Genomic DNA, 51,215 nt, shown 5'->3' with positions numbered 1-51,215 from the left:
TATTTGTGTCCCCAACACCACGGCCTGGGGACGTTCACGTGCTTTGTTAGCTTGCGTAAGTGTGACTTGCTGAGTGGCTTTGCGTTCCGCCCTTGCGGTAGTCGCAGGCGCTCAGTGCGTCACATTTTGCGTGTCCGAACCGTCGCAGACCATTGTCGGTGACGGGAAGCGCTAGGTAGCGTTTGCGAACGCATTTCGGCCCGCGCGCGTAAACCATTGTTCGACGCGGCGTGTAACCCGCCTTCCTCGCCATCGGGAACCGCGGGCGCCGAGTGTACTCCGTGTGTTTGTGTGCAGTCTGGTACATGTTGGCCATTGGTGATCAATAAACGCCTTAACTGTCCTGGACGCCGTGTGTTCCTGGGAGAGCGCCCATGCGTACGGCCAGAGCCGTCCAGGTCTTTCGGCTCGGTGCTCGAACCTGCGGTGGGTCTATCGCCGTGCGCCATCGTGCCGGGTCGTGAGGCTCCACTTCTCGGGGGCCACTTGGCGACGCCGTGCGCGGAGACGTACTGTGAGCCCACATTTTGGCGCCCAACGTGGGGCCGTAACTGCCTTTGCATTGCTGCGGTGCGTAACGAGCCGGAGACCCGCTTGATCGGCCGGCCGTGCCATGTTTTCCAGCTTCAAGGAGTCGTCATTGTTGACGACTCTCGCGAATGTCGCCCTGTTCGATTACTCAGCCGATGCTGGTGTCGAGCGTGGAGGCACAGCTCAACTCCCAGAGCACGAAACACGGAGTGCAAGCTTAGTTGGCGCAAACCTACCAGATGCGTGTGATATGTCCACGCCGCTCCACGACGGGCGTGGATCTCCCAATGCAGCGATAAGCAACGATGAGCTTGCCGCCATGGAAGAGGGGAGACTGCCGCGAACCCCACCCGCATTGAGGAGCTTCGCGGCTGTGGCCTCCACCACCGACGGCGAGCGCGGAGGGAGTAGGGGGTTACCGCCTGCCGCGAGCACCGTTGTGCGAGGTGGTGAGGTGGCCTCGAGTCGCGTAGGGTTGAGCGAGGTACCGCTAACCGAAATGAGGGGAGGGTTGCAGGTGCCCCAGCCTGCTCAAATCCCACCTGCAGACGCTCCTGATGAGACGAGCGCACCGGACGCGAGGGCGTTGCTTGGCGAAGCCATGCGACTAATTGAGTCCCTTTCGAGTGCCCTCCGGACTTCCTTGGAGTCGCCAAGGCACTCGCGGCTGGTGGTTAAGCTGGCAGTGCCCACATATCGCGGGTACGCGGATGCGGTTAGTGTCACAGACTTCCTTGACAGTTTGGCGCACTATCAGGCAGCTGTGGGGCTTGATGACCGCGAAATGCTGGCTCGTGTTGTGCCCGTTGCTCTTACAGAGCGAGCAGCACAGTGGTACAGGCTTTCCGGCCACCGCGCAACGACGCTCGAAGATTTCAAGGCGGCTCTCCGCCACGAATTTTTGCCTGTCGACTACTATCGTAGAATGCGGCGCGAGCTCGAGTTGCGGACACAAGCCCCGGACGAATCACTCCTCGAGTATGTGCGAGCGATGGAGGAGCTGTTCCAGATGGCGGAGCCGACGGCCTCCAGCGACGAGAGAGTCGAGAGGGTGATAAGGCAGGCTCACCCAACCTTTGCGGCCTACCTGCGCGGAAGTCGGTTCCGTGATCTGGAGGACATGGCCGCCGAGGCCAAGCATATACAAGGCGACCTGCTGGCCATGCGTGCCTACCGCCCTCCACCGCCCGCAAGCGAGGCGCTAGAGCCGCGCTGTGCATGGACGGGAACTCTTTTCCGTTCACGCCAACAGCAATCGCCCGCGCATTCCACCTTTGCGGTGGGCTTTGAAAACCGGCAAGCTTGGGGAATCAGCGAACGCGCCTTGGATCCTCATGCATACGCGCGGAGCGCGGCCAGTGCAGAGCAAAGGCCCAATCCGCCCCCTCAAATACGCCAAGCAATCCGCAGCAGCGCGCGCCCAGCGGAAGACGCATGTCCCGAACGGCCTGAGGGCAGCGCAGCGGGCGGAGGAGGACGACCGGGGCAGAGTGCTTTCAACTGCAGGAATGCGCGCGGCGGAGCCCGCTGTTTTGAGTGCAGCGAGCTGGGCCACATTGCTCGTTACTGCCCCAGACGCACCCTCCGGCAGGGAAACGGGGATGGGGGTCGGGCGTGAACGCACGTCCGACCGAAGTGATTGTCGCTCCCTCCGTGTGTCGTGCGGGCTTTCCCGCGGATGCATTCGCGCCATTCGTCACTGTCACTATTGCTGGTCGCGAATTTGCCGCGCTCCTCGACACAGGGGCCAGTGCCTCTTTGTTTGGCGACGACGTTTTGACCCTCTTGCAGCAGCGCTTTGTTCGCTTGCGCGAATGCCGAGCAACTTTTAACCTAGCCAGCGGCTCCGTTCCTGCAGGCGGGGCAGCGAGGCTGTCTGTTCGTTGGGATGGTCGAACGAGGCGCCATCGCTTCATTCATTTGCCTGTTCCCGTGATTCTGGGTCGTGACTTTCTTCGTAAGACCCGTATAGTGGTAGACATTGCGAACGGAGGCTATAGGGTGGGACCGTTGTCCCCTTTGAGGTTTTTCGCTGACCCTCCGGCATGTGTCGCCGCGGAGCGAGTGGCGGGCCCGCACGGCGCACTAGATAAGGGGGATGAGCCCTTTCTGGCGCAGTATTCTGCGTGCACTACCGCTCAGATAGACGTGCCTGCGCGAGGTGGCTTGTTCCACCCTTTGATCGCGCGTGCGGTAGGGCTGGAGCTCAAACAAAAATCTGACATGTCCGAAGTTCTGTTCAGCTATGACGACCTGTTCACAGAAGACCCAGGTTGCACTGACCTTGTACGCCACAGGATCGAGACTGGGGATACGCGTCCTTTGAAGTGCAACCCCAGGCCGGTTAGCCTGTCCAAGAGACAAGCTATCGATGGTGTGCTTAACGAGATGCTGGCGACCGGTGTCATCAAGCGTTCCGATAGCCCCTGGGCATCTCCTGTCGTCCTGGTTCCAAAAAAGGATGGTAGTTTCCGCCTTTGCGTTGATTACCGTCGACTGAACGCACTTACCCGTAAAGATGCCTATCCGTTGCCAACCATCGAGTCAATTGTGGGCAGCCTAAGTTCAGCGAAGTATTTCACGACTCTGGACGCTGCTAAGGGCTACTTGCAAGTAGAGGTGGAACCCGAGGACAGAGCAAAGACCGCCTTCACGTGCCATCGTGGGCTGTTTCAATTTGAGCGAATGCCGTTTGGTCTGTGCAACGCCCCAGCCACATTTCAGAGGCTAATGGATCGGGTTCTGGGCAATGCCAAATGGTCCCATGCCATGTGCTACCTCGACGACATCGTGATCTATTCCGAAACGTTTGAGGAGCACATACGTCACGTTGGGGACATACTTGGGAGGATCAGGTCAGCGGGCATGACGCTAAATCCGGCAAAGGCACAAGTGGCGCAAACTCGAGTCCACTTGCTGGGGTTCACCCTAGGAGGAGGCTCCATTGAGCCGAATTCGGAGAAGCTCCGGGCTCTCCTGGATTTTCCCGCCCCCAAAGATGTACGCGGCCTGCGCCGCTTCCTCGGAATGGCCAATTTCTATCGGTCATTTATTCCATCTTGTGCGAAACTCCAGGCACCGCTGACAAAGTTGTTGGGGAAGTCTGTGGAGTGGCGTTGGGAACCGGAGCAGGAGCAGGCATTCCGCGGCTTGTCCCGAGCCATCGCCGAGACAGCTCGCCTCAGATTGCCTGACCTGACCAAGAAATTCGTCGTTCAGACGGACGCGAGCGATTTGGGATTGGGGGCGGTCCTCCTTCAATAATTCGATGGTGTCCTGCACCCTCTGGCTTTTGCTAGTCGGGCGCTGCTCCCTGCGGAGAAGAACTACTCCGTGACGGAAAAAGAGTGCTTAGCGATTGTGTTTGCACTGAGGAGATTTGACGTCTATTTAGACGGCACGAAATTCGTCGTGCAGACGGATCACAGCGCGCTCAGCTGGCTCATGAGGCTTCGAGAACCTGCGGGTCGGCTGGCACGTTGGGCACTTCTAATACAGCACTACGACATTTCGGTGCAGTACCGAAAGGGGAGCACGAACGTCGTCGCAGACGCGCTTTCGCGTGCGCCGCTTCCCCACCCGGCTGATGCCGGAGGCGAGCGGCGAAAGACGGAAGCCGCCGACACGCCCGCCTGTGCGAGCGGTGAAGTGGCCGAGGAAGAGGGGGAGACCGTCTTCGGGTCCCCACCTATAGAGGAGACTGCGGTAAAAGAGGTTTTCGGCGTTGTACAGCCGGGCGGTGACGAGAGTTCTCCATCAGTGGGGGAAATAGTTGTAAACGAGCCAAAGGGGAGCGTTGTGAATAGATCGACCGGCACTGGTGGTAACTTAACCGTTCATGACTGTGCCTTTAATGAACACGATGTCACTGCGCATGATGTTCTCGCACGGGTGCAGAAGGAGTTAGCCGCAGAAAGACAGCCGCGTACCACGACATCGGAGAACGAGGCCTTTGCAGTATCTCCAAAAGGAAGTAATGGAACCGGCTCTCACTCTGGAGGGACCGCGATTATTTTCAGCCGAGAAGAGCTCCTAAAGGCCCAGCAGGAGGATTCATTTTGCAAGGAAATTGCTGGTAGAGTAGCGGAAACGGAGCGCCGTAATGTTGCTGGTGTTGCAACGAGCGCAGAAGTACCCGGGCCAGCTTTTATTGCTGGTACTTCCGAAGATTCCTACCTGCTGGACCACGATGGGCTCGTGCTTAGATATATCGCTACCGAGGATGAATCAATTAACCCGTTTAAGGTGGTGATACCGAAAAGTCTGAGGCGCGCACTTTTGCACTACGCTCATGATGAACCGCTGGCTGGACACCTCAGTGGCTCTAAGGTCTTTGCAAGACTCAGCCACACTGTCACCTGGCCCGGTATGAAGCGCGACGTTTTCCGTTATTGCCGGACTTGTCACGTCTGTCAGACGGTGAAATCTCGCGGTGGCCGTTCGCCGGGTTTAATGAAGCCGATTGACAGTCAGCAGCCTTGGCAGTTTGCTGCCTGCGACTTAATTGGGCCTTTTCCAAAGAGTAAACAGGGCTTTCAGCACCTTTTGGTAGTGGTCGATCACTTTACAAAGTGGGTGGAGCTATTTCCGCTCCGCAAGGTGACGGCTCGGGCAGTGTTGGATAAGCTAGTGGAAGTTTTCACACGCTTTGGATTTCCGGAGCGTTTGATTACTGACAATGCGTCTTACTTCACTTCTCGGGTGTTTCGTGAGACGTGTACATCCCTTCAGATCGAGCATCGCCTCACATCGCCCTACCACCCCCAGGTCAACCTCACGGAACGCTTTAATCGTACTGTGAAGTCGATGCTCACGGCCTTTGCCAGGAGCCAGAAGGATTGGGCAGACCATGTGAACGAACTCGCGTTCGCCATCCGGACGGCGCAAAACCGCTCAACAAGTTTCTCCCCCGCTTTCCTCATTTTTGGCCGTGAACTGGCGAATCCGCTAACCATTGTTACGCAGCGCCGAGCAGGGGTTGAGAATGCGCCAGGGGACCTTTCCTCGTACGCAGCGCAGCTTCGCTCCCGGCTTGCCCGCGCTTTCTCTAGAGCAAGGGACAGCTTGGGAGCCGCCCGAGCCCAGCAGAAAGCTCAGTATGACAAGAGTCATCGCGACGTCTGCTTTCAGGTCGGTGACTTGGTGCTTAAGCGCAACCACGCTCTTAGTGACGCCAGCAAAGGGTTTTCCGCAGCGTTGGCTCCTAAATGGCTGGGGCCTTACCGAGTGGAGAAACAACTTTCACCACTTGTGTATGAGCTGACGGAACCTCAGACGGGGAGAACCAGGGGCCGCGTTCACATTGCCGACTTGAAAGCCTACCATTGCAGGCCAGTCGAGCCGGCGCCGGAGCCCAGCGATCTCGGTTGTTCCGGGGAACAGAGCACGTCCGGTGTGGCCGACCGCTTTCGGCCGTCGCATCGATACCCCCTCAGGCGACGACCACCATTGTGAATTCGTCCTCGCGTTGCCAGACCTTTCTGGTAAAAGAAACGCGTTACTCTTGCTTTCTGCCTCTGCGAGCGAGTGTTTCTTTTCTCTCGGGATTTCCCGCATAGAGGCCAGCGCGCCACGGTTCCAGCCCGCCCTAACTAGATGTCAAAAAGTTTGCCCGTTTGTTCAGTGCTTGTATTTCTTCTTGCTTGAATAATAGGTTTAGCCTTCCTCGTGTGCATAGCCTTGTTTTCAAAGTGCCCCGCTTCTTACCCCGCATCGCCATTGTACGTAGCTGTAGAGGGGCACTTGGTGCCCTCATTCTTTTGTTGTCTCGTCTTTGAGACTCGCCGCGTAAGTGTCCGGAAAGCGGGGGCGTGCGACCACGGGAGCGTCAGATGAGGGTGAGGTTTGAGACATTGGACGCCTCAGACATTGGTGTTGCCTGCGCCCGAATCCGTTGCAAGCCCTAAGGGCACGTGTCGCGGGTGCCTCGTGTGTGCGCGTGCAAAAGGGGACGAAAACCACGTCCAGCTGGCTTCGCGACCCTCCATCCTGTGCCCCCCATCTCTGCTCGCTCCTTCTTGAAAACGACTGGCGTCAGCATTTACTACTCCTGCTGGCACTGCTGCTGCCGGTGCCCGGAACTGTCTTCCCGCTGTCATTCTCTCTCGACAGTCGCCTTCGTCGGTAGCTTGGAGTTGCAGCGCACTCGCGCTCAAGATGGGCAAGCCGTCTGCCCTTGTCGCACCTTCGAGCCGCCGCCGCAGCCGACGCCGGCGCTGGGTTGCACAGCCAGGCGCTCCAGCCGCAAGGATACTCCCTGCTCCAACGACCGTCCCGCCTGCCACAGCTACGGCGACCAGTCCGAAAACACGGAGTGTGGCCACCTGGACGTGCCAGGAGGGTGTATCGGCACCCCTCTGGTACGTGTCGGTGAAGGCATGGCCCGCGCAGCGCAGAGTGGAGAGGTGCCAGCACCCCGTGCCCTATCCTTTTAAGGGGCACACGCTCACTCTAACGGAGGCAGCCGCGGACGGCGCCCACCTGCCCCTCCCTGCTGGTGCTGCTACCTGCGGGAAGTGCGGGACCCTTGTTATTCACCATAGCCACTACATCGGCCGGATGCACCCGGAGGAGAGGAAGAAGAGTGCGGCGGGAGATCCCCCGGTGCCTTTTGGCGCGGCGACGGCGCTGACAGACGGCGAGCTGGCCCAATTGTGCCGGCAGAAGATGCGGGAGGACCCCGGATTCGCAGCACTCGTTCGGCAGGGAGCTCCAGGCGATGAAGAGGTGGCCCACAGAGAGCGACGGATTAATGCGCCGAAACAAACAAATCCGAACGTGGTGGCCGCCGACCAAGTGCCCGCGACGGCTTTGGTATAAGACGTTCGGGACTGAGCGCTGAGGCTCCGGGGACGTCTTGCCGTTTTGTTTTGTACTTTGGGTTCTTTAACTTTTTTTTTAAATGTTTATTTGTGAGCGTGTGTCTCTGTGCGTGTGTGTGTATGTTTCTGTGTTCGTGTAGCAGACAGTACGTTTATTCTTGGGGGGGTATTCTGGGGGTATTCTGGAGCAGTGTGTTGTACAGTTTTCCCTTTGAGTTATATGGTTGTACACGATTTTCACTGGGTTTGTTGTACGTGTTAAATAATTGTGCTATTAATGTATTTGCCCTGGTTGTATCGTTCTCGTTTTCTTTAATATGTGTTTAAGGGCTGGAACGGAGGCAGGAGGTTAGCCGTCCTTGCACTATCTAGTGCTGGCTGATACAGGGGACTTTTCCTTTGTGTTACATGCCGCCGGCTTATTTCTCAGCTGGTAGGGACATTTAAGGGGAGAGGGATGTGGGAGTTCCTTCGGTATACCGGGGCGCAGTCGTTGCTGTGCCTAAGGCTCCGGACTTATTCGCCATTGCGAGGAAAACCTCTCCCAAATGCCTGCCCCTCGACCCGCGCGCCGTTTTCCCCGGGCGCCGCGGCCACGTCCCGCGACGTCATGCTACGCGGCCCTGCGATTGGGTCGTGGGGCGTGACGTAGGGAAGAAGCCCCGACTGGGGACGATCGCCGTGCGCGGGGAGTCGTGCTGCGAGAGGGACGAGCGCCGGTCACGAGAGGCAAGCTGCAAGGTACGTGAGCGACCAGCTATTTGTGTCCCCAACGCCCCGGCCTGGGGACGTTCACGTGCTTTGTTAGCTTGCGTAAGTGTGACTTGCTGAGTGGCTTTGCGTTCCGCCCTTGCGGTAGTCGCAGGCGCTCAGTGCGTCACATTTTGCATGTCCGAACCGTCGCAGACCATTGTCGGTGATGGGAAGCGCTAGGTAGCGTTTGCGAACGCATTTCGGCCCGCGCGCGTAAACCATTGTTCGACGCGGCGTGTAACCCGCCTTCCTCGCCATCGGGAACCGCGGGCGCCGAGTGTACTCCGTGTGTTTGTGTGCAGTCTGGTACATGTTGGCCATTGGTGATCAATAAACGCCTTAACTGTCCTGGACGCCGTGTGTTCCTGGGAGAGCGCCCATGCGTACGGCCAGAGCCGTCCAGGTCTTTCGGCTCGGTGCTCGAACCTGCGGTGGGTCTATCGCCGTGCGCCGTCGTGCCGGGTCGTGAGGCTCCACTTCTCGGGGGCCACTTGGCGACGCCGTGCGCGGAGACGTACTGTGAGCCCACAACATTCTCTGGCTGATGTTCTATACCAGCCACGCTTGAAATTCAGATGAAGAGGAGAGCGTTCATTCTTCTGAAAACATCATGTTGAGCCTGAACTGTGAACGAAGCTGTACGACAGACCTCAGTCTTAGAGTAACTCGAGACACTGACAGTTTGTATCGGCTTCCCTCGTTAGATGAGACGAATGTCTCAGCCTGCATCGAAAGAATGTGCCGCTGAGCTCTTCTCACACGATGCCATGCTCACGTCGCCAGACACACTCCGCAAGAGCGTAGATGCACTGTCTCCAATGGAGCCCATGGCACGGAGTCTGTCATCCAGGTAGTCCGTCTGCAGTGCCAGCTGCTGCAGACGACGCCTTGCGCGATACAGGGGAAGGCTGGACAGGCTGCTCCCACTAGAATTGTTGACCCTGCGGCTCAGCACCTGCCTCGAAGTGCTGCAAGAGCCCAGGAGGAGACACTATTCAGAGAAAGTCAAACACTGCAACTGAAAGCAGTCTACTACATTATTTTTGCGATGCTTCTTGCTCTGCTTATTCTACAGGCCGTTACAGCATTAGTTATAATGCTTTGAATGTATGGTCAGCAGCCAACTTCCCTTTGCTTATCAATGATGGTCCTCTCTGGTTTTTGTCAAGCCATATATCGAACCTACTTCCCAGCTGCATTTTCATCAGTGTTCCAATTTCCTTTTATGTTGTTACGTCCTCTATGGGTGAGAACAATGCTAAATAATTTGCAGCAATTCCAGCGTACGTTTGCATTTGCTTTTAGTTATTGTTATTCTGTACTGTTGTAACTGGCAACACTGTTTGACAGCATGCTTCTGCCTTGTAAGGTCTTTTGGGACATATCAAGCTACTTGTGCAGCCTTTAGCCCAAAATGACCATCTAGCATGTACACGGGCACATAAAATTGATTTGATTCGAAACTTAAGCACAGGCGCGTTAAATTGCTGCGTCAAGCTGTGCAACACAGTGACAGGTTTCTTTCTCTCCATTGCCTTCTGTTTATTCATTCTGACTTTCACTCTTTACAGTAAAGGACTACATTCAAATAATCTTTTTACTGGCATGTGGGTCTGAACACGCAAGTTCATCCTACATCTGCAGCCAACATGTGATTGAATAAATTATTACTACTCCAATTAACCCTTTCAAGGTCAATGACGTAAATATATGATGCCGCGAACAAGTCCAAAATGGTCGACGCCGTATATATTTTCAGCGCTGTCTGTACGTTTAAAATGCGCGCCAATTTCCTAACTTTTTCTTTTCTGGCATGTCTGCCACTATGTGGGAATAAAGAAAATTTTTTCTCGCACCTCCCTCTCAGTTCTCGTTGCTTGGTTTGTTTTAGAGCTAGTTTGCTACCGCCTGTCTATATACTACCACTCACGCATTGGCGCATGCAAGGGCGGGTGGCGATTTGGGTTTTGTTCCGCGGGCGGTTTCAGCTTCTTGCGCTCGCAAAAACTGATGACTATCTCGTTACTAATCGCTCAAAAGGCGACCGCCTGCTTCTCGCTCGTTTAGTGCTCACAGGGGTGCGCATAGGAATAATGCCACCGTGCATGCGTTTCCTTTTGTTTTCTTTTTTTTTTTTGACACCCGCGAGAACTAATTGCCTCTGGTTGGCGATAAGATGAAGATTAGCGGAAGTTTGTCACATGTTTTGCTTTTTTGACGGGCACACACCCACAGTTTTCTTGAGTGCACTCACTTACGCAGTTCGATTACGCTATGGACGTAAATATTAGTGTAAGAGCAGGAACATTTGACACTTGCGAAACATTCTCGTGTGTGCATTTTCTAAGCCTTATGTGTATAACAATGCATCAAATTTTTAATTCAAGTTTATTTCCTTTTTTATTGTTGTTATTCATGAATAAACAGTACATATATACCAACACAAAATATTTTTTTCTCACTTTGCAGTCACCCTAGAAAAATTGTAGTAATTTTTTTTCAAAATAGGTCCCTCAGAAGAATTGGAATCTGCAATTAAAAAAATCGACCCTGGGTGGTTGCATATGGCAAAAGAAATCGACCCTGAAAGGGTTAATGTGCACTGCAAGACATAGATTAGGGCGATTAGCACACCTGTCTTGCACCAGCTGATTCCATGCTTTGCTTACGAACTTCCTAATTTCCTCACACCACCTAATCCTCTGCTGTCCTCAACTGCAGTTCCATTGCTGTGGCACCCTCATTTTCCTAACAGACCACAATCTATCTGCTCTACATATGACATGACCCTAAAAATTATTACTTCTTTCTCTTAAATCTCAATTAGAATATTAGCTACCTCTGCTTGCTCTCTAATCTAGGCTACTGTCTTCCTGTCTCTTAATAAATATGCCTATTTTACCTTTCATAGCTCACTGTGCAGTACTTAGCTTCTTCAACAAATTTTCAAAAATTTTTTACAATCAAATATGCGATACCATACAAATTCCTCCTAGATGTGTCATTAATGCAGCATACAAGTGTCCTACACAATGTCACTGGATGGAGGGATGAAATCGGAATTCATGTCCTCTCCATTGTTGTGACTGATAGTGAAAACGCTATCGTAAAGAGCGCAGGCAGAGGGAAGAGAGTGCATCATCTGCCTCTTGCTTCAACGTGTCTCTCAAACTTGACATTGCGCAACCTCCAGGACTAATCGTGCAGAAAAGACAGCGCGCATGAAGCCACGGCCATCTCGGCTCGCTAAGAATTTGCACCCACTGCAGATTACTGCTAAGATAGGGCACGCGAGCCACATATGCACTCAGCCTTAGTGACAACAATGCACAGCCATGGGCGGACTGGAGGAGGAGATGCACACTAACCTGCCCTCCACTGCCCCCAACCGTGCACACGATCATGTTACCATGTGCTCAGCCCCGCACCTTCCTTTTTTGCAGGCACAGGAAGTCAGCACGCATCAAGCCAGCACCATTTTCAGCTCACCCTCGCATGCTTTCCCTTGCAACCACACCATATGGCACGCAAGGTGTGACAAGATCTTGTCACACTTGGTCTTGATGCAAAACATGACATCAAGAGGGTCTTGCTGCTGTGCAACTTGAGAGGTGCGTTTGCATGGAGCCGCATGTGATTCAACCATTTGACCATCTGCTTCAGGTTTTATTTATTGCCTCAGTATTCCTTTGATACAGCAGGAAAATTTCATTATACTGAAATCATGTCCAGTCAAACCCACTTATAAATTATTCGAGTGCCACAAAAATTCCATTGTTAAAACTGATAATTGTTATAACCGGGTTGCATGAAAAAATCAAAATAGGGGGATGGCTAAGCTGATATGACAAAACTATATAGGCAGGGAGGCCAAAGCCCCTCTCCACCACCTTCCTTCGCCTGGCTGCTGATTGTATTCACTCGTTTAACTGCTTGCTGGGCGCTCCGATTACGTGTAACAAGCCACGGCTGTCGGCGTTAAAGGGACACTAAAGGCAAATATTAAGTCAAGCTAAAATGATAGATTAGTGCTCGAGAATCTCTGAGGTGTCAATATTATTGCGAACAGAACCTTAATAATCAAGAAATTGAGATAAGTGGAGGACATGATTCGAGACTCCCCCGGGAAATTCAAGCACTTGCCCGATCACAAAAGCGCTTCTCAGTTAAATTCTATTACTAGTACTCAACCACTCATTGCAAAAAACATCCTTCTACTGTATTATAAGACGAAATAGAATGCTACTTGTCCAGTTCTACTTGATTTTCAGAAAAAAGAACTCATTGAAATTACGAAAAGTTTCGCTTTCACTCGCCTCCACACCACTTACGCTTTCACGTTTCAGTATTTTCATTACCTCGTAGTGCTGCACCGGTTTTGCTGGCTCATGAAACTTGCACAAACTGCACGTAACACAGAATTCAACTTCCATGTAATCACTTGCAATGTTGCGGGATCCCCGGATGGTCTACTCCACTTGAACAAAAAGCAGCTGCAGCGGCCATTAACCGCACTGTCTTTGCTCGGTACCACTGTCTGTTGGGCGCCATTTTACTCACCGACGGCAGCAAAAAGGTGGTGATGACATATGCAATGGCACCCCTCCCCCGGTTGGGTGGCGCGAGATCTGAATTTCCAAAAAGGTATTTCGACCCTTCAGATGCAATTTTCTCGCAAACTAAGTCTTTCCTTGGCACAAAACAAGTGTTGTGAGGTTTCTGGAATGCCATTTAAACACTTCATGTCGACTTAGTATTTGCCTTTAGTGTCCCTTCAAAGAATGGCACTGCTATAATAACTGTAAAGAGGTGTCACAAGTGGCAAGCACCGCCGTGGCATCACTCTCGTGGCCCCAAAAGGGGCCTTTTAAAGATTGCGAGAAGACTGCCGTGGCAGCCTGTCAGCTTGCGAAATCCAGAAAAAAATCAGAAAAAATCCAGAAATCCAAAAAAATCCTGAGGAGAGATCGCCACAAGCATCTCACCACGTACTTCTCACTGGATTGCACAAGAAAAGCCTATGTCCGTCAGCCATGCATACTTTACGCGAAGCATGCTGAGAGCTTTCTCCAAAGCATCCAAGTGCTCCACGTAGTGCAGCGAAAGGTTCCTCGTGGAAATGAAGCTCCAGAGTCACTGAATCATGCCGGGCCTCCTGTGAGGACAACGTTGAGGCAGCCTGCCGTACCGTGTCATCGCTGCCGTGGCTATCCAATGCAACCACATTCGCGACGATCGTCTCATCGGTTAGAAGCACTTAGTTTCCAAATCTATAGCCGTGCGCTTTGTTTTCACTGGCAACGTCGTGCAGTGCTGATGATCAGCGGGCGGATCAGCCATCTTCCGTTTCGGCAGCGAGTCAAGCGAATGAAGTTGCTTTAGACAAGCCTGTGATGCACATCCGCTGGGCGCGATACTGTCAATCGAGGAATGGGGGAATATGCTGAAGAAAAGGCAAAGCGAGTACACCAAGGAGATTGACCGCACAGAGCAAATACCAGAGGTTGACTCTAGACTGCTTCGGCTATGGGAGGCAAGACAGAGCCTGACCAAAAAGTGGAGGAGACAGAAGTTTAATAGGAAGCTAAAGACTGCGGAAATTACGCAAAAGACAGAAGAGTATGCGGAACAATTGGCGAGAGCAAATTGGCAGCAATTTAGCAATTCCTTACGCGGAACCCTGAGTACCGCCCGAACGTGGAACATACTCAAAGCACTCCTGGACCCGACTAAAACCAAGTCAGAGAACAACAAGGCCATACAGAGGCTGGTTCACCAGTTTCAGGGCTCAGAGTATGAGCTCACAGAAAGAGTAAGGCACTGAAAATGAAATGCTGCTGTCTAATGGTTGTGACAATACTATTAAATTGCCTACTCGCATATCCTTGCACTCTGAAACATTAATTGATTTGTGCTTCACTAATTTCCCACCTCAGAGTTGCATATCCGGTGTTTTTTCTTCTGGAATTAGTGATCACTTACCTTTCTTTTCACTTTTTCCTGATACGACCAAATTGAATAAACGCGTTCACGCTCGTAGAGTTAATGATGAAAAGAGCATCTCCAGATTTTGTCACTTGTTGTCGACAATTAATTGGGTAGATGTATATGGTGAAAATGACTCGTCCCGTGCTTATGATATATTTATTCAGAAGCTGCTTGAATGCTATTACGCTGCGTTCCCAACTCAAACTATAAAAAAACATAGAAAGGCTAGAAAAGAATGGATGACAGGGGCACTTTTGAAACAAATTAAAGAAAAGAACAAAATGTTCTCTTGTTTTTTAGAAACTCGATGCCCGGATGATTTAGCTAAGTTTAAGAAGTTTCGAAATACCGTATTTACTCGCATAATGATCGCACTTTTTTTGTCAGAAAAATTCAAGCAAATTCAGGGGGTGCGATCATTACGCGGGTTAAATTTCCCGGGAAAAAAAAAATTTTTTTTTTCGTCCGTGTTTGCTGCGGGATGCGAGATTGCGGGTGCGGGACACCAAAACAAAAATGGCGGCTAGCGGAGCGAGCCGAACGCGCCGAACGCGATTTTTTTTTTCTTCTCGTGAGTACATTACGTGCATTGAAACAGTTTCTTCCGTATTAGTGATGAATAATATCGTTAATATCGGCAAGTTTGCGGCAATAACGTAGCCATGTCCACTTTGAGGGGACAGTAATAGGTGGGCGCGGTTAGCTGCCAGTGACAGAAACGCATGACGGGCATGCTGCGGAAACTGCGGCATCTGTCTTCACTACTTTCCGCTAAGGGTGGGCGAATATCTTAGCTGTGTTACAAGCGTCGGCGTATGAATAGGGCACACTTTTAACGTATCAGAGTAAACGTGGCTACTATCATTGCCGCGCGCGATTTGTTGCGTGCTCACGAGTGCAAAAGCAGATGAAAAGAATCGAAATGCGCCTTTATTGTTTTTGTTGACATCAGCCATTATAAAGCCAACCCATAATAAAGGCAAGTTTGGTAGTACCTCATTTTGTCATGGAAGTGCGGAAAGTGATGAAAGTAATGAAATGAGGCATCTACTTAAGAATGTTTAGTGCGTGCAGGCCGCTTGGCTTGTCTTGAAGAGTCGTTCGCGTAGCATTCGACAGGTGGTAAGCGCGATCATTATTCGCTAGACTTAGCACACGACATATCGCTGCGGCAAGTTCGGGGTGCGATCATTACGCGGGAAATAAAAAAAATCGAATTTTGACGACAAATTTTAGGGGTGCGATCATTACGCGAGTGCGATCATTATGCGAGTAAATACGGTAAATTAAACTCAGATCTAAAGAAAGCTAAATCTTTTTTCTGTATAAATAAGTTTTCGTCAATCTTACACAATCCTAAATTACTTTGGCAAGGTATTAACGTTATTATAGGGAACAGGCAGAATTGTCTTCCCTCTGAGCTGAAAGTCAATGGGGTGAATGAATTATGCTGGAGTTTCACTTGCCAATATGCTGAATGAACACTTTTTAGTTGCCGGAGCATACCGACCCTCTGCTAGCTGTCATTCAACTCGGTCTGTTGACTCATACTTACCCTCTTGCACTACTGAATCTATATTTTTGTCCCCTACTTCAGTGGATGAAGTTATTTCTATCATTAATTAATTCAGGAACACCTGCTCACCTGGAGATGACGAAGTTGCTGCTTTTCCTATCAAATGTGCTGTAAATATTATTGCTGGCCCTCTTACGCATATTTGTAACAGAATGCTTCTTTCTGGTGTATTCCCTAGCAAATTAAAAGTCGCGCGCGTTACCGTTTTATTCAAAGGAGGCAACAAAAATGACCCAAATAATTACCGTCCTATTTCGGTATTGCCTCTGTTTTCGAAGTTAGCTGAGCGTATACTCTATAGGCGACTAAACAATTTCTTACAAGCTAAACATCTTATTTGCCCCCAACAGTATGGCTTTCAGGCCGGTAAATCAACAGAATCTGCTCTGTTAGATATTAAAAACTCTATAATTAACAATTTTGAAACTAAGCTTTTTTCTGTTGGAATTTTTCTCGACCTGCGCAAAGCTTTCGATTCTGTGCAACATACAATACTGCTCCACAAATTAAAAACTTACAGGATCCGTGGAGTGGCAAATTCACTATTGGAAAGTTATCTAACTGCACGGATACAGTACACTCAGATTCATTATGTAAAATCCAGTTTTGGTATGATAAAATTCGGTGTCCCTCAGGGTTCAATTCTGGGACCACTTTTATTTATTCTCTATATTAATGACATTGTAAACATTCCATTAACTCCTAATATCCTGATGTATGCCGACGATACTAATGTCTTTTTTTCCGGCTCCAGTCTCCAAGCACTTGAACACCAATGTAATACCTGGCTTGAGGAGTTAGCGGTTTGGCTCTATGTTAATCAACTTCAATTAAACGTAAACAAAACAAAGTTTATGCTCTTCCATCCAAAAAACAAACCATTAGATCATCACATCAAACTATTTTTTAATGACTTAAACATCGAGCAAGTTCATAGTTGCCGGTTCCTTGGAGTGTTTTTTCGTAGCGATTTGGGTTGGAGTGATCATATAAACTACATTAGACTAAAAATGGCCAGATCTATTTATGTTATTTATCGTGTTAGACATCTCCTCCCACTACAAATTAAAAAACAGTTATATTTTGCCCTTGTTCAGTCTCACCTGGTGTATTGCAACCTAGTGTGGGGTACATGCAACAAAACTGATTCACACAAACTGCTTTCTCTCCAGAAAAGAGCTCTACGTTCATTAAGTTCAAGTTCATCTGTTGAAGCTAATCTTTTCGAAACATTTCATGTTCGCAATTTCTTTCACTTATACAATTTTAGTTTGGCTCTTCACATTTTTTATAAAGTCAAACATGACTTTAACTCTTTTTCTAATACTTATAATTCGAGAAACGTTGCGTATGGTCTACGTTCCGTTGCCCTATCTACTGCAAGACCCAGAACAAATTATGGTAAACAAACAACCGATTATCAAATTATAACATTATGTAATGCCTACCAGTCTCTTACTCAGATTGCTTTAGAAAGTTATAGTGTGTCTGTATTTAAGAAAAAACTGACGATTCTTTTCCCCCCCGGTTAAATTTCAGCTAATTCTGTATACTTAGTTTTCTTTTTTTTGATTGTGCATATTATGAAATGTTTTGTTTATTGTTAATGGATATTTATTATTGTCTATCATTAACTATTTTCTATTGTGATCATGTTTGCTCATTGTTTTGTTTTTTTCTCTGTGTCCATTCGGCCCCCGTTTCCATGATGTGTGATCGGGGTTTAGGCCTTGTCAGGAGGTATGCTTGGTCTACCTCCTTTAGCCTCACCTCGAGGGCATATTGTATTGTATATAATATGGCCAAATAAACATACTACTGCTACTACTACTACTACTACTACTACAAGTGCTTCGGGGATGGTGACCCAGCAGCCTACACGGAGTGCTACAAGGGGAAAGAAAATTCTGATCTGGACAGGCCTATAACCAAAGAGGAAGTACACGCAGCAATAAGAAATACCACTAGGAATACGGCTGCAGGCGCAGATAAAATAAGAAACGCGCTGATTCGCAACCTCAGTGATGAGCTGGTAGTCAAACTTACTGACTATCTCAACAAGCACTGGGCGGAGGAGACAGTACCCGAGGAGTGGAAGCATTCGGAGGTAGTGATGATTCCAAAACCTGGCAAAAAACTGCAAGTAGAAAATCTTAGACCAATCTCTCTCACGTCATGCTTAGGCAAGCTGTACGAGCGGGTGGTTACAATGAGGCTATAAAATTATATGGAGGACAACGAGCTGTACCCACCCAGCATGTTTGGATTCCACGCCAAATTATCGACGCAAGACGTGCTCCTCCAGCTCAAGGAGGAGGTGCTCAGCAACGTCCCACGAAACAGCGAACATGTCGTCATGGCACTGGACATTAAAGGAGCCTTCGACAATGTCAGCCACGAAGCCATACTCACAGGAATGGATAGCCTGAACTGTGGCAGAAGGATTCATGGCTACATCAAGGCCTTTCTCTCTAACCAGACAGCAACAATCGGCCTGGGAGCAGTCAGATCAGAGAAGTTTCGCACCCCAAACAAGGGAACTACTCAAGGATCGGTCATCTCCCCCATCCTCTTCAACGTCGCAATGATCAGGCTAGCAAGACAACTCGAACAACTTGAAGGCATACGGCACGTCATTTACGCTGACGACATCACGGTATGGGTGAACCGGGGATCGCTCAGCGAAAAAGAAGAGTGCCTGCAAAAAGCGGCCACCTGCGTAGAAACCTACGTTAGGGCCAGGGGCCTCACCTGCTCGACGGAGAAGTCCTAGCTCCTAAGGGTGTGGCAAAGCAAACAAAATCGAACGGCCCCTACAAGCGATGAGTTCAGCCTCAACGTATACCTCGCGGGACAACACATTCCGGAGAAGACCGCCATTCGGATCCTGGGGATGTGGCTTCAGTCCAATCAACGGTGCAATCATACTCTGACACTGCTGAAGACTGCCACCATGCAGGTAGCCCGTATGATCACCAGAGTATCTAGAAAGGGACACGGTATGAAGGAGCGCGACACACTTAGGCTAGTCACGAGCCTCGTGGTTAGCAGAGTGGTGTATAGCCTTCCCTACCACAAATGCATCAAGCAAGAAGAAGAACAAGCGGACGCCATACTGCGAAAGGCGTACAAAACTGCGCTTCACCTGCCGCAGCGCACATCGACCGAGAAACTGCACAATACCTTCAGTGAACTAAGAGAAGCCCTACTATGCTCTCAGGCACGTAGGTTGATGCAGACCCCCCGGGAAGGGTGCTCCTGCGAAGATATGGCGGCGGCAACATGATCCAAGAGATTGAACGTACCGAGGCCATTCCGGACAAGTATCGCAGTACACTGCGAGTCGCACCGATACCCAAGAATATGGACCGGAACCTGTACAAGGCGCGTAGAGAAGCAAGAGCGGAGTATGTGCAGAGAACCTTGGCGAACAAGGACAACACAAGGTATACGGACGCGGCAACGTTCGTCAAAGACGGAAGACACAACAGCAGAGCAGTGGCGTCGTTGGTTAATTCGGACCTTAAGGAGATCACCAGCGCATCACTACAGGACTCCACGGTAGTCGAGGCCGAAGAGGCAGCTGTGGCTCTGGCAGCACTGGAGGGCTATCGATCTGGCAGGTCCCTAACAATAATAACTGACTCTCAAGCAGCATGCCGTAATTATACAAATGGCAGAATTGGGCGCAGAGCACGCCACATACTCTGCTCATGCGACCCGGGAAACAAAGTTCAGCATACCATTATCTGGGTACCAGGGCACACTGGCATAACAGGGAACCAAGAGGCGGATAGGATAGCTCGAGGGCATACCAACCGGGTGTCCGACACATCCAGCCTTGAGGAACCCGAGTCAGTACCCATGGGCTACTCAGATATCCTAAATTATTATAAAGGGGTCAGACTGAAGTACCCACCCCCGGATAAGGATCTAAGCAGAGAGGATGCTGTTGCATGGCGACAACTGCAGACGGGTACTTTCCCGAATCTAAACCTTCTGAATAAAATTTTCCCTACACAATATGAGGCTAAGTGCCCATGGTGCGGAGAGAAACCAGATCTGTACCACATATCATGGACCTGTCAAAATATTGAGTCCCCAACTATCTATAAAATTAAAAACCCGAGTGCGCAACAGTGAGAGAGTATGCTTTCCAGCGTAATCTTGAACGGCCAAAAGCGCCTAGTAGAGCGAGCTCGCGGGTTGGCCATACTCAGTGGAGCCTTGGACTAGGGCACCAACCTTGTGATTGCATACAGAAGAATACATCAGAAGATGGAAGAGGCCATCTGAAGCCGCGAAGATCTCTTTTCTAGAGCCCAATAAATGTTTTCCGATCTGATCCAAAGTTGGGAAACCACGTGGCCAGGAATGACTTTGACACAACCAACAAAAATGAACGCAAGCGATTAAGCTGTTCGCAGAACTACATTGAATGAAGAGCCAGCGAGAAATGAGGAGCCAGCGAGGAATGAGGAGCCAGTCCGTTAGTGTTTCTGAGGGCGGGGCGGTGTAGAGCTATGGGCGCAGCCCATTCGTGTTCGGAGGAATGAAAGGGCGACGGGAGAGAGCCGCACGGAAATGGCTGGAAAATGAGTGCGCGGCGGTTGTTAGAGCAGCGACACATCAAAAAGTGGCGCAAATTTTTTGTTTTTTTAACCCGTTGAGGGTCGATTTCTTTTTATTGCAGATTCCAATTTTTCTTATGGACTTATTTCAAAAATAATTTACCATAATTTTTTTAGGGTGACCGTAAAGTGAGAAAAAAATATTTTGTGTTGGTATATATATACTTTTCATTCACGAATAACAACAATAAAAACGGAAATAAACTTATAGGAATGAAAAATTTGATGCATTGTTATACACATAGTTCAAGGCTTTGAAAATGTGCACACGAGAATATTTCGCAACGCTCACCTTACACTAATATTTTTGTCCATAGCGTAATCAAACTGCATAGATGCACGCACTCAAGAAACCTGTGTGGTTGTGTGCCCGTCAAAAAAAGCAAAACGTGCGACAAACTTCCGCTAATCTTCATCTTATCATCAACCAGAGGCAATTAGTTTTCGTGAGTGTCAAAAAAAAAAAGAAAAGCAACGGAAACACATGCACGGCGGCATCGTTCCTATGCGCACCCTTGTGAGCACTAAACGAGCAAGAATCAAGCGGTAGCCCTTTGAGCGATTAGTAACGAGACAGCCATCAGTTTTGCGAGCGCAAGAAGCCAGAACTGCCCATGGAACGAAGCCCAAACCGCCGCCCACCTGCGAGCGTGCCAATGTGCGAGCAGTAGTATATAGACGTGCGGGAGCAAACTAGCTCTAAACCAAACCATGCAACGAAAACCGAGAGAGGGAGGTGAGCAAAAAAAATTCCCTGTATTTCCACACAGTGGCAGCACATCACAGAAAAGAAAAAGTTAGAAAATTGGCGCACTTTTTAAATGTACAGACTGTGCCATAAATATACGGCATCGACCATGTTTGGACTTGTTCGTGGCGCCGTATATTAGGTCACTGACCCTCAAAGGGTTAAAATTCTTTTTAAGGATTTCACATTTCACTACCTTTCGGCTTTCAGCTCAGACACCCAGCAGCCAGACTTCATCGTTATAACCGATAATGCGGCATCAGGGCATTGTAGTAAGCGGGTTATTTCACCATGGAAAGCATACAAAAGTCGACGGTGCAGTAGCTTCTCACTGTTATAACCGATATATTGTTAAAAGCGGTATCGGTATAAGTGGGTTCGACTGTATAACCACACCTTGCTGCATTAGGATTCAAAATACAGGGTGTTATATTGTCACAGCCCAGTAGGAGACGGGAAAGCCGGTGTCAACGACGTGTAAGAGCACTTTATCAGAGCAGTCAATGCGACGTCGTTGTCGTCTGTTTTTCCACTCGCGCGCTACTTCAGTGTCGTTCTCATCGCCTGGCACATACCAGCGGCGACCATATAGGATGTGGCATTTGCCCCCCCTTTGAAAAAAAAAGAAGGCGTCGTCCTGATGCACCCACCACTGAAGGCTGTGCACAGACGGTGCAAAGTTGAGGTCATGAGGAAAAGTATGGCTTCATACGAAGCACGTGCACAACCTCGAACAGATGCCGCCGGCGTTTGGAGCAGTTATGGCTGTCGGGGACAACTTCATAATTCACATCACTGACGCGGCGCAGAACTGTATACCGGTCGAAGTATCTTCGCAGGAGCTTCTCAGACAGCCCCCGCCAACGAATCGGAGTCCAAACCCAAACCTGGTCACCGACGTTGTATGTGACGGGTCTGTGCCGAAGATTGTAGTGTCGGGCATTGTATTCCTGTTGTTCTTGGATTCGGAAACACGCAAGCTGCCTGGCTTCCTCGGCGCGTTGCGTAAATTCCTCGGCACCAGTCTCGTCGTCACCGCACTCGTGTGGAAGCATTGCGTCCAACATGGTTGTCACTTCCCGGCCATAAACGAGGTTGAAAGGTGTCACGCGTGTTGTCTCTTGGCGCGCCGTGTTATACGCAAATGTAACGTGTGGTAAAATCTCGTCACAGTTCTTGTGGTCGACGTCGATGTACATACTCATCATGTCTGCCAGTCTTATTCAAGTGTTCTGTCAGCACATTGGTTTGGGGATGATAAGCCGCGGCCTTTCAGTGAGTGGTACCACTTAGTTGCAAAACGGTGTCAAGAAGCGTAGCCGTGAACGCCTATCCTCTGTCTGTTATGACCACTGAGGGAGTGCCATGCCTTAGGACGACGGCTTCGATGAAAAATCACACTGCTTCGGCTGCTGTTCCACGTTGGATAGCACCTGTTTCGGCGTATCAAGTAAGATAATCTGTGACAATGATTATCCATCTATTTCCGGCAGTAGACAGTGGAAACGGACCTAAAAGGTCCATGCCAATTTGTTCGAACGATGCTTGCGGTATCTGAACAGGATGCAGGAGTCCAGCTGGCTTGCCGGGCGGGTAGGGCTTTGCGGCGCTGAAAATCCAGGCATGTCTGTATGTAACGTTTCACGATCGACACAAGTCTCGCCCAATAATACTTTAGCCTAATTCTCGCCAATGTGCGGGTGTAGCACAAGTGACCAGTGGTCGGCTCGTTGTGACAGGCATGTAGGACTTCGTCACAAAGAGATGCTGGAATGACAAGTAGGTAGCTGCTGCCACTAGGTGAAAAGTTCTTTTTATAGAGAATGTCGTGGCGCAAGCAAAACAAAGGTAGCCCTCTTGCGAACAAGCTCGGCACGCTGCTTGTCTTTCCTTCTAAGTAATTGAAAAGAGGAATCAGTTCTGCGTCCTCGCGTTGATGGCGTGAAACAGCGACAGTATCTAGCACGCCTAGAAAAGCCGTGTCATCATTGTCGCGCACTGCAGTCTCAACAGGAGACTGAGAAAGGCAGTCGGTGTCGGTGTGTCGTTTCCCCGATTTGTATACAACAGTGAAGTCAAACTCTTGGAGCCAAAGCCAGCGCGCAAGCCGACCAGCTGGATCTTTTAAATTAGTAAGCCAGCAAAGTGCATGATGATCACTGACAACGGTGAAACACCGACCATACAAATATGGCCGAAATTTCAGGACGGCCCACACCAGTGCGAGACATTCTTTTTCTGTAGTGGAGTAGTTTGCCTCCGTCCTTGATAGCGTCCTGCTGGCGTAAGCAATCACTCTTTCGGTGCCGTCCTGCCACTGTACAAGCACTGCGCCGAGGCCGACATTACTAGCGTTGGTATGAAGAATCGTAGGAGTGTCGTCATCAAAGTGTGCGAGCACGGGAGGCGTCTGCAGTCGTTGCCGTAGGTCGTGAAATGCCCGTTGCTGGTCTTCACCCCACACGAAGGGGACATCTCTGGTTAGATGTGTTAATGGCCATGCGATGCGCGAAAATTCCACAATAAAGCGTCGGTAGTAAGCGCAAACGCCCACAAAATGTCGCATGGCCTTTTTATCTGATGGCGTTAGGAAATTAGCAACGGCAGAGATTTTATCAGGGTCAGGTCGGACACCTTCATGACTGACAACATGGCCGAGAAATTGAAGCTCTTCAAAGCCAAAATGGCACTTTTCAGGTTTTAAAGTTAGACCAGCTAAACGTATTGCTTCAAAGACCGTCTTTAGTCTCCGTAAGTGTTCCTCGAACGTGACGGAGAAAACAATCACGTCATCGAGGTAGACCAGACAGGTTTGCCATTTGAGGCCTGAGAGTACCATGTCCATTAGTCGTTGAAACGTTGCTGGCGCAGAACACAAACCGAAGGGGAGCACCTGAAATTCATAAAGTCCGTCGGGCATCACAAAAGCAGTCTTCTCCCGGTCTCGCTCATCAACTTCTATTTGCCAGTAGCCGCTTTTCAAGTCAATCGACGAAAAGTAACGTGCATTTCATAGCCTGTCCAGTGAATTGTCGATACACGGCAGCGGATAAACGTGTTTATTTCTGATCTGGTTGAGTTTTCGATAGTCGACGCAGAAGCGCAGGCTACCGTCCTTCTTTTTCACTAACACGACAGGCGATGCCCAAGGACTCTTAGATGGCCGAATAACCCCGTCCTCAAGCATCGTCTTCACTTGCGTTTGTATCGCCTCACGCTCTTTCCGTGCTACACGATAAGGATTCTCCTGATTTGGTCTGGTGTAGACTTTGGTGACAATACAGTGCTTAGTGAGCGTCGTCTGGCTGACTCAGGACGTGGATGAAAAGCAGCCCTGAAACTCATTGATGAGCTCAAGGAGGCTGTTGCGTTTGATGGGTGACAAGGTGGGACTGATATCAACCACAAGGGCAGGCATGGCCACGGTGGACGTCGCATGCTCCACTGAGAGGCAGTCTTGTATTGAGGTAAATTCGTCAAAGTAAGCGACAGCCGTGCCTTTAACAATGTGTCGACGTTCTCCGGTAAAATTCGTCAGCAGGAGTTCAGCACGTCCGTCGTGCACATTAATTACGACCCTGGCGATGGAAACGCCTTGACTCAGTACCAGTGCGTCGATGTGTTCAGCGACGCCAGTCCCGGTGTTCAAGTTGTCGCAGATAACAGGTACGAGGGAACAGCTTCGCGGCGGAAGCGTGACGTCATTGTCGGCGATACATAAGCGGGGTCGATGGTGCTCCGCGGGGTCGACGTCGTCTGAGCTCGTAGTAAATGTGACGACGAGGTCACGGACATTAATCACTGCACTGTACTCTCTCAAGAAATCCATCCCCAAAATAAGTTCCTTGCAGCACTCAAAAAGAACGACGAGGGTGGGGACGAAGGTTGCACCGGCGATTACTATTCTGGCTGTGCATTTTCCGATCGGCGTCATCAACTGGCCACCGGCAGTTCTGATGTTGGGCCCAGTCCACGGCGTCTTCACTTTTCTCAGCCTGTCGGCCAGCTTTTGACTTATTATTGAAAAATGCGAACCAGTATCGACGAGAGCGGCCACTTGGTGGCCGTCAATGCAAACGACAAAATCGGCGCTGACGGCATCGGTTACAGGTGGTGTGGTTGTAGTCGTCGGAGCTTTAGAGTCGTCGGTCGTCAGTGATGGGGGCTCTTGGAAAGCTCGACGGTTTGCAACCTCACCCCCGGAAGTCGCTGCCTCTAGTTTCCCCGGCGCGGGCTAGGGGACCTGCCCCTAGAGGCGTGAGAAAAATCGCGATGGGTCGGTGGGGTATAACGAGCCAGAGAAGGAGAATGCGATCGAGGCGTCGCTGAACCTTCCGGCTGAAAGTTTGTAGAATTTTCGTCGCAGGTACGTGCAGCATCAAACACAGGGTAATTGCAGTTGGGAAACCTTGGCTGCACGGTAGTGGCACGTGCGATAAACATGTCCTGCTTCGCCGCAGTGAAAGCATAGCGGGCGGCGGTCAGCAGTGCGCCACAAGTCGGTCTTTCAAAGCGGGTAACCGACAGGGGATTCGCCATAAGATCGAGGCGCAGCGATAGATTGGCGGCGATATGGCATAGCTGGCGGCGGCTGTAACTGTCGAAAATATAGCGTCGGGGGTGGCGGTGATGGCTGTGTCGTAGTGGTTGACGGTGTCAGCAGCATCGAAGTCACGGGAGGTGGACGACAGACAGCTTCCGCGTAGGTTAGTCGTCGCAGCACGGTCGGGCTACGAAAAGGCCTGTCGAACTTCCTCCCGAACGATATCAGTGACAGAAGCCACCGCTGGTGCCATAGGAGGAGAGGAAATCCCGAGCTGCCAGATCTCCTCTCGCGCAATCTCTCGGATGACCTCACGCAGAGACGTGCCGCAGCTCTCAGGTAGAATTGAAGCATTCACCGGTGAGTTCGTGCGATCATATTGGCGGTACCGTTGTTTTAGTGCCCGTTCTATAGCGGTAGCCTCCTTGGTGAATTCGGCCACTGTCATCGGTGGGTTCCTCACGAGTCCAGCAAACAGTTCCTCCTTCACTCCGCGCAAGAGATAGCGTAACTTCTTTTCTTCGGCCATCTTAGGGACTGCTCTGCAGAAAAGGCGGGTCCTGTCTTCTGCAAACGTGGCAACGCTCTCGTTTGGTTTTTGAATGCGGGATTTGAGCAGGCGCTGCGCATTGTCTCTTCTGTCGCTACTAGTGAATGTGTCTAGCAGCTGGGTGCGGAAGGCATCACATGTGGTCAAACTTCTCTCCCGGTTCACAAACCACGTCCACGCACTGTCTTGAAGCGCAAAATAGACATTAGCCAGCTTTTGGTGGGAGCCCCAGTCATTATAACTGGCGACATGCTCAAATTGCTCCAGCCAATCTTGGACATCTTCAAAAGCGTCACCATGGAAACTTTCTGGTATCTTAGGATTCTGTAGCATCACCTGCGATGGAGTTGCAGTAGCCATGGCGGAAGTAAGTAGACGCATTCCTGCAGGGTGCTGCAAAGGGTTGAACTCGGGCGTCAAGACTAGCAGGCGGCAACTGTACCGGTGAATAGGAGTTTCGACGAACGCAGGTGATTCCGTGTTCGATGTATGGCTCCGCGAAGGGGCGCCGAGCATGAGGCAATCCTACCCCGCACCTCCACCAGAGTCACAGCCCAGTAGGAGACGAGAAAGCCGGTGTCGAGGACGTGTAAAAGCACTTTATCAGAGCAGTCAACGCGACGTCGTTGTCGTCTCTGTTTTTCCACTCGCGCGCTACTTCAGCGTCGTTCTCATCGCCTGGCACATACCCGCGGCGACCATATAGGATGTGGCAATATGGGCAAGAAGTTATAAAGAGTTATATACTTTGCTATAATGACAATTTCGTTATATTAAAATTCATTATACAGTATTGTTATATTTAGGAGGCACTGCTGAAACTATCATGATCAGCAGTTGGTGTGTGTCATGCGTCACCGATCTCAGGGGCGTGCAGAAGCCACGTGAGATGGGATTGAGAGACGCAGAGCAGCACAGCAAACAGATTTTAATTACACTCGAAACTCACAAACTCAAACCTCAATTGACTGTAAATAAAACTCAATGAAGGAATGGTAGCACTTACGTAACCTAAACATGTCCTTATCCCATCTACAATAGTTCTAGGCATTTTCTATGCGAAAGTCAGGCAACCCTAGCCTACGGCTGCGACGTTATCAGAAAGGAGCGTTCTTACAGACTTTTGTTGTCGCACCTTTCTTCAGAGTCCGAAGCGTGTCAGACCTTCATAGTCGGTGTTCTGTAAGTGTTGCTGCCTTGGTGTTGGCCAGTCAACTCTTCATCTCTGATGCCGATGTGCCGAACTCCATCATGGAACCCTGACCTCACCGGTCAGGCCTATCTCCGGGTTCCGCTGCTACTTCTTCGAGTGCCCACGAGACGCCCCAGAGACTGTCGTACCTGCTGGTCTGCCTCTGAAGGTGGATCCTTCTTGGAGTGCCTGGCACTGCCGTGAGAGGATGCAGCAGGTCCACGAACCCTCGCTCGAACGGCGCAGAGGTCGACGGCCACACACCTGGCCCGCCAGCATCACAGACTTGACCGAACCTCCATGGCTCCCATCGCCAGTGTGATGCTGACGCTACAACCTTCTTGGCCCAGAGCCACGTCGATAATGCCAGCTCGGCACCGCTTCTCCCTCAATCACAGCTCGGGTCACACGCCTTGAGGGCTCATGCCGTTCGGACCGATACGTGCACATCATCCTCTTCTTCCTTTCTGCGCCGCATGCCTCTTACATATGACAGTTTGGAAAGCTGATGTGTGCTTGCGTGTGCACGCACTCCGACTGTTCTAGCAATGTATCTCTTTTCATTTTATTCAACATTGTTTGCAGATAAGAAGTGGGATAAGACTGCGCTCCTTCAATTAATGAGAAGGCCATCAAACATTCGTGAGTTCCTATTACCGTTCGGAGTTCGAGAAACATGCTACTGCGGAGGGCAGCTACCTATGGAAAGGGGTGAGGCCTGACCAGTCAATGGAGTCCATGGGAGTCTTGGAGATGTTGTTGCAAGTGTTGCGTCAGAATAAACAGCTCCTCGAGAAACTTGAGGTGCAGTTGCCCAAGCGAGTGACTCTGGATACGTCAGCAATCGCGTCAACATTCTCTAGCTAGCATTCCTGCGAAGGAACAGATTGACAAGTTCACCCAAACTGCAAGCTTAGTGGGATAGAGAGGCGAGCAGAAGCTCACCGTGGTAAAGTTAAAAATGTTGGGTATTGCGTCACCTCATCGGACTTGCAGCAGTCCACAGGAGGAAGTCATGCTTTGTGACTATCCTGAGAAGCTGCCTTCCAAGATGCCTACATTCATTCGCTATCGAAGACACAGCAATGTAGCCTGATGGAACAGTGTGTCCAACAAAAACGGGAGCATTACGAGAGCTACGCTCGTGAGAAAAACTTTGCGAGTCTTGGCCTCACTGTGGAGGGAACGAAAGAAATCGTCACAGGAGTGGTGTCGAGAGAATTAAGTTACGCTATGAGGATCCGTGCCTACAATTTCATTAATGGCCTGGTGCGCGACATTAAGAGTTTCGAGTGCTTCAAAAAGAAAAAAAAAAGTGAAGTTCATGCCAGATCGAAGACACAGTGACAAGAAGCCTGCGCAATTTTCGAAAACAAGCAAACTGCCGTCATGACAGGATGAGAACGTGGCAAAGCAGACACACCGGCACGGACCTACAATTGTCAAGATTGTGGTCCCTTTGCGCAAGATTGCGTGAATCCACAACATGAAACAAAATGCACTTCTTGCAGCAAACAAGGGCACGACACAAAGGTCTGTCCCAAGCTCAAAGGAAATGCACTTCACGTGGTCCACATAAAGGAAGAATTAGGAAGAAAGGCCTGGAACGTCAGTCATTGAAAACTGTACATGTCAATGGTGAACCTGTGGCCACTCTTCTAGACACTGGTGCACAGATGACCTTGATCACGTCAAAATGTGCATTGAAGATGGGCAAAGGAGTAGCCAGCCCAATAACTGTAAGTAGTTATACGGCATTGGTGGAACTTGCAAAACAATGGGCAAGATCGAGGCTGATTTAGAAGTTGACAGTAACCTGTTCAAGGGCTTGAGGATGCACGTAGTTCCGGACGAAGCCTTCGCAGGACCTGACATTATCGTGGCAACAGACATCATTGAGACAAAATGTCGTGCTGCAGGGGTAAGAAGGCACCGTCATGCCGCTGGACGAGCAAGATGCCCCATTACTCAGCGAGATTGAAATCAACAGCGACCATGATCAATTAGCCTTCTCAACCAGTGAGAAGGTCAAGCTTGAAGGTAACATGGTTCAGTCGGTTATCGTCTCAGATTGTGTGGAACCAAACGGTCTTGTGCTTTTCTCTGGAACCCATGAGGTGGACTACTTGTGGGAACTGAAAGATGGGAAGACAAGCCTGCCGATCATGGATCTATTGCACTCGGACATCAACTTAACCCTTTACTGCACAATTTTTTTTTTCCTCATAATATTATTCATGGAGTTGTAGGGAAGCATAACAGTACCTGTACTCCCATGGAAACTTACTTTAGCGAATGTCTGTGGTTTCAATTTGCAGAAAAAGGGTATGTTGCATATTTGCAACAATGTGCAAATGAAGAAGTTGATAGTAAAAGATAGATTTAGTGCAATTCATACTCAGATGCTTATTTGCACGAGACAATCATTGGTGCACCTATGATTTAGTGTGTAACAAAAAGAAGCACTTGTACATGCTTGTGCAGCACAGGTGGTTCCCACACTTCGTGCAGTACATCATGCAGATTCCCGTCCAGCCAGGAAACAATGCAGTGCTTTCGGGTTATTGTCAAAATGTAGAACATCGAAGCACAGACGCAAAGCTGTGCCCGTGACGACGTGATACGGCAAGGTGCGGAAGCACAGCGTACTTTTGAAAAGAAAAAAGGAAATATTCGACCAGAGAACATCTTGTCCACATATTGAATCGAAACGGACTTACACTCGTGGCTGTCGTGACTAATTGAATAGTCACTGGCTTCACTATCAGGAGGAATTGCTGGGCCATACCAGCGTTTCGGAGCCATTTCACTATTCCGAAGAAAATAAACCATGTACATGTTGTTGCATTTGGCAACATAGCAACGTTCTGTCGCCAGGAACAAACTATTCCGAAATTACAATGTTTTTTTGAACCTACAGAGTCGGAAGGATGTGGATCATAGCGTAAGAGAGAGAGAGAGAGAATGAAGAGGAAAGGCAGGGAGGTTAACCAGATATGAGTCTCCGGTTTGCTACTCTACACTGGGGATGGGGGATAGGGGTTAGAAAGATGACAGAGAGGAAAACGCTAAAAAATAAAGGAAAAAAAAAAAACACGCACACATGGAGGCACACACACAAAAAGGCGTTCCAGTTAAAGTCGTTCACTCAGGCCGGTAGATCGCAAAAAGCGCAATAGCGCTTGCACGGCCTTCATAAGAATTTTTTTTGCGCTCTGTCTTATGGAGAAATACATTTACAATTTGTAAAACTTACCTATATCACTGCTCGCGGGCGCGCGCAGCCTCCACCACATTCATTTTGGTAGAAGATGCAAAGAATTAGCACAGATTGCAGCACAAGGTGCCATGTTTTACAGACCAATGTTTCGGATATGCAACAACGTGTACAGGCAGCTCCAAACTGACTTTGCTTCGGTTTTTAGCGCCGTTCATCAGAATGTTGCGTAAATGCAACAAGGTGCAGTAAAGGGTTAAAGAAAGGTCACATAGTCAACCATGACGTTTGTGTTGAGCTTGAGAATCTAGGTAGGCCAGCATTCTCTGCAAGTGGTCAAATACGTTGAACAAGCAAGAAAGGCGATATCACCAATAGAGGCTGAGGAAGTCAAGTTTGGGCCATCTGTGACAGAAGCACATAAAGAAGAGCTGTTTGAGCTGTTGAACTGTTACCAAAAGTGCTTTGCAATGCGCACCAGGAAACATCGATGCATGCCTGTGTTGACCATGACCAATCAGAAAAAACCAGGAAGTACACCATTGAGTGACCCTTTTACCAAGCTTCATGGGCAGAATGACAGCTGCTTCAAGAAATCCCCGACTAGCTCAAGGCTTGTGGACTGATCCCAGACAGTGAGTCTGAGCCCAGCAATCCAGTTATTTTAGTCAAGAAGAAAAGAAAAAGAAAAAAAGAACTGCTATGCCAAGAATGCCAGTCCGTATTTTACGACAGCAGAGGCAAGTCAGTTGAAGCCATTCTGCAATGTGTCCAAGTAAGAAATCGACAGTGGTGAGGGTAGGGCCGACTAAACTGCTCTGGAACTACATGCGCCAAGACAAAGTGGGCGACGACAAACGAGGCCACAAGATTTCTAGGACTATACCAAGGTAGATGTACTTAGTAGCGAAGCTTTCATAGGAGCCCATACGTTCAAGACATGGCGGTTCATCGGCGATTCATGGGGCTTAGCGCTATCTGTATGTGGAGGGAACACTTCCGGCAGAAGAAAAAATAATGTGATGCCATATCTGTTAAAAACAGAAGTGACATCATTTTGTTTTCGAAGGTGTGAAATTTGTTTTGTTGGCCTGCCTTTAGAGCTATATATTAAAATGCCCCGCCATTCGACTTGATGGGCGTTTCGAGCATTCAGCGCGGAAAGTGATGCAGGAAAAGGCCAGCTGTACCGTTGTCGAAATCGCACCTCTGCACAAAAAATACCATATTTAAACGATTGTAAGTCAAGTCGAATGTAAGTCGACCCCCCCATATCGCGTGTGACAGGGAAAAAAGAAAGAAGAGCATACCCGTGGGCGCATTCCATACCGAAAATTTATTTGTAGCTGGCATGGTCACTGGACTACTACTCCTCGCTGGTGCTGCCATCGTCATTGCTGCTACGGTCCCGAAGCACGTCGTCGTCCAGTGAAATTCTGCATTTGCATACATAAGTCCCCGCCGAAAGCACCCAACCACGCAGAGCTGTCAGGGAGGCTCTTTTGACATGTCTAGTCGGCATAAGTTCGCAGTATTCTGCCACCAGCCACTCATATTCATGGCGGAGCAGGTCCTTAAAAGGCGAAGATCCAGGCTTGTCTCACGACCATGTCACACGTCACTGGCAGGGACCAATGACACATTTCAGAGATGTACGCCACAAGCTCGGCCTTCAGCTCTGGAAAGCGTCCCGACATCGGCCCTCGGAAACCTCTGCTTGCCGTCACAGCTGAAAATTTTGCTTCGCTGCTGTCGCCACTCTCGCACCACCTATTAAGAAAGATCAAACTTGCGGCCCGCTGCGCAGTTATTTGTTTCTTCAGCGTAAAGGATGGCAGCCCTCTTCAACGCCGCTGTGAACGAGCGCCGAATGCTTAGTGGACTTGGAGCACTCATGACAACTGAGGATGCATGGAAGTAGCACGTGGCCGGCAGTCAAATCGAACGCATGAAAGAAACTAAAGAGCTGCAGGGAAAGAGAAACATGCGAGCCGCGAGCGGTGTCTGCTCTTCCATGAACTATCGATACTCTCCGCAAGCGCCGCTGTTCTGAGGGTGCCGCTGTAAATGGAACAGCAGCACTTCCATGAACTATCGACATTCCCACAGCAGTGCTGCGTGCGCTGTAAAACTCCCAAAAATGTTAAAAAATCCTTCCAAACGAACAAACCCACCGGATAGCACAAAGCTATGGGTGCCATAGACAAAACATAAAATAGGTACTACAGTCGCCGACCGTTTATTCGGACCTCACGGGGACTGCGGAAATATCCGAACAAACAGGTGTCCGAAAAAGCAGATTAAGAAAAAAAAAAAATGAAATCCTTTATTTCCACACACTTATTCGGGCTCGGCAGTAGGCTTGAAGAAATCGTGAATGCGCCGTTGCACGCTGTTCCGTTTACGCGCAATCAGATAAGCCTGAGAAAGCAGCGGTGGCGTAGAGGTAGAACACCCGCCTCGCGTGCAAGAGGTCCGTGGTTCGAATCTTGGTGCCGGCAATTTTCCATCGGATTAAAAAAAAAAAATCCGCGTGTTGATCAAATTGCATGAACAGGCCTGGAGTCTGGCCTGATCCCGGTGACCAGAACCGGTAACGCACTCCCTCACCAGAGCAGGATTGGCCACCTTGGTGCAGTACTTGGCCACAACCTCCTATACGAACAACACAATCAAACCCCGGCCCTCAGTCCCCAGCAGCTGTGAAGCAACTGACCACGGCGGCGGTCAGACCTGCGACGCAGCAGTGGGTGTTAAGAATCACTGGCTCCGGACAGGCCGCCATTGGAACATGAACCTGCCAATGTTTAACGCTAGAACGTTATCTAGTGAGGCGAGTCTAGCAGTGCTATTGAAGGAATTAGAGGGCCGTAAATGGGATATAATAGGGCTCAGTGAAGTTAGGAGGCCAAAATAAGCATATACAGTGCTAAAAAGCGGGCACGTCCTGTGCTACCAGGCTTAGCGGAGAGAAGAGAACTAGGAGTCGGATTCCTGATTAATAAGAATATAGCTGGTAACATACAGGAATTCTATAGCATTAACGAGAAGGTGGCAGGTCTTGTTGTGAAACTTAATAAGAGGTACAAAATGAAGATTGTACAGGTCTACGCCCCTACATCCAGTCATGATGACCAGGAAGTCGAAAGCTTCTATGAAGACGTGGAATCGGCGATGGGTAGAGTGAAAACTAAATACACTATACTAATGGGTGACTTCAATGCCAAGGTAGGCAAGAAGCAGGCTGGAGACAAGGCAGTGGGGGAATATGGCATAGGCACTAGGAATATCAGGGGGGAGTTATTAGTGAAGTTTGCGGAACAAAATAACATGAGGATAATGAATACCTTCTTCCGCAAGCGGGATAGCCGAAAGTGGACGTGGAGGAGCCCGAACGGCGAGACTAGAAATGAAATAGACTTCATACTCTGCGCTAACCCTGGCATCATACAAGATGTGGACGTGCTCGGCAAGGTGCGCTGCAGTGACCACAGGATGGTAAGAACTCGAATTAGCCTAGACATGAGAAGGGAACGGAAGAAACTGGTACATAAGAAGCCGATCCATGAGTCAGCGGAAAGAGGGAAAATAGAGGAATTCCAGATCAAGCTACAGAACAGGTATTCGGCTTTAACTCAGGAAGAGGACCTTAGCGTTGAAGCAATGAAAGACAATCTTGTGGGCATCATTAAGGAGTGTGCAATGGAAGTCGGTGGTAACTCCGTTGGGCAGGATACCAGTAAACTATCACAGGAGACGAAAGATCTGATCAAGAAACGCCAATGTATGAAAGCCTCTAACCCTACAGCTACAATAGAACTGGCAGAAATTTCGAAGTTAATCAAGAAGCGTAAGACAGCTGACATAAGGAAGTATAATATGGATAGAATTGAACATGCTCTCAGGAACGGAGGAAGCCTAAAAACAGTGAAGAAGAAACTAGGAATTGGCAAGAATCAGATGTATGCGTTAAGAGACAAGGCCGGCAATATCATTACTAATATGGATGAGATAGTTCAAGTAGCTGAGGAGTTCTATAGAGATTTATACAGTACCAGTGGCACCCATGACAATAATGGAAGAGAAAATAGTCTAGAGGAATTCGAAATCCCACAGGTAACGCCGGAAGAAGTAAAGAAAGCCTCGGGAGATATGCAAAGGGGGAAGGCAGCTGGGGAGGATCAGGTAACACCAGATTTGTTGAAGGATGGTGGACAAATTGTTCTAGAGAAACTGGCCACCCTGTATATGCAATGCCTTATGACCTCGAGCGTACCGGAATCTTGGAAGAACGCTAACATAATCCTAATCCATAAGAAAGGGGACGCCAAAGACTTGAAAAATTATCGACCGATCAGCTTACTGTCCGTTGCCTACAAAGTATTTACTAAGGTAATCGCAAATAGAATCAGGAACACCTTAGACTTCTGTCAACCAAAGGACCAGGCAGGATTCCGTAAAGGCTACTCAACAATAGATCATATTCACACTATCAATCAGGCGATAGAGAAATGTGCGGAATATAACCAACCCTTATATATAGCTTTCATTGATTACGAGAAAGCATTTGATTCTGTCGAAACCTCAGCAATCATGGAGGCATTACGGAATCAAGGTGTAGACGAGCCGTATGTAAAAATACTGAAAGATATCTATAGCGGCTCCACTGCCACCACAGTCCTCCATAAAGAAAGCAACAAAATCCCAATAAAGAAAGGCGTCAGGCAGGGAGATATGATCTCTCCAATGCTATTCACAGCGTGTTTACAGGAGGTATTCAGAGACCTGGATTGGGAAGAAATGGGGATAAAAGTTAATGGAGAATACCTTAGTAACTTGCGATTTGCTGATGATATTGCCTTGCTTAGTAACTCAGGGGACCAAGTGCAATGCATGCTCAATGACCTGGAGAGGCAAAGCAGAAGAGTGGGTCTAAAAATTAATCTGCAGAAAACTAAAGTAATGTTTAACAGTCTCGGAAGAGAACAGCAGTTTACAATAGGCAGCGAGGCACTGGAAGTCGTAAGGGAATACATCTACTTAGGGCAGGTAGTGACTGCGGATCCGGATCATGAGATGGAAATAATCAGAAGAATAAGAATGGGCTGGGGTGCGTTTGGCAGGCATTCTCAGATCATGAACAGCAGGTTGCCATTATCCCTCAAGAGAAAAGTGTATAATAACTGTCTTACCAGTACTCACCTACGGGGTAGAAACCTGGAGGCTTACGAAAAGGGTTCTACTCAAATTGAGGACGACGCAACGAGCTATGGAAAGAAGAATGATAGGTGTAACGTTAAGGGATAAGAAAAGAGCAGATCGGGTGAGGGAACAAACGTGATTTAATATAATCTTAGACATCTTAGTTGAAATCAAGAAAAAGAAATGGGCATGGGCAGGACATGTAATGAGGAAGGAAGATAACCGATGGTCATTAAGGGTTACGGACTGGATTCCAAGGGAAGGGAAGCGTAGCAGGGGACGGCAGAAAGTTAGGTGGGCGGATGAGATTAAGAAGTTTGCAGGGACGGCATGGCCACAATTAGTACATGACCGGGGTTTTTGGAGAAACAAGGGAGAGGCCTTTGCCCTGCAGTGGGCGTAACCAGGCTGATGATGATGATGATGAGATAAGCCTGAATCTCGGAGAGGGTCATACGATCACTATAGGCGGCTGAAAGCGCTCGCTACTTGTACACGCTCCACATGCGACGGCAGCGCAGCACATCGTGCGTCATCTTCCGAATCGCTGTCATCGTCCGGCGGTGCAGCAGAAACCTGCGAATGATCTCGCCGTCATCCAGTTGCGCATGTCAGTACAGCTGTGTCAGCACCTGTGAAACTGTCAAATGAGGCGCTGTTCGGAGTCGCAATGCAACTACTGCACAGGTCCTGGCAGAACATTTACCGCGTCAGTAGGGAGCACATCAGAAGGCGACAAATATTAGGCCTCCCGGCACCCGCTTGCCGGCACTCCCCAGCGCAGTCTGTGCGGGCACTATCGGCACCATTAGACACCTGACGCGATGTTTCCGTATGCCGCGTTGGATCACCGAAACCTCGACACAGCACTCAAAGTAAACACCACAGTGCTGACACCAGTCGCACAAACGAAAAACGTGACCTGCTTGCAGCGTCGTGCGCAAAGAAACAAATAAGCTGCTGGATTGTCTTAACATGGCTTACTAAGCTGAAACTGGAACTGCTGTAGAGCCACTCTGTCGAACCAGGCAGAAACGATGATGATGAGCGGAGGTTTCCAGTAGCGCCACTTCATGGGGCAGCAAGGAAGCTCTGTTCAAGACAAAAATGGCGTTCAGCAAGTCGAGCCAAGCACCAGTCAGAGTCGGTGCATGGTGCTCTTGATCGAGTTGGCTCAAGGAGCGTCCGAAAAATCAGACGAGAGGTTGCAAGGAGTCCGAACTTTCGGCAGTTATACATTATGGTCTATGGGGAGAATGGCGGTGCCACGAAGCTGACCAAATAATCGGGCATGTCCAAATTTTTGGAGTCCGGAAAATCAGTCGGCGACTGTACATTGTAGCTCCCCTGATATCCTGTTAGACTCCCCCCCCTTTTTTTTTTCGGAGCCATGTTTTGGTTTCGATTGTAAATTGACCCCCCAACTTCAGATTTTCAAATTTAAAAAAAGGAGGTTGACTTACAATCGTGTAAATACGGTACTTTCTTTGGAGGCCAACGAAAGCTTCAGGTGTAGAGTGCTGATCCTATCATCGGATGCCAATCCTGTCGCACAGCGCAGTCGCACGAAAGCAACTAAACAATTATCTGGCGGTCGTAACTCACTCCTTTTAATTGAACAGGTTAAGAAGCAATGAAGCTACCTGCGTGACAAAATTCAGACAAGCGTCCACAAGCAAAAAAGTACAATGTGTGAGGGGGGCGCATATACACAGGTGAACTTTACGAGCGCGCCTTCCTTGCACATTTCAAGAGCTGCATTGCACTGCGAGTGATAGCGGCGTCAATGACCCCTGTAACGATGGGCGCTGAAAAAAAATTTATTTATTATATTAATGAAATAAATAAACTTCTATTTTCTTAACTCATCACGAATATATAAATTGGACCAGAAATTTTATTTTCGTTGAATGAATCTAACTGTGTCTCAGTTGAATTAAAAAAACGCCTTTTTTCTTTCCCAATGTTAGTTCCCTCCAAACATAGTCGCGCTTCAATCGCTGCTCCCATAACCACCCTTGCTGATGTCGGTGACAATTTGTACTGAACCACTTTTCACCCGAAGCTTTGTGACCTATTTGGATCGACCTTCACTATACTGCTGACTGAGGACAGTCAGTGGGCCAGAATGGCGGAGTTATCATTAGGTGGCACTGCCCAACCTATCATCATCAGCAGTTGGTGTGGAACGCTGACGTGTGCTTGTGCACGCGTGCGCTTTGACTGTTGTCGCAATGCATTTCCTTTCATTTTATTAAACGTTGTTTGTTCCAACATTGTTTACAGTACTGAGGTTTAACTGTATAAGCTGCCTGGATAGCAGCACACTATTGGCACAACTCCTTACCCTGAAGAAGACAGAGTGCTGCTTTCAGGAATGGTGTCGCTGCCAATGCTGCTCAACTCAGTCAGTACTGACATCTGACGCATGGCCTGAAACAGAAGGCAATGCAATAATTAAAGGAACGCTTGTGTGCGTTTAATGTCCTGAAGCAACACAGGGGTTACTATAACAGTTAACTTAGAGTTCAACTACCAATGCTGTCAATGAGGATATCATGAACAGTTTACCATCAGACTTCTCTACATCACAGAAAAAAAAAAATACAATTTGTACTTAATTGAAACGTCAAGTACAGTGAGCAATTACTGCCCCAGAAAAGTAATTGAGCAATTACTCAGAAGTGATAGATTACTTTCACCTTAAACGTCTGGACATTTATAAACATTGCACAAGTACAGTAACTAGAATGAGCTAGCCTGGCTCTTCCATTGCTCTTTCTGCATGCCTTCACACATTGTTAATATCTGCTCACAATATTGACACGCGTACCCGTTTATCTTTATTGGGTGGCCACGTTTCACCGCCTCAGAAATGTTATCACTCAGTGCAGGACGTGCCTGCATGTATCAGAAGTTTCTCGAATGTTATTGAGGGTTCTATCTACTGTCTGTTGTCACCGAACCTTGTGTAATCTTATTGCTTGTATTCATGATGCAAATTGTGTAGTGGAAGACACGCGGGTACCAGCGATTATTCTGGAACGTTCAATGACTCGTGTAAAAGCCGAAACGCTTGCCCCACAGATCAGACTTCGCCAATCACTGACCATGTTCACCGTTGTCGCAGTGCTTTGAGTGTAACTTGCTTTTGTGGCCACAAGTTCACCCAATAAAAGTTAGTGACAAACACAGCGCAATCTGCGACCTGAATTCAAAGTCGCAGACGCGTCACGCAGACGCAGATGAGCAGTACTGCTACGCACATGAGAGCAGAGGCTCATCCTGTGCTCAATGGCCACAGTGAAGAAGCAGGAGAGAATGCCTGCTTCGATGGTGGTCAATTTCGGCAGTACGGTCAGAGCAGCCTCTGTCACTGCTGCACTGAGATGACTGATGCAGGCTACTGTAACCATCACCTCTGCAGCTTGTCACATATCTAGTGAGCCTCCTTCAATTCTGCAGTTGTGCTGGACTCGCATATTCAACTAGTTGCACAGCAAGCTGACATAATCATTGATTTTTTGCACACGCGAGGAATTCAGATTTCATGCCTTGACTACAGAGTTAGCAACTATACAACAAAGCAAAAATACTAATGAGGCACAAGATTTTTACATTAGCACCTTCAAACAAAAAGAAAGAAAGGCAATGCTTGAAATGCTTGCATTTAGAAGTTAAATCAAACTGTTTGACCCAAGCGTAAGTATCGTGCTGCTTCGGTTGAGCACAGTGGTGCAGTAGAAGGCCTGGTCACCCACCTGCCGGTGACAAGGTTGTTGACCCAGCAGTGACACAGCATCCTTGCTCGGAGGCTGTGCACTCTGCAGCTGCCGCTGGACAGCAAGCAGCCTCTGCTCTGCTTCGGCCATGGAGCCCTTGAGCCTCTCCAGCTCGGCCTGCACCTGGCTTGCCTCAGGCACTGAGATTCAAAGCGCAAGGACAACATAAGCACACTTGGATTTATCATCCTGGACTGCCCATGAATACCCGAGATGCTGCTCTGTGTTCGATATGACCAGGCAATCTGATAGCAGCAGTAACACATTTCTTTTGTATCAATGCTCAGCGGGCTGTTGGCTTTACCCACAAGTCGTAAAAAATTTTCAATTTTATTAAAAAAATGTGTATATCAATTTTATAATGTTGTGCAATGAATGTCAAACTTGCAACTTTTGTACTCAATGTATTGCCACTTTATTTTGTTTTCATTTTATTTGTATTTTTGCATGTGGTACTATCGGAAAAAGAATCACCCCGCCCCCCACACACACTTCTGGCGCCTGTTTCTTTCTTTCGACTAAAACGCAACCCTTCTGGGTCTCCTGCATAATAGAGATACTTACACTGCAGTCATTCGGTGCAATGACATAATGAAAACATTCGCCTTGCAATGCACCCATGTACTGCCAAGTGGCCCACAGTGTCAACAGAAAGCTTTACCTCAGGAGCTTGTAGCTAAAATACATGGGCAAGGAGAAAAGACGGGGAATGCGGGAGATGGAAATTCAAGACGATGAGCAAAACGTGAACAAGGTGAATGCTGGAGCCAACGTTTAGACTAGTGGACTTGTCTTCTTCAAGGCGACGTATGCTTTCCTCGCCACAGTATATACAGGTGGGGTTCTTCTAAACGGGAGAGGTTGTGAGGCGGGAGGATGCGGAAACGAGGGAAAATGTGTTAGCGTGTCGAATTGAGAGTAAAGGAACACTGTGTACAAAGTCAAAGCCAGGGCCCACCCCCCACCCATCCCGGTCTGTCAATGCACGCGCGTTAGCTGGCGTGTCAAGGGCGTCTGACACGCCAGCTGCCAAAAAAAGGAAAAGGAAAAAAAGAAAAAGGGGGGGGGGGGGGCATGTGCCAAGAAATCAAACTAAGTGTTGTTGCCTATAGCTTGAAGTTTAGCATGGTGAATAGATTCTAAAGCTCCCTTTGAAACATTTATGCCTATTGGTTGCAATGTCTTGAAGTTATGGATAAGGTATGATTCTCTGTATTTTCTTTCTCGTTCAGAACGGAAATTTGACTGTAAGATGTAGAGTTTAAGTTCATCAAAGTTATGACTTGGTTGGTTGAAATGCTCGGCAACGGCTTTGGGAAGCTTTTTAGCTGCGTCCGCGCGATGTCCGTTTAATCTGACGTTCATTGATTGTCCTGTTTCACCGATATATTGTATATTACAGAAGGAACATTCAAGCATATAAATCACATCTGAACTTGTACAAGTGAAGCTAGATTTGACTTCATGTGTATAACTTTTTGCGGTGCTTTTAATTTTAATGTCACTTTGAAGGTGCTTGCAGGTTTTGCACCTAGGGAGACAACATGCTTTTATTACGGGGGAATGCTGTTGGCTGACTTTTGCGTGCACTAACATGTCTTTAAAGTTCTTGTTTCGGCGATAGGTAACCCTGGGTACATCCGCGAACGCTTTTCGCAGACACTCGTTACATGATAATATTGGGTGGTATTTTCTTAGGATGTTGTTTATGTTTGGGAGTGCATTAGAATATCTTGTTATAAAGGCCGGCGGTCTGTCAGATTCTACTGTGAGCTGTCTCTTCGCCAGTTCCGACTGTCTCTCCGATCTTGACGCAGCATCATAAGCTCTATCGAGAGCAACTTGGGGACAGTTCCTTTCTGCTAGCGTTGATTTAAGGTCAAGTAGGTGGTGGATATAATCGTGGTCTTCGCTGCAGATTCTTCTTATACGTTTCGCTTGTCCGACAAAAATTCCTTGCTTGCAATGTCGCGGGTGATGACTGTTGCAGTCTAAATATTGCTGGCTAACTGTAGGCTTCCGGTAAAGTGTCGTTCTCAGTATTCCGTTTTCTTTGTAGACCGTCGTGTCCACGAAGTTGATATGACTAGGAGAGTGGTGATCAGTAAATTTAATACTCGGGTGAAAGCGATTGAAATGGCTAATTAAGTCAGTTAAGGCGCTTGTGCCGTGTTCCCATATTATAAGTATGTCGTCAATGTAACAAAGATAGGTGTGGGGTTTTAAAGGGTAGGATTTCAGCAGGTCTGCTTCAAGCTGTCCCATGAAAATGTTCGCATACGTGGGAGCGAATGGCATACCCATAATCTGGCCTATCGAAAAGTACAAGAATGAGGCCTCCAAACAACTGAGCAACCACACCCATTACAGAAAACTCTACTCTAACCCAACTTCAGATTACAGCAATATTGTGATAAGCACAATAGCGAAGCTCCTGTCCAGGGAACTAATCACGCAATCTGAATATCGCTTCATGATGCCCAAGAACAAAACAGCAGGCCACTTTTATCTTCTTCTTAAAATACATAATGTTCCGGTCGAAGAAATATTTACAGCAGAAATCCCAGGTTGGCCTATTGTGTCAAATAACAACGCACCTACTGAGTCACTACCTAAATTCTTAAATCACCACCTGTCGAACATACCCACCACCCTCCCATCTTTCGTTCAAGACCCGCCGCACTTCCTTCGAATTATCGACGGCATCAACGCCAACCAAATTCTTTCCGACTGCGTTATACTAGTCACTTTGGATGTTTCTGCCCTTTACACCAACATTCCCATGAGTGAAGGAATTGAAGCCATTTCTAGATTCCTCGCAATCAATCCCTAGGCGCATGCTCCTGAAGTTTACTTATCGCTCCTTAGGTTAGTTCTCACGCTCAACTATTTCGAATTCAATTCTATACACTACCTGCAAATTTTCGGCACTAGCAGGGTACGCCATTCATTCCCACGTATGCGAACATTTTCATGGGATAGCTTGAAGCAGACCTGCTGAAATCCTACTCTTTAAAACCCCACACCTACTTCGTTACATTGATCACGTATTTATAATATGGGAACACGGCACAAGCGCCTTAACCGACTTAACTAGCCATTTCATTCGCTTTCACCCGAGAATTAAATTTACTGCTCACCACTCTCCTAGTCAGATCAACTTCCTGGACACGACGGTCTACATAGAAAACGGAAAACTGAGAACGACACTTTACCGGAAGCCTACAGATAGCCAGCAATATTTAGACTACAACAGTCATCACCCGCGACATTGCAAGCAAGGAATTTTTGTCGGACAAGCGAAACGTATAAGAAGAATCTGCAGCAAAGACTACGATTATATCCGCCACCTAAATTACCTTAAATCAATGCTAGCAGAAAGAAACTATCCCCAAGTTGCTCTCGACAGAGCTTATGATGCCGCGTCAAGATTGGAGAGACAGTCAGAATTGGCGAAGAGACAACCCACAGTAGAATCTGACAGACCGCCGGCCTTTATAACAAGATATTCTAATGCACTCCGAAACATAAACAACATCCTAAGAAAATACCACCCAATATTATCAAGTAACGAGTGTCTGCGAAAAGCGTTCGCGAATGTACCCAGGGTTACCTATCGCCGAAACAAGAACTTTAAAGACATGTTAGTGCACGCAAAAGTCAGCCAACAGAATTCCCCCGTAATAAAAGCATGTTGTCTCCCTAGGTGCAAAACCTGCAGGCACCTTCAAAGTGACATTAAAATTAAAAGCACCGCAAATAGTTATACACATAAAATCAAATCTACCTTCACTTGTACAAGTTCGGATGTGATTTATATGCTTGAATGTTCCCTCTGTAAGAAACGATGTATCGGTGAAACAGGACAATCAATGAACGTCAGATTAAACGGACATCGCGCGGACACAGTTAAAAAGCTTCCCAAAGCCGTCGCCGAGCATTTCAACCAACCAAGTCATAACTTTGATGAACTTAAACTCTACATCTTACAGTCAAATTTCTGTTTTGAACGAGAAAGAAAATACAGAGAATCATACCTTATCCTTAAGTTCAAGACATTGCAACTAATAGGCATAAACGTTTCAAAGGGAGCTTTAGAATCTATTCACCATGCTAAACTTCAAGCTATAGGCAACAACACTTAGTTTGATTTCTTGACGTATCCCCCCTGCGCTTTTTTTTTTCTCTTTCCTTTTCCTTTTTTTGGCAGCCAGCGTGTCAGATGCCCTTGACACGCCGGCTCACGCGCGTGCGTTGACAGACCGGGATGGGTGAGGGGGGCCCTGGCTTTGACCTTGTACACAGTGTTTCTTTACTCTCAATTCGACACGCTAACACATTTTCCCTCGTTTCTGCATCCTCCCGCCTCACACCCTCTCCCCTTTAGAAGAACCCTACCTATATATACTGTGGCAAGGAAAGCATACGTCGCCTTGAAGAAGACAAGTCCACTTGTCGAAACGTTGGCTCCAGCATTCACCTTGTTCACGTTTTGCTCATGGGCAAGGAGGAAATTTGCTATAATCCCTATCTCTTGACTTTTCAGAGTTTGTTATAACTAATGACCTAACCCAATTCGTCTCTGAATGCACGCGACGAGACCATTTTTCTGCCAGCACTTTAGATTCGTTTTTTGCTAGCTCTGAGTCGTTGATCCAAAATGTAGCTGTCATCCCTGGTATCAGTGATCACGACTGCGTTGTTGTCACGTCTAGTGCCGCTTCAGTTAGACCAGCCCATAAATATCCCAGAAAGGTTTTTTTCTATGACCGAGGGGATTACATGTCTTTATTACGAGAGCTTTCAAATTTCTTCCCTATTTTTTATGAGGTCAGCCAGGCAGTGGACATAGATGAAGCTTGGATTCTTTTTAGAGATAAATTAAAGGCTTTAATTGAAAAATACATACCTTCCAAACTTTTGACAACTAGACGCCAGAAAGATAAACCTTGGGTAGATAAGAAAATTCGCTCACTAATTAACAAAAAACGCCACCTGTATGCTTCGTATCTGAAGACTCGCAATCAGTCTGTTTTCCATGAAATGCGTCACGTGAACTACAAAATTAGGCAAGAAATAAAGGTGAATAAACAAACTTATAATTCATCGCTTGACGCAAAGTTGAGGGATAATCCTAAAGAATTTTGGAAATTTGTTAAAATAAATGGTAAAGTGGACACCACTGTCCCTATTTTATCAGTTGGCCAGAAAACAGTGCTTGATGATTATGAGAAGGCTTGCTGTCTGAATTCCTATTTTAAAAGTGTTTTTTCTGAGACGTACACTGGTAAACCGCCTGAAATACAAGAAATAGTCTACGAGAATACGCCTATGGTCACTGTCACATATAACCGTGTTCTGAAGCTTATTTCCAATCTGAACAACAAATCGGCCGGCGGTCCTGATGGTATTCCGTCGCAGGTATTGAAATCCTGTTCTCAAGAAATTGCGCATATTTTAGTCGCTCTGTTTAATAAATCATTAAATACCATTTCATTACCTGCAGAGTGGAAGGTAGCCCACGTCGTTCCCGTTCATAAAAACGGTCCCAAAAATGTGCTAGAAAACTACAGGCCTATTTCTCTAACATGTCTATGTTGCAAAACACATTATATACAGTGCTGTGATGAAACACCTTCAAAGCAATAATTTCTTTTCGAATTTTCAACATGGATTCAGGCCCGGCTTGTCATGTACGACTCAACTGGTAGAGTTCTCTCATGATCTCTTTTACTCTTTTGACCTTGGATTTCAGGTAGACTGTATATTTTTGGATTTCCAGAAAGCTTTTGACACCGTTTCTCATGCATTGCTTTTACATAAATTATCTTGTCTCGGTATACACCCTGCAATAGTACATTGGATAGGAAATTACCTGTCTGGACGAACACAATATGTTTTAATAAACGGCACTAAATCAACACCTGTCACCATAACCTCTGGCGTGCCCCAAGGGTCTGTTTTGGGGCCTTTGTTATTTTTAGTCTTTATAAATGACACTGTCAACAATCTAGAATGCAAAGTGAGGTTATATGCTGATGATTGTGCCACATACAAGAATGTAGAAAATGATTGCGATGTTAGTAGTTTGCAGAATGATCTAAACAAAATTCATGCTTGGTGCATTAAGTGGAGCATGTCTTTGAACAATGCTAAATGCCAACTTGTGTCATTCACCCGTAAACACTTTCCTGTGAGATCAGTGTATAAATTGGACAGACTACTTCTTGAAAAGGTCCAACACTACAAATACCTCGGGGTCTATTTTTCAGAAAATTTAACATGGAACAGACATATTGAATACTTAACCTTAAAATCATCTCGTATGCTAAACCTTGTTAGACGTAATTTTTATAACGCCCCCCAGAAAGTAAAAGAACTGCTTTACATAACAAATGTTCGTCCAGTACTCGAATACGCTTGCGAGGTATGGGACCCTCAAAGCTCTAAACTTATAGAAAAGCTCGAACGCGTCCAAAACCGCGCTGCAAGATTTGTTTCTGATAATTATAACTTCCGTAGCAGTATTACATTACTTAAAGAGGACTTTGGTTGGAAAACACTAGCACACCGCCGATTAACTGCACAATTAGAACTTTTTTTCCGAATCTACTCTGATCTCACAGGAATAAATAAGAACTTGTACATTTTCCCTCCGCACTTCATCTCTAAACGATGTGATCACGAGCTGAAAGTTCTTGAAATGCGCTGTCGTACTGATGTCTACCGTAATTCATTTTTTCCACATGCTTCCGCACACTGGAATAGGCTTCCCAGAAGCATTGGTGAATGTAAAACGTATTCAGGGTTTCTGTATTTATTGTCACGCAGTCTGTCGTAGTATATTATCCCGTTTTCTTTATATCATTTGGCTGGCATTGCACTTCATGCAATAGTGTACCCTTTCCATTTCTGTCTTGCAATTTTGCACCGCATTTCACTGAAGACCGTGTTGCCGTCGAGATGACTCATCGATGTTACATATTTTGTTACTTTTACCACCTGTGCTTAGCTGTATCAAGTTTTTGTCACATGTTCATTTTTCTTCAATTTGCCCCCCCCCCCCTGCAATAATGCCCTTGCGGCGCTGCAGGTACTTGTATAAATAAATAAAAATAAATAAATAAAGCAGCGAACCAATCTCAATCTGCTCCATTTGACACCTTAGAAAAATTAATCTAACTGCTTGGAGCGGATTTATCACTTATGATGGCTTTATTTTTTTCTCGTTTACAAAGAACTGCCAGAAAATAAAAAAATAAACAGATGCTAAGTTTGCGACTTTGCAGCTCTGCAGAAAAGAAAAAAAAAACATGGTATTCCAATTGTGCAAACTATCTTTTTTAAGACATGTAAGGTTGAGTAAACTTATAAATCATACCACTGACTTTGTGAGTAAGCCGAACAAGAGAGAAGATCACATGATGCTGGAGGCTTAAACTGATCGACAGTGAACATGCCCTGTTCAATGAATGTTGATTTGCGAGTAGGCTTTTCATCAATACTCATCTGAAGAATGCAACTGTTTCACATAGGCTGTAAACAACTATACATCACTACTGATGAGAAAAATTACAGCAAGGAAAAGACAATGCACACAGGAAGCGAAGACCAAGACAAGCACTGTCTTTATGTTGTGCTAACTTTCATCAGCAATGCAAGACCAGCTAGCCCAACAATCAACTCATCTTGACTACATTACATGTGCATTACACTACAATTTTTGGTGCGGAATTACACAACTTCAAAATAAATTTTATTGATATTTGCAGCATATTTTCTTGAACTTTGCAGATATTTAGGTCAGAAATGAAACTACTGCTTCCAACAGTTCGTGGTATTCAAATGTGCAATACGAATATTTCTTCTGCTTTTCTTATACCTCGCGTACAGTAAAACCCATCTCCCCGCTGACATGGCAACTAGTGAAGATAACGTTATTGCTTGTTTAAATCGCTCCCTGCACTTTTGTTCTCTTTATTATTTGTGTTCCTCTAAGCCACTGCCCTCTGTAATACATTAGACCTTGAGGACAAACTAATGGCATCTTTAGGTGGTCATTTCACAGGAATCTTGCAGAGTCATGAAGGCCTTGTAAAAGAGCAACTAAGCATTAGTTACTGCTAGCATAAGTGGAGCCCACTTATGCTCGCAGTAGCTAACGCAATTTTGCTCTTTTGCAAGGCCTTTGCAAGGGAGCAGGATCAGCACTTCCATACTGGTTTATTCTCGTAACGGAGCTTTAAAGCTTTCACGGCCAGATAGCTCTCAAATGACCACCCAAATATGTCATATATACAGCAGAATTTCATTCATACATTTTGGGAAAGAATGCAAGAAAAAATGTACCAACTGGGAAGATGTACAATCTGAAGTCACTAAAAAATGTGGTGGACTCAATTGCAGTTGGCATCTACGTAATAAAAATGTGTAAATTATTGCAGCACACGATGCCGATGCACGCCTAGGTGGTGGCGCCCTAGAGGCCTGAGACACCCATTGTCGTTTTGGCAGCTTTAGAAAGCTTACATTGGTGCTACTCGAATCGGGCCCGGGTCAGCAACTTCTTCGGGCAGGAAATTTTGACATACCCACTCGGCAAGAATCGTGGAATGAGATGTCTCGAACTGGTGGGGCCTGAGCACCCCGAGACACATATCATTTTCCTAATGTGCAGGGAAAACAGGGGGAAGGTGGGAAATGAAAATTCAAGATGATGAGCAAAACAAGAACAAGGTGAAGGCAGGAGCTGTTTTGTCAAGTGGACTTGTGTCCTTCAAGGCCTATTGTGTAGTATTTTTAAGACGGCAATGGGAAGCCGAAACAAAATTGAGCAGGTGGGCGACGCCAGAACATGATGGATGGATGGATGAATGGTTGTGGTGCTATAGGGCATGCGTTAGCACGCAGTGGGCCGCACCCACGTCGGGACAGAGAGGCCGAGCCTCTCTGCCACATCGTGGCCTGTTGGACAGCCCATAACTGTTCTTCGAGGTTGGGGCTGTGTAGAACTGCATCCCAGCATAAAGAAGTGTCGCTTTCATCGCCGCGCAACGCAGGACACCGCCAGAGCATGTGATCTAAATTTGCTGTCATTGCATAGTGTACATGCATCTGTTGCCTGAATTTCAGGGTAAAGCCTGTGAAGAAGTGGGGCGTTTGGGTTTGCCCCCGTCTGTAGAAGCCTTAGTGTTAGAGCCTGAGGTCTATTGAGTATAGAATGTGGGAGGGGGCAGATCCTCCAAGCCAAGTAAAAGCGCTTAGAAATTTCATTGTACGAGGAAGTAGAGTCCCCATTGTTTGTACCCTGAAAATCACGCTGCCCGGTAGCTATGCAGTCGACGATCCCTCGTGCAGCATGGCGTGCCGACTCATTGAGGTTGATCACAGTAGTGTTGGTGGTGATAGCCGTGAATGCGACATGTGACGACTCGCAAGGAAATTTGCTGGAACTGCAATAGGAAACTGAGTGCGTGCCAGCAATTTCATGTGACACGGGCGGGTGCCTACTGCAGGGAAGCTGCCATGGGAGGCGCTTACTGCTCTCAGTTGCATGCACCTCGCACATTTTCTTGTCTACATGGGAACTAGTGGCCTGAAGACGTATCACGCTATCATAGTTTGGCGATGTACTGATCGTTGGTACCGAAATATTGTGTATTCCAGGAATGTGTTATTGCAATGTTTTATGCACATAACAATTCATGTGTATTTTCCCCCCTTCATTGTACTATAATGCCCCCACTGTAACGCCATTTGTGGTGCTGTGGGTAAAGTGATTAATAAATAAAACATACTAACCAGTACTGTGGCTGCTATCTTGCTCGGCGAGACACCAGCCAGCACGTAGCTAGTGGACAACTTGGGTCAGCGGCGTAAAGTGGGCTAAGAACGCTAATCGCATTAAAAAAACGCACGAAGGCGTGCGGCGCTCACCCTGTGCGACCGACGTCTGCGCCGAGGCGGCCTCCGGCCGGTGGCTCATCATGCGCGACACGATCCGCTGCAGCAGGCACGGCCCGTCACGCTGCGGGGCCACGCGCAGCAACTCCTCGACGTCGCGTGCCGAGAAGGGCTCCCGGCCGACGCCAGACTCGCAAGCGAGCGTGCACAGCGCGTACTCGTAGCCCTGGCTGGACAGGTAGTCCTGGATCAGCCACAGGACCACCTGGGCCGAGAGTGTTTCGGGAAGCTGTCTCTGTGCCCAGCAACGCGTATCGGCAGTGCGGGTCTGCGCATCCGGAGCTTCCCTTGGTGGTGTCCGCTCGACACGCATCCCAGGGAAGCGCGAGTTCTAGGAACTTGATTAAACTAAATGTAGGTGATCCGTGGCTTGCGGACAAGGATGGGAATCAAATGTGTTGGTAATGCGCGCAGTGCTCAAAGCGGTTTCGAGCAGGGGCACTGGTCGATGATTTTCTGTTGGTGCGTTAGTTGGCGCATATCGACCTGCTTACGTAGAAATATTTGTAACCACGCTCATTATGAACTGGTTTAGTTCGATCGTAAGTAAACTCAACAACCAGCGAAAGCTAGCGGGCACTCTCTTCCTGTCGTCGCGATATCTGTGCCACCTTGTAGTGACGGTAAGCAACCACAGTGGCACAACGCAAGTCACGAAAGTAATAACTGTGTATTCGGCGAACCTGTGCGCAGCAAAACAAGTCACACTCGGCACAAGGATAGCGGAGAGCTCACCATTTAAAATCTGATCAACGGGTCACGTGCGTCGGCTTTTATACATAAATCGTCGAAGATTCCAGCGTAGTAGCTTGTGTTCGCATACCTTCCAGGAATTGCAACACTATTCGCGTCGCGCATACAATCTGATTACAAAGTTCGGCGACAACACATACAACAGGTACAGCAACAGGTACACTCGGCTATAAAAATCGAGAAGGTTCTATGCAGGCGCATCTTGCCATTTGTTAGCCGGTGAAAAGCGGTCACCGGAAGAAGGCAAACAAAGTACGCGTGTCATTTGATAGTTCAGAGTAACACATGAAAGCGCTAACCTGATGGAGAAGAGTTTGCGATGAACACTTGGCGCTTTGTGTAGTTATCTTGAGCGCCTCCACAAATTTGTAGCGCAGTCGCGCACGAAGGTCATTGACGATCCCTTGCTCTTCGAGGAAGCGGCACATCTTGAATCTCATCTCCTTAAAAGTTAGCCCATCTAGCTCTTTCTTCGCGTCCATAGTGTCCTGACGAGCGAGCTATGAAGCAAAACAAACCCTGCCTTCACAAGAGCAGACCCAAATGAAATACGACAAACAAGGACGAAAGCATCCAGTAGTTTGAAAAGCGAGCTCTCTTATGAACGCCGCCATGTTACACAAAGTTGCCAATGTACTTAAAGAAGGCGCTAAATAAAAGTAAAAAAGTGGTATATCACAACCAACCTCATTATTATAAATACATTTTATACAATTTAGAATACTAAATTATAATTCACTGTATGGTATAATTTTATTTAGTGCATACCTTGTCGCTTAGCGAACGTTTATTAGGCCAACAGTAGCGTACGGACATTCTCTGTGGCATAGAGTTTCTCACTAGTGAGAAACTCTATGCTCTGTGGTACGCAGCCGATGCTGCAGCTGCCGTGCACCAGCTCTTTTCAATGGATGAGCGTGGCGCCGCCTGCAATGAATGCCCACTATGGCCGGCAGAGGTCGCTG

General features: G+C 47.9%; 1 protein-coding gene across 2 annotated transcripts; it reads right to left on the bottom strand.

Moving 5' to 3' along the window:
• Positions 1 to 8,392: 8,392 nt before the first annotated feature.
• On the bottom strand, positions 8,393 to 50,875 carry LOC135902113 (uncharacterized). 2 transcript variants are annotated; one of them, XM_065432030.1, is made up of 5 exons: positions 50,550 to 50,875; positions 49,471 to 49,702; positions 39,514 to 39,674; positions 38,100 to 38,185; positions 8,393 to 9,073 (listed from the first exon to the last, which is right to left on the bottom strand). In XM_065432030.1, exons 1-5 carry the CDS (start codon positions 50,730 to 50,732, stop codon positions 8,824 to 8,826), a joined length of 912 nt encoding a protein of 303 aa, XP_065288102.1. In that variant the 5' UTR covers positions 50,733 to 50,875; the 3' UTR covers positions 8,393 to 8,823. The 2 variants fall into 2 exon arrangements, with proteins under 2 accessions (XP_065288102.1, XP_065288103.1); XM_065432031.1 differs by having other exon boundaries at positions 49,471 to 49,681.
• Between the last annotated feature and the right edge of the window lie 340 nt (positions 50,876 to 51,215).

Source organism: Dermacentor albipictus, chromosome 3 (assembly GCF_038994185.2).
Source record: "Dermacentor albipictus isolate Rhodes 1998 colony chromosome 3, USDA_Dalb.pri_finalv2, whole genome shotgun sequence".
Taxonomy (NCBI): domain Eukaryota; kingdom Metazoa; phylum Arthropoda; class Arachnida; order Ixodida; family Ixodidae; genus Dermacentor; species Dermacentor albipictus.
The sequence above is the reverse complement of the archived record's forward strand: the minus strand, read 5'-3'. Positions and strand labels throughout refer to the sequence as shown.

Coding starts and splice junctions, on each gene's coding strand:
- LOC135902113 (XM_065432030.1), bottom strand. CDS start 50,732: ATGGACGCGAAGAAAGAGCTAGATGGGCTAACTTTTAAGGAGATGAGA. Junction 49,703..50,549: donor CGCAAACTCTTCTCCATCAG/GTTAGCGCTTTC, acceptor CTCTCGGCCCAG/GTGGTCCTGTGGCTGATCCA. Junction 38,186..39,513: donor AACAACCTTGTCACCGGCAG/GTGGGTGACCAG, acceptor CTTCTGTTTCAG/GCCATGCGTCAGATGTCAGT.